Source organism: Quercus suber, unplaced genomic scaffold (assembly GCF_002906115.3).
Source record: "Quercus suber isolate HL8 unplaced genomic scaffold, Cork oak 2.0 scaffold_330, whole genome shotgun sequence".
Lineage (NCBI taxonomy): Eukaryota > Viridiplantae > Streptophyta > Magnoliopsida > Fagales > Fagaceae > Quercus > Quercus suber.
In genome coordinates this window covers 590,110-662,198 of record NW_027069783.1, presented here as the reverse complement: position 1 = coordinate 662,198, position 72,089 = coordinate 590,110, and the positions used below count along the sequence as shown (strand labels likewise).

The following is a 72,089-nucleotide window of genomic DNA, read 5'->3' as shown; positions in this document are numbered from 1 at the left end:
ATCATGGTTGTCTGGTCCAAATTTTCTAATTTATATATTAGAAGATGAACTTAAAGCTTCAAAGAAGCAAAATCCTAAAGTGCCTTCTTGGAAAAGAGATTTTCAATAGTGCAATAAATCTATCTTTGAAATCTATTCATAGTAATTGGTGGATCTACCACCTAAGAGTTTGAGAGTTGATGGAATTATTGACTATTACAAGGAAAGAATTGTTGTAGAAGGCTATAAAGAAAAGGAAGATATGAGTTTTCTTGATACACAATTGTACAGCTCTTGGATATCCAGGCCCATTTGGGCCTTGTGCTCTAGCCCAATAGTATGGCCCATACCAACCCTAGGCCTAAGCCTCAGGCCACCTTAAAGCACATTGGGCCAATGACCTTAATTAGTACGCACTATGCTTAATCATTCGGATCACGCCCAATGAACCCCTTACCGAGTGTTGAGACAGCTGCTCGGGTTTACCTCTTCTCAGCTGCACAGCAGTGCCGTGGGGAACATCGCTGCCGAGAAGTTCTACTTAAGTGGGAACCAGTTCCAATACCATTCTCACTATACCTCACTCCCAGCTAAACACCCACTTAGTGGTAACAACATTGGACCTCCTCTCCCATTAGTCATAAGAATAATCATAATTCCTCCACTAATTTCAAGCTATAAATATGAGAAATTAAGGAAGGAAAAATGTTGTTGAATGGTTCTGGAGGAAGCTTAGAGTTGATACCAATAGAGTCATAAGAATGAAAGGGAAGGAATACAAAAGTTGGAGAGATATTGTTGGGTCTCTAAACTAGAATCACCCAAAGTAGGAAATCCAAAACCCACATTACAAATAAGTTGTGAGCCTAAGAGAAAGTCAGTCCATTAATCTCGTTTTGGGTGCGCACAACAATAAACCAAAGGGGTTTATGGTTCTTGTACAATGAAACAAAGTGTGTAGGCTTGTTAAATCTTTGTATGAATTGAAGCAAGTTTAATATAATGACATGAAAAATTTGACAATAAGATGATGTCAAATGAGTTTAGATTTAATGCGACTAGTGTGTAATGTGAAATATATCACAAGGGGCTATGTCGTTGTTGGATATGCTTATGTAAGTGTTGTAGATGTGCTACAAGAAATGAAAATTTCTAATACATCTAATGGACTTGTCTTGTCTCAATTACATGAGAAATGTGATGACAGTCTAGTGAGAACACCTTATGCAGAGAGCATATGTATTTTTGGGAAGTCAATAAATCTAAACAGACATGCATTGTTGGATACTTGTGCCTCCTATTTGTATATATTGGTAGGGCACAAAGTTATGGTAGGTCTCTACATATTTGTTGGAGACAATACCATAAGGCAATTGCTCTCAAATGGAAGTATTTCCAGATTATAAAACAGATCTGTAATCAATTGTTTATGTGGAGAGCAAATAAACTGCGTGCTCATCGAGGAGAATGGGGTTAAAGCCTATTACCTAAAAGTCTTCGGGATGGCAACCCAACCTAGCTGACTGGAGATCCCAAGATTTAGGTTCAAAGGGACAACTGAATCGTGGAGACTAATTTTTATCACTATGGAGATAACATCTCCCACCCATTCCTATGATGAAATAGTGATGCATGTAAGCAATATTCAGGGTAAACTTTGCTTTTAATGATTCTTATATCTTGGAATTCCAAGTGGGGTATAGCAAGATACTCTTAATAAGAATCACCTATATGAATGTGAAGTGGGCCACTTCCATGAGAGTTTTTTTAAGGCTGAATTTTCTAAAGCACTTTATGAATTTACCAGATTACGTTCAGGGCTGAAATGAACACAACTATAAGAACGAAATATGTTAAAAAAGAGCTGTGTGAATTCTATTGTCTTGGCATACACAAATGGCTAAATAGTTCAAGACATCATGTTCATTGGTTAGCTAGTATATCCGATAGTCTTTCACAAAGGAAAGTTCAAAGCCACAAGCTACTTCTCCTGATACAGTAACTTTTCTTCTACCCTCTCCGTGTCTGCATCATCATTTGTATTGTGATTATCAGTTTCTATTCATGTGGGGGATTGTTGGAAAAATATCATGGAGTGAATAAGAAATTGATGTTTTCTATGTTCACTTGAAGATGTTATTATTGTTATTAAAAGTGGTAAAAATCCTAAGTCTCACATAGGAAAGAAAATAGATAATATATGAGTTTATATGCTCATGAGTTGGACATTGGGTTGGGCTATTAGCATATGTAGATTGGGTCTACTTGTCCTAATAATAATATTTTATTTTTTTAATTTTTGAGTTAGTTAGTCTGTGCACAGTAGTTATTACTGAAACAGAGTCCCTATTCAGTAACGTATAAAATTCATAGTCCCTCATTCATGAAAACAACTTTTTAGAAAACTCTCTCAATAAGAATATTTTGTGCATTCATTTTGTGTCAAAGAGAGAAAAAGAGACATTGAGTAGTTCGCAGAGCACGACCTTGTGTGCTTCATTTTCGTGCTATAGATCATTTTATCCTGGGAGGCAGACGTCCGTGAGTTTCAAAGCATCACAATGATTGTGTGAGGGGCGAAATCTGCTTTAAGGAGATTGTGTCAAACATAAGACTTGATCTGAATCATTCATTCTTCATGTATTTGGTCTGTGAGTTTTTAATTATTTGTAGATTTCTTCTTATATATATTCAATATTTGTTATTGTTTTTGTCTATCACATCTATTTGTGTTATTGTTATTCTTAGATCTATTTATTGTTCCTTTTGCTTTATCTCAAAAGTAAATTGTTGAAATATATCCAACAATACATCTATTAAAAAAAGTGCGAACGTAGGAATGCAATTTTGCAAGCTGGTTACTGGGTTGAGTTCCTGTTGTTGTTCAAGATTTTTTTTTTCTATAAACAAATGTGCATCTAGAGTTTTTTTTTTTTTTAAGCTAGAGAGAGAGAGAGAGAGAGAGAGAAAGAGAGAAGCTTGCCGTGAAGAAGCAACAAAATCAAAGAGAAATCTAGTCAAAAGTGGTGATGAAGCTTGCCATGATGCTAATAATAGGGGAATTTGGGGGTTTTCTGACAAAGACAAGGGCCAATCTAATAGGCACCTGAGTCTGGAGATACTAGACAGTGTTGCGCCGGTGGCAAAATCAGAGAGAGAGAGGTAGAGGAGATTCCAAGGAGAGAGATGCAAAGTGAAAATTGAGAAGTAGAAAGAGAAAAAAAATTAAGTTTATGCAATCTTAGAGTTAGAAAAGAGGGAGAAAGAGGCGGGCGAGGGCTTTTAAAATTTTCAAGGGCAATTTTGACTTTTATTGGAGTTGATCTAATCTAATGTGCTACTTTGTAAGACACGTCAATTTTTTATTGGTTTGGAAACACTAATTCAAATACTGAGTTGGTAATACTTAGAGCATTCGCAACAGTAGAGATAAAAACACCAAAAGTTACTTTATCTATTTTACCTATACACATGCTACAGCAGTTGATCTATTTTAACTTTCAACACAATAAAACAATATAAACATCACAATAAAATAATATATCCATAAAATAATATATCCACTACAATAAAATAATATATCTACTATAATAAACAATAATCACAACCACTGCAACCGCCACCGCTATCGTTGCCGCCACTACCGCCGACTCTTCTATATCACAAAATCCATAATCATCATCAATGAGAAACTACTGTATTCATCCATTAAGAACATTAATCATCATCATCATCACTGCAAACAGAAAATTCCCAATACATTCCTCCATTCAGATGTTATAACCAGCCAAAACAGCAAAAAAATAACACCATTTGCCCAAAACAACTAGCGACAACACCATTTTTCACCACAAAATAATACTAAACCCAGAATAATTAAGCCAAAACAACAAACACCCGGATGAAAAAATTCATTACAAAAGAAAAGAGAGTACTGACCTGAAGTGGATCGGCTAGGATGGCGTGGGTTGAGGCGTGGGCTAGGATGGCGTGGGCTAGGAGGGCGACAGCATGGGCTGGGACAGCAACGGCGTAGGCTAGGAGATGAGAGAGAATTGAGCTTGATGAGAGAATTGAGCTTGAAAATGATGATGAGAGAGAGCACGGTGAGATAGAATAAAAGAAATGAAAAAAAAAAAATAAAGTAAGTTGCATTATTTTAATCGGAGGTTGAATAAAATTTTTTTTTTTTTTTTTAGATGTCTGCTACAGTGCACATCTATAGATAGATAGATGTGCACTATAGCAAATCAGCAAAAAATTATAATTTTGCCTCTATTGCTGCAAGGCTTTTTTGGTATATTGGTGGAGCTAAAATAGCATTATAGCTTTTTAGCTCAATGGAATGTAGCGAGAAGTATGATGCTGAACTTTCTTAAACAACAAACATAAATCAATTTTCCTTCAAAACCATTCAAAAGTTCTAAATAATATGATAAAAATAAATAAATAAATAAACAGAAAACGATTCTTTTTTTCTTTTTTTTTTTTTGAGAAGGAACAGAAAATGATTCTTATATAGAAGCATATCTTTTTCTACTTTTTAAAAAAGTTTTTATATAGAAAAGAGGAAAAATGAGATATTCGAACTATTGACATATACTTCATAAGATATTGATTGTACTAACCCTTGGGGTTAAGAAGTTATTCATTATAAAAAGAAAGACAATGGATAAGCCAAAATAATGCACTGTGAAGGGGTAACAAGTCAAGTACAATACGATTTACACGTCCAAATTGTTTCCATTTAACATAATCGTTATGGACATAATTTGCAAACATGCTACAGAATAGCAAAATGGTACAAGATTTAAATAAAAAAATGACATTTATCTCCGTGATCTGCCCCTTGATTTTGAACCAAAATGGTGAGCCTTGAGCTTCTTTTTGCGCACCATTTCTGAACCACCACCCTCTCGAAATGGCATGCCCATGAGAGCTAAAAGTCTTTGGGCTTCTTGATCGGTTTTAGCTGTGGTTGCAATACAAACATCCATTCCCCTCGGCTTGCCTAGAGCCTCATACCTGATCTCCGGGAATACACTCTGTTCACGAATCCCAATGCTATAATTCCCATGCCCATCAAAGCTGTTTGGGTTTACACCTTGAAAATCCCTTGTTCTAGGAAAAGCCAAGTTAATTAGCCGATCCAGGAATGAGTACATCATCTGTCAAAATCAAATAACATCCACATCACAAGATTCAATTAGTTTGGACCATGGGGAACTTATAAATTACATTTTGGAATCCTGCAGCGCAAAGATGCACCACTTAGTACTTGATGGTAAGTAAATTATGGCAGGCATAATAATTGATATTTTACAAAAATAGAATGATTTGTGACAAGTAATCCCATTACATGTAACACAAACATGTGAACCAGAACACAAGCACATACAGACTATCTTAAAGACAATCAAACAATAACGAACATCAATTTCTAGCAATTAAGTCAAATTGACGAGCATAACCATTGTCTCAGTAAATTTTTCTTCTTTGTATACTTGAGTCAAATTTACTTAGATAATTGATGATTACAGGAGCTTTGATTACAGCATTCATAACATGATCTTACACATCAAAAGAAACAATGAGAAGAAATGAATAACCAGAATTTGAACAAAAATTCCAATAACACAAGTCAACAGTACACTTTTAGCAAGAAACAACCCCCAAAGAAGGCTAAATTATAAATTGCAGTGTCTAAGTTTGGCTTGTTTTCATTTTCAACTTTATAATTTCAATTTTTTCAATTGAGGCCCTCAACTTCCATCCTCCAATGTAGCGCTTTTGTCCACCTCCATCTAATTTGTGGAGTTCACCAAAACAACGCAATTTTGCTAACTCTCAGTTTCCAAAAAAAAAAAAAAACCATTTCCTCTCATTCTGTCTCTTTGCCATAACTTCCTCTCATTCTCTATTTCCATTGCTTCAAGGTAGTGTGGCAATGAAGAGTTGAATCGACAGCTTGGGATTGGAGGCGTGGGTGGCTTCGAACAACAGTGAATATGAACGGCAGCACTTGGTTTGGGTTCTGTCTCTTTGCCATAACTTCCTCTCATTCTCTATTTCCATTGCTTCAAGGTAGTGTGGCAATGAAGAGTTGAATTGACAGCTTGGGATTGGAGGCGTGGGTGGCTTCGAACAACAGTGAATATGAACGGCAGCACTTGGTTTGGGTTTGATTGGGAAACATAGGTGGTTAGTGACGTACAATCTAGCTTGGGCGATGGTGAATTGGTTAGGTAGTAAGCTTGGTCTGGGTTTGGTTAATTCACATTGGAATGCGTCCTTGGCAACAGTGGTGGTGATTAAGGGTTTATTGTGTGGCCGATTGGCTTAGAGAGGCGATGTTGGCATAAGTGCTGGTTGGGTTGTTGAGAACAGCTTGGTGGTTTGATTTATGGGTATGGCCGTATGGGGGTTGAGATTGAGAAGCCCTCAAGCTCCAAATGACTTGTTCCCACACCAAATGACATTGCAAACACCACCACCACCATTCGAACGAATTACAAACATTGAAAATATATATATATATATATATATGACGCCACTATGAAATATTTACTCATGGGCAGAGCGAGATCTTCTATTTTTAATCACGGTAGAGATGAAAATGAAAATAGACCAAACTTAGAGGGTGTAGTTTGTAATTTAGCCGAGAGAGAGAGCCAAAAATTCTATTGTTCCAAGAATCTGTAAATACTTTTCCAAATGCCAAAGGGGAAAAACTTGCTTCTTTTAGCCAAACTATTAGACTATTTAGTATTTACTTCAAAAGTGATAATTTACTATTTACTCATATCAATGGCATCTCATCCCTAAGTTACTACTGCTACTACCAATTACAACCGCGAACACTAGGAAGCACAAATATTTCAAAATAACAGCCTTAAATCTTTAATTCTAGCTATTAAGCATTGCAAGCAATAAAATCCTGAAATTCTTTTTTTGATTAGTAATAACTAATAAATCCATAAATTCTAAATTGGAGGAATCATTAAAACTAACTCTAAAGGGAGCTCAAATAATAAATAAAAAATAAAAAACCGCAATTGAGAGAACAAAACATGCTTACACTTCCCCTGAGTGTGACAGCAATCCCAAGTGGCTGTCCTTCCCTGATCTTGAACGTGGCAATAGCATTTTTCGCCCGTGTCTTTATTGGCCTCTGCCCTGTTATGAGTGCCAGATCATTCATTGCTGCTTCCAAACCCTTCGAGTTCTGTTGAGCATCCCCAATACCGCAATTCACCACAATCTTCTCAATCTTCGGAACCTACATTGCAAATTTGAACAAGAAAAAATACTTTATTCTGAACCCAAAAAGATGAATCATAACCCAAACTTAAAATAAAAAGGCAACCAAAGTACTAATCCCCCCTTTATTTTTCAATGGAAAGTGTACCTTGGCCACCAAGAAAACAAGCAACTCTGACCCCCAAAAAACTGAATATATATATATGCAAATGGATATAGTAATGCTACATACACAACATTTTTCACAACAGTTTATTTTGCAATTTTTTTATGGTTCTTATACGGTCGCTTTTTTAACTACCATTGACAACTACAACTAGGCACTAGCCACCTCAGCAGTTGATAAATATTTTGTGACATTTTCTCATATAACCAAAAGACCATATATTATAGCACAACACTCTTCAGCCCCAAACTCAAACCCCAATAGAAATTCAAACAATGAATTTGATAGAGAAAGTTAATGAAAGAAATGGGTTACCTGGAGGATATTCTGGTAGGAGAACTCTTCCTTGAGCTTGGGAATGATTTTTTCGACGTAAGTGGCCTTGAGACGACTGGGCTTCTCCGCCTCCGACTTCTCCACCAGCACAGCTGCCCCCGCCGCCGCTTTCACCGTCGTCAACACCGCCCCATTTCTAGGGACCGCCCGTACTGACATTGGGGATTTGAAAAGTGGGGATTGGCCGTGAAACGACGACGTCGTGGAGCCGAAGAGGGAAGGACTCGCCATGGTGATACTGATGATGATGTGAGGTTGGGTTTGTTTCACTGCGTCTGTGAGAGAGTCTGTGTTTATTTCTTTTTTGTGCGTTTAGAGGTGGTGAAATGGGGCTTCAATTGGAGTTTATTTACGAGAATGCTCAATGCTTGGTTCCCTGATGTGGGTTTTGTGTAAATATTTTGAAAAGGAAGGTTCTGGTTGTGTTTTTGCCTCAATAGTAGAGGATAAGGCGAGCTTGACTTGATGAATTTATCCACAAGCACTTGCACGTTTTGGTATTCTGCTACAAGTCGTATGTATATATATATATACGACATTGTCGTTGAGAATGGGAACATTTAGATGCTAAGAGCATTCCCCTCAAAGTAACAAAAAAATTTTGCTTCTAGCAACTCAAAAACTTAATCTATTTTAACATCTTAATTTATAATACAACCCATATCAAAAGTTTTTTTTTAATCACTTCATTTAAAATAATATAAACAACTCATTAAAAAAAAAAACAACAACCTTCACAAAAATCGATAGCAATCAGCCATAACCACCTCCACCGCTGCTCCACCATAGTGGCAACCCCAACCGACCCCAAAAAAATAAATAAAAAATAAAACAAAACTATAACCCAACCAACACCTTCCTCTTTCAAATCACAAAACAACCACCATTACAATCACCAAACCCTGCCACCTTCCTCTTCCACCACCATCACAAAATCTCAGCCACCACCAAATCTGATCAGCCACCAAATCTTAGCCATCGCTGTGACCCATGACCCAAACGCATCATTCACCACCACATTACTACTGTGACCCACGATCCAAATCAAAACCCACGGGAAACCGGAGAGAGAGAGAGGAAGAAAGAGAGAGAACTAGTGAGAGGAAGGAAGGAAGAAAGAGAGAGAGAGAGAGAGAGGTTATTTTAATTGAACAAAAGACCAAAGGAATAAAAAATTATTATTTTTTATAAGTTTTGAGCTGCTGTAGACTACCATAGATGGTAGTTTACTGTAGCTCATTTGCCAAAAATTTTAATAACACCATTGTTGGGGTATGTTTTTTGTGGAATGAGTTGCTAAAAATAGTTTTTTTTAGCTTTTAAGAGCTTTAATCACTCTTTGACCAAGTATGAGCACTCACAATGGTGAAGCTAAAATTTTCTAACTTTTAACATCTCAAAAACTCACTTTATTTATTTTAACACATCACTTTATAATACACTAAATATCAATGGTTCTATTTTTTTTAGCACTTCATTTAAATATTCTTTATTTATTTTTTTTAATTCTTTATTTATTCTTCATCTCATTCTCTCTATTCCTCTTTGTCTCTAGCTCTTCTTTAAAGCAATAAAAACCACCACAAACCCACCAATTACACCACCACTGACCACCACCATATCACAACCAGTGACCCAAATCAACCAAAAACCACCACACAAACCATAACTCTGTCTCAACCTAGCCACTCCAAAACCAAATCAATGACCCACCACACCCACAACAACCCATGATATGACCTGCAGACTCAACCACCACAGGCTGATCAATGGCCCACCACCACAACCCTATTCAAATGTTTTGTTGCATGACCACAACCTAATTCAAATCCTCTCTCCCTCAGTACGAAGAATCCTACCATATTTAAAAAGAAAATATCATCCATGGAGGAGTTTAAGTTTTACCTTTTCGACTTAAAGTCGAAGCTTCTGATAACACCAAAAGAAGGACTCCAAACGGCTTAAGCCGCGGCTTCCAAGCTCAAACTCCCTCACGTGACTACAGAAGCACAAACCAAAACCACAAACCATAGTGAGAGAGAGGGCCGAGGAAGAAGATGAGGGTTATAGAAGAGAAAGAGCGAAAATGAGAGACAGAGGGCAAGGGCAAGGGCGGGCGACAAATCTATGTTGGGGAGGAAATAAAAGAGAAAAGGTAGAAAAAGAATGAAAAAATCGATGAGAGAGAGAGAAGATAAGCTATTATTAATATGAAATTGGACTCATGACTAAAATAATAATATTTTATTTATAACTTTAAGCCGTAGTAAATTGCCGTAAATGGTAGTTTACTGTAGCTCAATTGCTAAAAAATTTAGCAGTAACACAATCAACGTAGTGCTTTTCTTGTGGTATGGGTTGTTAAAAATAGTAATTTGATTTTTTAGCACCATCATTGTGAGTGCTCAAAGAACACTTCTATGCTATAAATTTTTAGGTCTATATTTTGATTTTGTAAGACTAAAATTTACTATTAGTATGGATATAAATGAGCCAGAATTAAAAGTTTGAGATTATTAATTTAATTTGTTTTTTAACACAAGTTAAGCTCAAGCCCATCAATGACTAGATTTTTATATGTTCAAACCTTGTTCATTCTTTTTATGAACAAACTCAAATTTGTTTTTGTGTTACTTGTTAACTTATTTTTTTTCATATATAGTAAACACAATAACTAATTGTTTTTACTCATTTAAAAATCTATATAAGTAAAAACTAAACTATATTTTAAAATTATATTATCTTAGTTAATTAGATATAATTATTTTTGTTTATGAACATATAAAAATTAGATTCACCAACCTTGTATTATGAAAAATTATATATTATTTTTCCTACTAAATTGACTATTCAAGAATTTATATTATCAATAAATTATAAATAATGATTTGATATCTTAAAAACTTATTTGCAAACATACAAAATCCAATACCTAGTTTATATAAGTGAAGCTATTCATCAAATGAATGAAACTACTAGATCCAAACATTGTCAAGGTGAACCAACCATCACAAACAATTGTTGAAGGCTACCAGTAAGATATCGAGAAAAGGGGATGGAAAAAATGACAAGAAATAGGACTCACACAATAATATAAAAAGCTCACCACAAAGGGAAAAGTCAATGAGTTATAAAAAAATTTTACCACCCAAAGGAAATTACCAAGGATACAGGGCTAAACACACTCACCATTCAATGGACCACCTAGAGAGATACAAAGTTGTAGACACTTGATTTTGCACCCATAATTTAATCTTGGGAGATGGCTAAAGTGACCATTAATATACCCAAAATTTAGAGTTGTATTACATGCATTAATTCATTCATTGCATATCGCAAAAATGATCTTGAGATTCTAACGATTGCGACGGTATGCCCGATTTCCAAATTGGATCGTCAGATTGAAAGATATCACATGATCAAGTTTTTACACTCCGTATGCATTTTGTTTGGGTAGAATCAACTATGTGTGATTAATTTAAATTAATTCTGATTGGTTAAACAATTAAAATTAATTAAATAATTTTGTGATTGGTTGTTGGTTAGTGTCAAAAATAGGCTTGCTTGCATGAGAATAAAGTGGATAATCAGATAACAAAGAAGTTGTGGATAATCAAGACTTTTTGGAATATTTATCTCTAAGATAATTATCACTTTAAAGACCTGAATATCAAGAAAAATGGATTAATTTTTAAAATACGAATAAAAAACACGTCTAGGTGCAATTTCCAGCTAAAAAATCTTCAAAAATGAAGTCCAAATTGAACCAAAACTCAAATGCGGGCCTGACACCTAGGAAGGCCTCTCAGCACTCTTGGAGTGCTGATTGGCCCAAACACTCGGCCCGGCCCAGGGACCGCTGATTGAGATAGAGCCTATCTTTTTCAACTTTTTAGAGATAAGGACGCATTCCAATTTGTAGTTGATCTGATTCAGATTATTTCTTAAGCATCCTAACATCTATAAATAGAAGAAAAAAAAATCAGAATTAAGGGCACTTCTTTTTTGACTTCTTTGCTTCCCTTACGTTAAAGACGTTCAGGAGGCTTTCGCTTTAAAAACTTCTTTTTTGTAAGTAAAGTATTTTAGCCATCAAAGAGGTGAAAACTTCTTTAATTTCTAAAATATTCTTCTACTACAAAGCACACTCATACAAGAGGTATTTAATTATATTGTTCTGCCTGTTTTTCTTTTCCATTAGTTAATATGTCGTGGTTGTTCATTGCATGAATTTGATTAACATTTTTGATTTTATTATGCCTTGTTTTTATTTCATATTTGCTATTCTTAGATATTTAGTTGAAATTTTCTTTGATGTGTTCTTTAGTTGATTGTCTGTTTTAATTTTTTTCTTTGATTTCAAAATCTACTAATGATCATCAAAACCCTTTTTTTTAAAACACAAAACAGATTTGTATCTTCCTTAGATGCAGATCTAAATTTTTTTTCAAACACAAAACAAATCTGTATCTTCCTTAGATGCAGATCTAAATTTTTTTCAAACACAAAACTGATTTGTGTCTTCCTTAAATACAAATCTGAATTTTTTCAAACACAAAATAGATCTGTATCTTCCTTAGATGTAGATCTGACTTTTTTTTTTTCAAACACAAAACTGATCTATATTTTCCTTAGATATAGATTAGTATTTTTTTGGTCATAAAACTAATTTGATTTTTTTTTTCCTGAAAAGTTTTCTTTTTTATAAAATTGCAGATTTTGAAATTTCAAAGAAGAAATTAAGAGTTAGGTTAAAGTCTTTCCTTTTAATATGTGATGCATGCTTAGTAAGTTTGTCTCATGAATTTGAATCCTCTTTTAAAAGGTTTTTATTTTTTTTATTTACTTTACAAAAATAGATATGATTTTTTTTTTTTTTACAAATCAAATCTTTCTTTTTACCCTTTACAAAAATAGATCTGATTTTTACCAATCAAATCTTTCTTTTTACCATTTACAAAAACAGATTTGATTTTTACCAATCAAATCCCATGTTTTTACCCTTTAATTTTTACAAATCAATTTTTTTTTTTTAATTTTCAAAAATAAATATGATTTTTCTTTTAAAATAGGACATGTTCATAAGACAAATTTGTGTAAATAAACTTTGTCAATTGTTTGTCATTTGTTATAACATATCATTCAACGTCAATACAAAAGGGTATATAATGCTCATTAAAGTCTAAAGACCAAACTTTGTCTGGGTAGAATGAGTGCCAAACACCTTTCTATTTCGTAACCTAGCCCCCGAACTTAGGATTTTGGATAGGTAGACTAGTGTTTTGTCTTTAATTTTGGTAGAATGTAACTAGAACCAAAGCTTTGTATTTATTTTGCATAGATTGTAACTAGGATCAAAGCCTTGTAAGGTTAATCTACCAGATTGTACTTTTTTTATTCAATCAATGACATTTGAAGTATTTGGAATATGTAATTGTATTTATTTATTTCTTACTTTTTTGTATAAAAAATAAGTAGCGACTCTATACCACTTACCGAAAAAAATAGGTATCTTAAAGTACCGAAATCTCTTTTTTGAGAGCACCCAAGTTTTCCCAGTCTGTCACAAAAGTATAACACAAATAATTCTGAATAATAATCACTCTCATAATTTGATTTCTTAGTTCAACGAACTAACTATATATATTGCTTAGAACATTCCTTTAAGCATGGGGGAATTAAATGACCACAAGATTTCTAAGACATAGAAAATAAGAATGTAAATAGATGATCTAGTATTTCCCACAATCAACATATTTCAAGATTGACTAAATTAATGTGTTAGGACCAACCTTAATGAGTGTTGATTATCAGCACAAACTATGGATAGTAAGGCTGGCATAAGCATCCATGTCTAGATCATAAGATTCCTCTATTTGGGCTTTAAGATAACAAGGGTTATTTGGTCAATTGACTCTTTCTTACGCTCTCGTGTCAGACTCCTCTGGTTGGAAAATAGTTCAACTACATTGAATGTTGTTGAAACTCCATAATGGTTTGGCAAAGCAGCCTTAGGTTTGAGTTTGGTGGTACTTGCCTTGATTTATTGCATGCCCAATCATTCATTTCCATTCCTTTATTCTCCACAATATATGTGGAACCAACATGCTACTTACAAATATTTTCTCACTCATGATAAACATTATTGAATGAATTTTGATTTGCAACTTGTTTTATCAAAGTATTGTACATGAAGCCAATGTCACAAACAAATCAGCATACATCCATTGATCCTAGATTTCATTTTCTTTTTAATTCACATGGGACAAAAGCTTCACTTATCTTTTTAGGACAAAGACCATTCATCTCCATTGATGGGCCAAAATCAGTATCAAGTTTATCATTAGGAAATAAATATTTGTCAACCCCAGGAAAATCAACATATGGATTTTGCTTATGACGAGATAATGTTATAACAATGAATCTCTTTTTTGTAACATCAACAACCTTTTTTATTTGAACAAAGAAAGACTCATCATCATCTTCCAAAACTTTTTTTGCAAAATTCACAATCTTCATCAGGATACTTATTATAGATTGGTGGAGAATTCCAATCCATGATAACGTCTTCTTGAGAGCATTTTTCACCACATTCAAAAACGTTTTGAATACAACAATATATCAACCTCACAATAGTAGATAAATAAAGTATTTTGGAACAACAAAGATATCTTGGATAAATGCATAAGAAATACTTGCTCTGATTCCAATTTGATACCCAAAAAAGGGGTGGAAGAAACGACAAGGAATAGGACTCAAACTCTAACATAACAAGCTCACCATCCACGGAAAAACCAACGGGATATAGAAAATACACCACCCAAGGAAAATTACCAAGGATACAGGGCTTAACACACTTAGTCAATGGACTACCCAAAGAGATACAGAGTATAATACAAATAATTCTGAATAATAATCACTCTCATAATCTGATTTATCGTTCTAGCCAACTAGCTATATATAATGCTTAGAACATCCCTCTATGCATGGGGAATTAAATAACTACAAGATTTCCAAAACATAGAAAATAAAAATGCAAATAAATGATCTAGTATTTCCCACAATTGACATACTTCAAGATTGACTAATTAAATGCATTAAGGCCAACAATATTGACTAAATAAATGTTGTAGGACCAACCTTCATGAACTTTGACTAGCAACATAAACTATGGATACTAAGGTTGGTATGAACCTTCGTGTCCTAATCATAAGATTTCTCTATTTGGGCTTGTAAGACAACAATAGTTGTTAGGTTTGTTAACTCTTTGTTGGACACTCTGGTGTCATAGTACAATTTTCAATGGGTTTTCAAGAAAACCAATGTCGATTGGTTCAAAGCTTGGTCTAGGCTTTTAGATTTCAACAAATAAATGAAGTAGCTCATCAAATATATAGAAAAAATTTACAAAATGACATTGTTTTGATATATGCTTGCTTGTACGATGCCATTCGAACCCTTAGGGTTTCTCACTTCTCTCTCAAACTCTCATTTTCTATTTTTTTTTTTTTTTTGGTTGCAAAAATACAAATTACCCCATTTGAGTTTGATCAACTGTCATTTTGGTCTTGAAAGTTCATATTTGTTATCATTGTTAGTTATTCTGTCCATAACTCCTATTAACTTCTTACACCTCAACTCTACCATTTGATGCCACCATCTTTCATTGTGTATCTCTCTTTTTGGTCGGCCTCTCTTTGTCTCTCGATCTTTCTCTCAGAATGTTAGGGGGTTTTTTAGTCATTTGGCCCAATAAAGGACTAAACCCAAAGCCTCAAAGATTTACAGATTATTTTGATATTTTTTGTATTGTGTGTATGTATTTTCTGTTAATAGGGTTCAATATTTGGTTTTAATTATGGGTTTGATGGAGCTTGTGATTTTGATTGTTGTTTTTAATTAATTTTTTTGACCATACAAAGGGATTTTGGCTGTTAATTTTAATATTTAGGTTGGGTATTGTACATAACACCACTAAGGCGTGGGAGAACGCATGAGTGGGTGAATCTGGACCTTACACGTGGAGTAGCTGTGAGGGAAGGGAGAGTAGGTGTTGGCTAAGAGATTTTTTCTTGGTCAGTGACAAAGGCGTGACTACCTTGAGAAGGAAGTAAGATTTACATCTGACATAGTACTTAAGTACTCACCAAAAGGGAGATAGTGACCTTTTAAGGTCTGAGACTATGAAGACACCCCTTATTGATTGAGTGCATCATGAGTCACCTTGGGGAACACGTGTACCAATCACAATACTCCTAAAGTCCCTCTCAATGTCCGAGACTTGACTCCCATGTAGTAACAACGCTACCCACCCACGGGTCCCAGTGCCACGTTGGCGCAGCTCTTATTCCTTAGTCAACATATAATATTACAGCTATAAAAAGATTTTAAAAGATAGAATATTATGACTTAACACCTGTCCTTGTACTCAACCATGTTCCTTTGAGTATAAAAAGAAAATGTAGCTAAACTTCTAGGGCAAGAACCTAACCAGATATTTTGGGAGATAAAAGTGGAGAGTTGGTAGAGAAGAAAGGCAACTTTATACTAAACTATTATCTTGATACATAATACGAGCTAAGCTGAGTAAGAATTTTACGTTCTTACTCAAACCATGGTTTTTTATCCCTTCTCTAGGGTTTTCCATGTACATCATGTATTATTTTGATGATCATCTTTTTTTTCTTGTCTAAATGTGCGTCTTTTTTATGTCCTACCATCACTTTCTCTATTTTCTTATTCTGAGTGTTGAGCATCATGTCAAAGCTAGCATCTATTCGAGCTTTCTCATGCAAATGTATTGTAAGACAACTTGTTTCACTTCCTTAAACAAGCTCAAATCTAACTTGATGTACAAGTATTAACTTGATTTTGGGTTTGATTTTGACTTGTACTTGTACAATTACTTAAAAGGGAAGTTTAGTTTTGGGTTTGATGGAGGTTGTGACCTTGTGTATAATCAATATCAATATATATATGAAAGCAGAGATCTTACGTGAGAGAGCACCAGGTTCTGCCAAGTGGCACATTCTTGGCAATAAGAATTGAAATATTTTCAAGTGCGACATCAAAGATAAGATCAAATTAAATATTAAAATTTTGTTTCATTTGGTTCAATGTTTCAAGAAATTTCTAATTAAAAAGTAAATATTCTTTGTATACTTTGGTTCAATGTTTCAAGACTTTTTCTCTCTCACACATATACACAAAATTCTTTGCATTTCAATTCATCATTTTCACCTTTTGTACTTCTACTCCTTTATATATACCTCCACATAGCCCTTCATGCCATCCCATGTCAAATACAATAGTCCAAAAATGATTTCATTTATCTTCAATCTTTTGACGACACCTAGATCTAACATCGTTGTCCCATCTAATCCTAACCCGTACTAGTTGGCTACAACCAAGGAATGGGGGTTTGCATTTTATATTGAGTGACAACAACGACAATTACGATTTTGATGTTAAGGTCAAATATTTTAGATTTGTAGGTTTTGTAAAGGATGTGATTGGTTTGGGTTTTTGAGATGTGTATTTTATTTTAGAATTAAGAAGAAAGAGAAAAACACATTTTATATTAAATTTTATTCTACAATATTTCTCCAAAATTATTTTTTTTATTTCTCTTTACTTGAATTGAATAACTATAATGAATATGTGAGAAATCTATAATTGTTTCTGCTTATGTTAAACACATTATTAACAAAATTTTATAACATTACTACTGAAGAGGAAAAAAATCATCCTCGTCCATCATATAGCAAAAGAGGAAAATTTTAGCATCGTCCTTCAAGCTAGCATCATCCATGTGATGAACGACTACAGTATACATTAAATGAGTTCTCTATAAATGATATGAGTAATAGTTAACACGCTAGATAGGCAAAAGCGTAACCAACAGACCAATGGACAAAAGACCATTGAAGTTTATAACAACTCCGCAATCATTATTGATGAGTGTTAATTTATTAAGATCGTCCATTGAGATTCAATAAAAGGTGTAACGTACAGACATCAATGACTGACGAAGCCATAAAAGACATTCAATGTCCAAAGCATCTAAGGAGTAACGTATGGGCACCAACGGATGAATAGCCGTTGGCAGACAATAAAAGCCATCCATTAATATCAACGGCTCCATATCTCATGAGTGCAAATATTCATTCAGACAATGAAGATAAGGGCTATAGAAACCCATACAAACCAAGGGCAAGGAGGTACACAACTCTCATCCCAAGAACTATTCCCAAGTTGAATTCTTTTGAAATATAATTCAATTGAATCTCATTCTAACTTAATCATTGGAGGCTGTTTGGCAAACACCACACTGATGTGTCCATATTTCTCTATTTCATATCTTATTGCAGGTTCGTCTCTAGTTGAATCCAACACCTTCGTTCATCTGTATTGACAAGGAGTTAAAATAATGATTTTCTGCATGAAAAGCTATAAAGCCAGAGAAGAACAGCACCAAAAGGTTCGTCTCTGGATGAAGTCAATGCCTTCGTCCATTTGTATCGACGAGGAGTTCAACTGAAGATTTTTTTAGCATCATCAGCTACATTATTCGTGCATTGTATAGGCAACTTACTAGTATGTGTATAAATTAGCTCACTTTCATTTTGTAATGTTTACTAGTGTTGGCAACACGTGCAAGGCACGTGCTACCACCTAAGTAAAAAAATTAAGATAAAATTTATATTTGAAGAAGTATTAAGCTATATACATGAAAAATGTATGTGATACAAAATTAATCTCATTAGTATAAGAATTTTAATCACATACAAAGTTAGGGTAGCTATTTAACATATAAATATCTATTTTACTATAAGTTTCTTAGTACTTATTTGTTAAAGGCAATATCTACTCAATAAAAGCTTCAACGAATGATAATGAATATCATCATTTTTCAACAATAAGCAACTAAGTTTTGCTAAGACATTATCACAATATTTAAATTTTCGTAATGAATGATGTCATGTACTACAATCGAAACTCTTTATCAAATATCTTTAACCATACACAATGAAAATTTTGTCATTTATAATTTTATACTTTCTTCTTTATCATTCTACATGAGTATACTTTCTTCTTTATCATTTTACATGAGTCTAGGTCCAATGTTTAGTTTGCTTAGTTTTTAAATGAACACCCATTCTAGGCAAGAAAAGAAAAAGAAAAAAAGGAAAACCAAAGGCACGTGTCATTGAATATTCAATTAGATAAATTATATATTTTGAAGATTCAAACCTATAAAATCAATATTCTCTAGGTAATAAATAAAACATCTTATATCACAATTCTAACTTTCTAAACATTACTACTATCTTAAACTCAAAACACGTTAAGAAATTTTTTAGGATGTTAAAATTTGGTGGGAGTGAGTATTTTAGACATTATACAATGAAATATTTAAGAATCATAAGCTTTCATTAGGATTTAATTGAGAGAATAATAATATGACATATTTGCGCTTTTCTAAAACATTAAAGGGAAAATTGCTTGATTTTAAAGTTCAAGGAGGAATTGTGAACTACCCTAAACATAAAGGATGAAAAGTGATTTTATCCTAAGTTTTTTTAATTTTTTTAGTGTAAAATTATGTGTTTTTATTTAAAATGGTGTGAAAAGATAAAAATACAATTAAAAAAAAAAAGCGTAAAATCCATTTTTGTCCCTACATTTTCACGCGATTCCCACTTTAGTCCTTAACTTTTTTTTTTTCACCACTTTTAGTCCCTATCCTGGAAAACGCATCTCGTTTTTGTCCCTACTATTACATCAGAGACGGAAATTGCATAGCTGGCAAATAGAAGTTGACGTGGCCATTAAAATAATAAAAAAAAAAATTTATTTTGGCATTAAAAATGCCACGTTAGCATCTAAATTAAAAAAATTAATTCATTAATTTTAACTAAATTAAAAAAATTAAAAATCGAATTAGTGAAAACCAGCAATGAGATCTAAGAACAATAAGAACAACCCAGATCTAAGAACAACAAGAACACATTTTCAACTAATAATCTCAATCTGAATTAGTGAAAACTAGCAACGAGAATACAAAAAATCATAAATCTCAATCTGAATCACCAAAATGCATACAGAAACACTGTCAATATTTTCAAAAACAAAACAGAACACTTTACAAAAGAGAAAAAAATTCAAAATTAAAAACACAAACGAATCTCAAATTTGATCGCTAAAACAAAACACTTTCAATATTTTTCAAAACACAGAGAACAGTTTCACTTACTGAGAATAAACAATGCGAATGAAACAGTTTATTAAAAAAAAAAAAAAACTCAAGCTTAAGTGAGAGTGAGTTTGAGTCTGAGAGAGTCACCAGTAGCTTCTTCACGAGGGAGACGTTGTCGGAGTGTACGGCGAGGAACAAGGCAGTGACATCAGTCTTGAACTCATTGTACTCGACTCAGACCTGACTCGCCAATTCATCACACGATATCACCTCGATCTTCCTACTCTTCAAGCACACGGCGTCGACGAAGTTAACGTCGACAAACGGATCGGCGATGAGCTCCAACACCGACTTCAGATTGCCGGAGAGCGAAGATTCTAGAAGGTGTTGCGAGACTTCGGCGATGGGTTCGTTGTTGTTGTGGGTTTCGGACTAGCTTGAGGGGGTTTGCTGGGTTTGCTTAAGATGGGTTTTTCTAAGTTTGAGATTTTTTTGTTTGGATTGGATGTGTTGCATTTTTGGATTGATTTGGTACTCGAGGGTATAGGATTTGATGATTTTGCTAGGTTTGATAAAATGATGATTTTGAGATTTTTAATTTTTGGATTTTAATTTCTGGGTTTATGTTCTTGTTGTTCTTGTTCAAGACACACTTAGATCTCAATTCATGTGATTTTTGGTTTTTAATATAGTTAAAATTAATAAATTAATTTTTTTAATTTAGATGCTGACGTGACATTTTTTAATGCCAAAATAAAATTTATTATTATTACGTCAGCTTCTGTTTGCCAGCTTTGCAATTTTCGTCTTTAATGTAACGGTAGAGACAAAAACGAGATGCATTTTCCAGAATAAGGACTAAAAGCGGTGAAAAAAAAGTTAAGGACCAAAGTGGGAATCGCGTAAAAATGTAGGGACGAAAATGAGTTTTACGCCTAAAAAACAAATACAAAAACTCAACCCAAGAAAATTGTATGTGAAACAGTAAATTTTGGCTCAACAAAGTTGACTAAACCAAAATATCATTTCTAGAAACACAAAAGAATGGCACAACAATTTCATAATACCTTTATAATTTTGTTATATATATTTTTTTTATTGGAAAAGAATTGATAGGTTAGCAGTTGTGAAAATAATATGACAACAACAAGATTTCTTAACATTTTCACCAGAGAAATGCTATATCCATAACATTTTCATAACAAATCATAATTATTAGGTTGTTACGGGTTGTTATTGGTGGACAAAAAAGTAATTTCATTGGTAATTTTAAATTAGAACCAATAACAATTTACCACCTATGATTTGTTATGAAAGTGTTGTGAAAAATGTTGTGGATGTATCATATCTTTTTTCATAATACCTTTATTTTTAGTTACAGTTGGTTCTAGCATGATATTGTGACCTATATGGAAATAACACCTCAATAATTGTGAAAATATTGTGACAATTTATTGTATTACTAACTTATTGTATATAAACAGAGTAACTAATAGTTCTTATGTCTATAAAAAAAAAAAAAAAAAAAACAACAAAAAAATTCACGATATTTTTACAATACCTTTATTTTTAGCTATGGTTCTGGTCTGATATTTTATTATTTTACTTTAGAGTAATATTACATCAAAATATTTTCATAATAAATCCTAAGTGGTAAATTGATACTGATTTTAAATTTGGCTAACCACTTTTAACTGTGTATTAAAAAAAAAAAAAAAGCCAATTGAAGAAAATTGTGCCTAAAAAAATGAATTTTGGCTCACTAAATTTGACTAAACAAAAAAGAAGCCTAGGAATACAACAAAATGTAACAACATTTTCGCAATGTTTTTTATTTCCAACTGTGGTAGGTCTCAGTTTGATATTATTATTTTATTTTTTATGTTTACAATATTTTTACAGCAAATCTTTAGTGAAAAATTATTATTGGTTTTAAAATTATGCATTAAAAAAAAACAAAAACAAAAAGACAACAGAAGAAAATTGTGTGTGAAACTGTGATATTTGGCTCACCCAATTTGACTATACTAAAAAAGAAGTCTAAGAATACATCAAAATATGACAATATTTTCACAATACCTTCATTTTTAGGATCCAAATAGATATATATATATTTTTATTTGAAAGAAATACTACATTCATAACATTTTTAAAACAAATTCTAAATGACAAGTTGTTATTGGTTTTAAATTGAGCCTATTACTGATATCACTTTTTTATCTATCAAAAATCCTTGCCACATAAAATTTGTTATGAAATTATTGTGAAAATGTTGAGGAAATAACATTACTCCTTAAACTTTAAAATTGAGCAATTTTTCTCTTAAAATAGCAAATATGCCATATTGTTATTCTCTCAGTTGAACCCAAATGAAATCTTATGATTCTTAAAATATTTATTTTGCAATGTCTAAAATACTCCCACTAAATTTTAACATCCAAAAAATTTTCTTCACATATTTGAGTTTTAGATGGTATTAATTCTCAGTTTCTTTTTTTATATTTTATTTTGACATTTAAAAGATTGACAACTCAATAATTATGAAAATATTGTAAGAATGTGTTATGTTAGTGTAATTGTGTATGCATATATAAATATTTAAAAGAAAAGACAAAAAAAGCACAAGCAAAATCGGTTTATTGTAGAAAGAAGAAGAAGAGGCCAATAAATGGTGTAGATTGTCAAATAATTGTAAAAATATTGTAAAAAATTTGTTAAGTCGATGTAACTGTATATGCACATATAAATAACAAATATTTAAAAGAAAAGACAAAAAAGCACAAACAAAACCGGTGAAGGAAAAAAAAAAAAAAAAAAAAAANAAAAAAAAAGTTCAATTGATGATGTTACCAAAAAAAAAAAAGGAAAAAAGAAAAAGAAAAAGGGCTAGTACAAGATGAGTTGAATAAACCAAAGAGGATTGTGAGTTGAATAAACCAAACACTGTAACTATAAGGATTGGCTCTTTTTTTATATACTAGTGTGGGTTGCACGTGCAAGGCACGTGCTGCTCCTTCATTGAGAAAATTAATATAGTTTTTTTTTTTTTTGAAGAAGTATGAAATCATGTACTTAAATTTAAAATAACTATTTGAATATCTATTTACTATGACAATTTCTTAGGACCTATTTACTAAATGTAATATCTACTTATCAAAAATGTTACAAAGAATGATAATGAATATCATCATCTTTTCACAATATTTAAATTTTCGCAACGAATGAAGATATGTGCTACAATTTTTTTGAAGATTTTCATCAAATTAAATACTTGTAATCATTTACAATGAAGATTTTGTTATTCATACTTTATTCTTTATCATTTTATTTTATGAGTTTAACTACGATGTTTAGTTTACTTATTGTTAATGAACACCCTTTTAAGTAGGAAAAGAAATTAAAAAAAGAACAAAATAACAAAAGACATCTGTCATTAAAGTTTCTATCAGATAAAATTATAAGTCTAAAAGATTTAAACCTAATAAATTAGTGTTCTCTAGTTAACAAATAAAACACTATATATCATCATTCTAACTTTCTAAGCATGACTACCAGTCTACCACATAATATTCAAAATACATGAAAAAAATTTTTGGGACATTAAAATTTAGTAGCAGTATTTTACATACTGCACAATGGAATATTTTAGGAATTATAAGATTTCTTTAGAGTTTAATTAAGAGAGTAACAATAGGAGTATAAGAAGGAAAAAAAAAAAAAAAAAAAAAAAGCCTAATGAACAGTGTGGGTTGAACAAACCAAATGCACTGTACAAAATAATTGTTTGCGCATTTGCGTAGAGATTTAATAAAATGCTATTTACGTATGAGTTTGATGTTACAAATATTCGTTGATTTTTTTGTTTTTGTTTGAATTTAACTTGATTTGACTCATGCTTTGATGTTACAAAAATCAATGTATGCATTTGTCGGTGCTAATTTTGTCTTGTTTAATAAACTATATAAGTCTATTTAAGATCCGTTTATTTTGTTAAAACTAAATTTTTTTTACTAAAGTACTATAGATAAAGTAAAAATTAATTGAAATAGTATAATGAGACTCATAAATAGTACCAAAAAATGTAATGAGTTGGCAAAATTAATTATGCCGAACAGACACTATATTTATGAATTAATGCATACGTGCTTAAAGAGAAAAGCTGATCGACTCATCAAACCAAAATTATAAATCACACCAAGTAGAGTTTATCACCCCCCTTGTATTGGTGCAATGCAGCGTAGTCATGCTTAAAGAAAAAGTGACGTAGTCGGTGTAATGAAAAAACCTCCCTCCAAATTAGCCACAGCAAACTGCGTACACCCGTATATAAAACTAAAAGTATATTTATGGATGTAATAAACATATAATATTACATACTTCAATACATATGTAAGTGACTGCTGAGGTTTCATCACATCTCAAGTTTGAGGTTCTTATAAAGACTGTAATTGCAATTTTTAGTAAGTCCTAAAAACCAATAGAGCCTGGGGTGTGTGTGAGTTTGAGGTCTTTTAACTCCACTTCGAGCTTATGGTACTCATGTGCTTACCCAAATGTACTGTGTGGTGTGGGACAATAACTGCCACACGTGAGTCTTTTTTTTTTTTTTCGCAAAAAAAATAAAAAAAAGCTGAGCCTTATGATTAAAAAAAATTTGGGCCTTATACTCGCAAGTTTGTTTATGAACACATTATTTTATTTTATTTTAATTCGTTTAATATTTGAGTTTATATTAAAATTGAATTTTATTCATTTGTTAAATAAATGAATATAAATATTATATTTCTCGAATTTGAGCTTGACTTGTTCATAAACAACTGTACTTTTTTTTTGGGAGAAGAAACAGTTATGTTAGTTGAACAAGAGCATGCTGTCAAGAGGCTTGTTCAAATTTTCTCTCTTCTAACTATCATAAATTATTGACCAAAAGATAAAACTCTTCATCTAAATTTTATCATAATTTATTTTAGTCCTCTAATTTTACTTTCATTCATTTTAATCACTTAAATTTTAAATTTATTCAATTAGGGAATTTTTGTTAACATCCATCAAAATATATATATTTTAAAATTCTAAAAAATATTTTTCAATTATTAATTAGATTTTTTAATTTAAAATTTTGTTTTAAAAAAAATTAGACAATTAATAGGAGAATTTAACAAAAGTTGATGGAGTGTATAAACTTAAAATTTAGAGAATTAGAATGAATAAAAGCAAAATTAAAGGACTAAAATGAATTTTTGTGAAATATAAAAGGTACGTTTTTCATTTCAACCTAAAATAGTTTACTAAAAAAATATAAAAACAATCGAAATATAAAAAAAAAAAAATGTAAAAAGAAAAAGGAGCGTGCTCTTCACGAACAAAACAAGCGACTGCGTTTTCTTTTTCTTCATTGCGCAATTAGTATTATTTTTTTGTCTGAGCGATTTGAAGTATTTTTTTTTTTCTGCAACAGGGTGAAGAATTGAAACTCTCTGCCACTCTCTCTCTCTCTCTCTAATATCTCTGTCCATCTTTTCCCTCACTCTGAAACTCTCTCATCGGTCGCTCCCAACAGAAAGAGATTCAAAAAAAAAAAAAACTCACAGATGAAAGCCCTAATTTTCACTTTTCACAACACGTTACTGTAATTTTCTCTCTCTCCTTCTGCTTTGTGATCCAGGTACACCAAAACCCTTATCTCGATGCTTATAGCTTAAACCGAAACCCTAGAATTCGACCCGCTCTACGATAATCCGGAGCTAATCTGATCGAATTTCGATAATATTTTCGATAATTTATTCTTGGTTCGTTTCCTTTATTATGCAAAGATTCAGCTCCTGATTTGTGAAAAATAAGAGTGATTTTCTGTGTATATGTCTGTGTTTTAAGCTTGAATTTCTTGGATTAGGGCTGTGGAAGATCGATGGGAATAGCGTAAATTTAGAAAGAGGGAGTTCAGGTGGGTTTTTTTTTTAAATCTTTGGGTTCGTTTAGGTTTTCTGAGTAGATTGAGCTAGATCGTAGAAAAGAGAAAAAAGGAAAAGAAAATCAATCTCTTCGAGCTAGCAGTTTGGATTTCACTCTGATTTTTAATTAGTTAAGGCTTGGAAATGCCATAACAAGGTGATAGATGAGCAGGGATTAGCAATTTGCTTGCATTAATTTAAAGGGTTTTACCTGTGTTCGTGCCATATTGAATTAGGAATTGGATAAGCATTGGATGGAGGTGGTTATTGAAATTTTGTGGAGGTGGGAGTGCTTTTAGTGATTCATATGGTGATTATGATATCTGGGTATTGCTTATTGGGCAAGGGATTGTAGTAGAGTTGGTGAATTTTTCTGTGGTTGACAACGCGCACTGCTTAGCCTTTGTTAGAATATTCAAAAATTGTTTGTACCAAACTTTGCAGAAATGAGCTTGGAGATTGAAGAACAAAGTTCTATGGATCAGCCAGTCGAAATGAATCACGAATCACAAAAGTAATGAATTTATTCTGCGATATCTAGTTTTAAATGGTGGAATTTTCCTTTATTGAATATTTCATTTGTTTTTTTTTTAATTTTTAATTTTTAGTGAGCTTTGACAAATTATATTTGTTTTAATACATGTAGGAAGATGAAAACATATACAAGGGAGTTTTTAATTTCATTAAGTGAATTGGATGTTTGCAAAAAGTTGCCTAGTGCGTTTGACCAATCAATTCTAAGGTAAGATGCCTATTTTATATGGGCAAATAAAAATCCATGTCTTCATAGTCCAAATTTGTAAATTATGAAGATAAAATGTCATGTTTAGTTTGCTTAGCAGTGCCTGGTATTGCTGCTGGTTTAATTATGCACCATGTTATGCGTTGTTGTTAATATGTTTATACTTTTGTAAAAAAAAATTAGTGAATTTGAGGATTCTTCCCAAGATCGGCAAAGAATTTCTGGCAACCTGTCAGCCAATAGTTTCAGGCGTAATGAATATGGTTCATCGCCACCTACCAGAGGGGATTTGAATAGTAATTCTCGTGGTGTCCATGGAAGATGGGAAAGTCGTTCGTCTACACGGAGTGATAAAGATAGTGACTTGCAATCTGATTGGGACCCGTCAGGTGAGATTTTAGATTAATTTATGCTTATGTAGATATTTTGATTTTTAATTGTTATGTACCAACATGGACCTGCTTGTATATTTTTGCTCTTATGTATATGTGTGTGTATTAAGATATTTTTTGCACAAGTGATTTTTATTTCTTGGTTATAGATTGTAGTAGCCATCCTTGATAACATTCCGTATATGGTTCTTACCAATAGTTAGTAGGCTTTAACCTGCAAAACTACATGTGGGAGAAGTGGCTGATGAGTCCATCATGCTTGTATGTTTACTAGCCAATAAGATATTGGTGCTTTTAAAAGTATTTTAGCCAGTGAGCTGTAGCTCAAATGGTATTTCATCTTCTCATTAGAATGCGATGGACAGTTAGATCGTGGGTTCAAGACTAGTGTACATTTGTAAGTCTCCAATAAAAAAAAGGGTGCTTTATAACCATGGTTTAAGTTGTACATTTTGTCTGGGTGAGTCGGTGAAAATCTCCTCTAACATTTTAGTGAAAAGGATAGGTTTGGAACCATATTTAGCTTCCTTCCTTATGTACTAAACTACCAATTAACATGTTAAATACAGTGTGGCAAAAGGCTTGCCACGTTTGTAAAGGTAACAATACAATGACATTAAGCAAGCCGTAGTCCCAAATTTTTTGGGGCCCGCCCTTAGGACCTCAACAGATTAATCAAGGCGGCCACATGTACTTCTGCCATGCTATTATATCCAAAGTCACTCTCTATTACTTCTTTGATTGACATGTCCTTTTTTTACTAGTACTAATGTTATTATTATTATTATCTTACCTTTTCTCTCCCCCTCAAGTTGAATCAACTCAAGAATAATTGACATGTATTCTTTGCTCTCATTTGAACATGACCAAACAATCTCAAGCGATGCTCCCTCATCTTCCATCAATGGGGATATCATTATTTTTAAGCGAATTTCCTCATTTTAACTCATATCTTTTTGTTCATTTTCACTTACCCATCTTAAGATTTTCATTTCATCTACATTCATTTTATGAATATGTTTCTTATTAACTCCACATTAAGTACCATAGAGCATAGTTAGTCTTAGAGGAGTCTTATAAAATTTTTCCTTTAACTTAATGAGATGGGTTCAAGTTACACCTGGTGTAACTCTATAAGAGTTGCACATTTTTTAAACCATTGATTTCCATGAGATCTAATTGTTAAAAAAACACTAGTGTCATGTCATTAAGGCATTAAATTCTCTTTCTAAAATAAACAGAAAGTCATTAAACTCTCCTCTCTCTCTCTCTCTCTCTCTCATCTGCCTAGACCTGCATTAACTCCACCAATGGACGCACATAACTCAGTCTCAAATAGAAGCTCTTCCTCCCATAACCCAAAATAAAAAAGGTGTTCCAAGGTTCCATATATACATTGTAATGGTGTTCCTGTGAGAACTAGATAACACTTTAACCTTTTCAGCCTAAAATCCTAAACACCCGTACCTAATTCCTTGTTTCTTAAATTTACTCTAATTTTCCTATAAAGTGGCGTTTATTGAAGACCCAAAAGAGCATGTAAAAGAACAGTCAATTTCTTAAAGGCCAGTCTGGAAATATGAAGGAATTTAGACGAACAAGATGGTCCACAATGGTTATAACCAACATGATGAAGAGGCTAATTACGTTCTAATTGATTACATGTACAATGATTATTCAGAATCATTTGGCAAATATTTGAAGGCCATTTGTTTATTTGGCAAACCACCTGATGGATTACAAGATTGAAAAAGGTTAGGAAAAGTAGAGTAAATTTAAGAAATTAAAAAAGGCAATTCAATGGCTTTTTATTCTTTTTTATTTATTTGGGTTATGGGAGGAGCTTCTATTTGGGACTGAGTCATGTGTGGCCGGGGTCCAAGCAGATGAGAGAGAAAGAAAAGACAACGGTGGAGGGTGAGAATTTAATGACTTTTTGTTTATTTTTAGAAAAAAATTTAATGACTTAATGACGTGACGCTAGTCTTTCTTTAACCATTAGATCTAATGAAAATCAATGGTTTAAAAAAGTTGTAACTCCATAACTTGAACCCATCTCTAACTTAATAGGTATATTACAATTACACAATACTCTTGATGCACTTCTCCACTTCATCCACCATTCTCTTATCCTACTATTCACATCCTCTTCAATCTCTCTATCTTTATGAATTATTGATTCAAGATATTGAAAGCTCTTGCTCTTTAGTACCTCTTAACCATTGAGTCTTACTACCCCTTCATCTATGTTTTTACTTTTACCAAAATTACATTTCATGTGCTCTGTTTTAGTCCAACTTCATTGGAAGCCTTTTGATTCTAGAGCGTTTCGCCAAATTTCTAACTCGGTACTAATTCAATTTCTAGTTTCATCCACGATAACTATATTAGTAAACGGCATGCACCAAGAGACTTCTTCTTGAATTGATTTAGTGAGCTCACCCATTACTAGTGCAAAGAGATATAGACATAATGCTAATCCTTAATGCAAACCTATAGTGATAGGAAACTCATTTGTGATGCTTTCATTTGTTCTCACACTAGTTATAGCTTCGTTAACATATCCTTAATCAACTTAATATATTTTAGAGAATCTCTTTTCCAACCACCACATAAGCTCTGTAGTGACCTTATCATATGCTTTCTCTAAGTCAATACACCTTTGTCGAGTTTTGTAAACATGATTTTATCCCCAGTCCTCCTAACCTCAACAAATTCTTTTTTAAGATTTTCATGTATGATTATCCTACCCCATTTCTAATTTTATCTTTTCCAGTATACCATATTTTATATATTGTATGTGAAATTTCTCTAGATATCTCACCTACCCACTTAGTCCACTTAGTCTCCTGAAGGCATATTATGTTTATGCTCTTCCTAATCATTGTATCTACTATTTCCGTTAGTTTTCTGATTAAAGAACCTATATTCCAAGTGCCTGTATGAATCCTATTCTCTTGGACTAGCTTCTTTACCACACCCGTCCATCAAAGTGCGGGAACTCCTGCCCATTTTTCACGACTCCCGAGGGCCAATGTAGTGTGCCACTTAAAGGGAACACCCTAGCTAAACATTGCCCACTTTTCACTGTATTTGGAGTTCAATGCAGCATGTCACTAATAGGGGACTCCCTGATGAGTATTGTAGTGGATCCTGACTAATTTACACTGACCGTCAACTTACCACAACCCTCCTTTTTCCGGGCTTAGGACTGGCTGTGAACAAAATATATGACACTAAGCATAGACATAGACGAAGTTGTAAAGATAAAAATCAGTTATTAAATAAAATCATGTCTTGTAGTGTTCAGTTGATTGAAGATTTATCATCTTTTCAAAACTCAGCCTCTAAGATGTCTTAAGAATTTACTTAGCCTCTTTTTGTGTCTAGATTTACTGTAAGTTGTAATGTAAAATGAAAATGTTGGGTGACTTATCAGAAAAGAAAGAAAGTTTTAGGTGATCATTTTGAGGGATTGGGAGGGATAGTGGCAAATCATTCTCTATACAAGTTCTCTCACAGGTTTTTGAACAGAATTTTGACAGGTGGAAGGTGTGAGTGCCTATATGTTGTAGGACACAACCAAAACAATGTAGCAAGAAAATAAAGGATAGGTAACCTAGGAGTCGAGGCTTGATTGGAGTCAACACTAAGCAAAAAGAAAAAACCTCTAAGAGTCAACTCCAGACCAGCACCAGACCAATGGGAGTATTCCAAGAGAATTTTTGTTCATCATCAAAATAAACCATTTTAATAGGAGTATATTATTGTGCTAATTTAGATTATAGACTACTAAACCCTAGTTTTAATTGATGTAAGGAACCCTAATTCTAATTGACTTAGGAAACCTTATTTTAAATTACTTGGGAATTCTCACTTATTTGAATTATAAAATTTCCCTTGACTCTAGGATACTAATAAATAAATTGACGCAAGACAACCAAAACGAAAACTAAACAATAGAAAAATAAAGGGATATGACCTAGGAGTCAGCACCTAGGCCTTGTTTGGAGTCAGCACCAAGCGGGAAAACCACTAGGAGTCAGCACCTAAGGTAGACCTAGAATCAGCACCAGACCAAAGAAAGACCAAACGGCCATTTTTTTCATTCATCAAAATATCAACTATCTCCTCAAGGAGTACAATAGGTTGTTTATATAGGATTGCTAAACCCTAGTTCTAATTGGCTAGGAAACCCTAATTGCCTTATTACAAAAATAACCTTGCTAATTGACTAGGAAACCCTAATTGCCTTATTACAAAAATAACCTTACTTTTAAATTAAAATACTAAAAGCCCAATAACTAAAAGCCCAATAAACTAATAGACCTAAAACATAAAAATACAATGGGCTTGCAAACATAAATAATACTAAATAATAATCTTCTTGTGTCTCCCGCATCATTCTCCTCTGGTTGGAGAAAACTCGACCTCGAGTTCTAAAGTGGTGAAGGATTAGGATGCTGACAAGTAACACTTGCTTCAAATCTGGAATCACCTTAGGGAGCACAGGGAAAAGAAAAACCGTGAATTCCACCACATCAAACTCATTTGGAATAACAAAATCGATGTGTGGAATTTGTATAATCTCGTCTTGAACCTTATGAACCATAGGAAGCATTGTAGTTTTAACCTCTTCGACTTCACCAAGATGTAGATCTTCAAGGACTGTGGAGGGTTGATCAGAAGCACATTCAACAACTTCAACTTTCACATCATGTGCACCTCCTAACATAATACTCTCTTTAGGCACCATCTCTTCACCTTGCTGCTCTTCAATAGATTCATTTCCTTGCACGCATGTTAAAGCAACACTTGTCAAGGCATGTACGTCTGTGTCAATATTAGGCTTTGGTGTTGCTGGAGGATTCTCAACGACCAAGATATCATCATCAATGTTGCCTTCTATTGGGGCAGCAAGAAGTTCATTGTGATCTAGTGTCCCTGGTTTCCCAATTGAATCGGATTGAGTCTTCTTGTGTTGAGCAATCCTGTCCTGAATATCTTTCATGAGCTTTACAGTTAATTCTGTTACTTCCCTGGTAGAAGTTTCCTTGGTAGATTGTTCAAAAGTGCGTTGAGGACATGAAATAGGATGATGATGATGAGAATTCATCGTATTTGCTTCAACTTGAAAAATACCACACTGAGATTGAGATTGGGGTAGATACTTAGCTCGATAATATGGTGACAAATACTCATCACAAAGTTTTTCTTTCATATCTTCCCACACACTGATGGCAGGTTCATAATCCACATAGCGGAAATATTCAAGCTTCTCCCAAAACCTTTGTGCGTGACCTCTTAACTTCAACATGGCATACCTAACCTTTTTATTATCTGCCCAATTTGCTTGCTCAAAGAATTGCTCCATCCCATTTATCCAGTTGACAAAATCTCGTGGATAAGTATCATCACCATCAAAATAAGGTGCGTCAGATATTACCATAGCTCACCTTGTCAGTGGCTAACTTACTGCACTTGATAGTCACGGGCTTGGCTCCTCAATTGAGTGGGTTCAAAACTGAAAAGAAAAATCTCTGCAATGAGAGTCTTCTGACGGGTAGCACAATTATAGGACAACAACTTTTTTTTTTTTTTTTTTTTAAAAAAAAAAAAAAAAAAAGGGTATGTGATTTTTTTTTTCCTGATTCTTTCCTGCGGTAATTCTTCAATGGATCGGTGTTTGCTCTAATACCAAATATGACGCAAGACAACCAGAACGAAACTGAAATAACGGAAAAATAAAAGATATGACCTAGGAGTCAGCACCTAGGCCTTGCTTGGAGTCAGTACCAAGCGGGAAAACCACTAGGAGTCAGCACCTAAGGTAGACCTGGAGTCAGCACCAGACCAAAGAAAGACCAAACGGCCATTTTTTTCATTCATCAAAATATCAACTATCTCCTCAAGGAGTACAATAGGTTGTTTATATAGGATTGCTAAACCCTAGTTCTAATTGGCTAGGAAACCCTAATTGCCTTATTACAAAAATAACCTTGCTAATTGACTAGGAAACCCTAATTGCCTTATTACAAAAATAACATTACTTTTAAATTAAAATACTAAAAGCCCAATAACTAAAAGCCCAATAAACTAATAGACCTAAAACATAAAAATACAATGGGCTTGCAAACATAAATAATACTAAATAATAATCTTCTTAATACTAAAAATATAATTGATTTGGATTCTTCTTTGAGTTTCATGTTAAATGCTTGTTTGAAGAAGAGTTTAAATGCTACTTGTGTAGTGTTAATTCCAAAGAAGCATTGTTGGGTGATCAGCCTTGTTGGTAGTGTTTATAAAATTTTGTAGATGGTGCTGGCTACTCGTTTGAAAGGGGTGTTGGGTGAGATTGTCTGATACACAGAATGCATTCATAAAAGGGAGGCAATCTGGATTCAGTATTGATAGCAAATGAATGTTTGGATAGTCGTATGAAGTTTGTTACACCTGGGGTGTTATGGAAGTTGGATGCGGAGAAGCTTACGATTACACAAATGGGAATTTTTCAAGTACCTATTAAAAAGATGTGTGTTCGGGGAGAGATGGAGAAGATTGGTAGAATTTTGTGTTTGTATAGTTAAATTCTTAGTTCTAGTGAATGGTACACCTTCAGGTTTGTTCAAAAGTAGTAGGGGCATTTATTAGGGGGATCCCTTTTCCTCATTGTTCTTTGTCTTTGTCATGGAGTATTGAGTAGAATGATTACAAAAGCAATGTCAGTAGATTGTATACACGGGGTCTCTGTTGATAACTTGAGTGGTGTATCTTTGGTAATTTCTCATGTCCTCTATGCAGATGATACTCTTGTTTTCTGTGAGGCCAATTCTACAGAATTGCTTTGAGGCAGTGTCATGGGTTGAGGATAAATCTAGGTAAATTTGAAATTGTGCTAGTCGGGAGGTTTTGAATATTGATGATTTCGTGGGTAATCTTGGATGTTAAGTATAAACTCTCCCTTTGAAGCACTTGGGGCTTCTAGTAGGAGTAGCTTTTAAAACGAAATCCATTTGGGATCCTATATTAGATTGTATGCAATGGAGATTGGCCGGATGGAAGAAATTGTATATGTCAAAAGGGGGCTGCACCACTCTCATTAAAAGTACTTTAACAAGCCTCCCCACTTGTTTTATGTCTTTGTTTTCTCTTCCAGTGGGTGTGGCAAATCAAATGGAGATACTCTAGAGAGATTTCCTTTGGGGTTGCATGGGTGAGGAGTTTAAGAGCCCGTTTGGTTTATGGGTTTTCATCACTCATTTTCCAAATTTTGTGGGCCCCACACCAACTTTGTTTGTTTGGATCAATTTCTTAACTCAATTTCAATAACTCAATACTCAAAAAAATGAGCTTGAGTTATGGAAATTGAAAACAAATTTTTGATGTTTTCAGTTTTTGAGAATTGAGTTTCAGTGGCATTTTTGTAAAATTAAACAAATAATGGGACCCACCCATATGACTTGTCCCATGACATAAAGTCTCTCTCCAAAAATCTGTTTGGCCTCATTTTTTTTTTCTCCAGCCTGTTGTCTGAGTCTCTCCTCCCCTTCCATTTTTTCTTCTACCCAAATCTCTCTCCTCACCAAACCTCCATTGCTCCTTCATAAACCATCACGAGCCACCGTGAGATGGCTCTCAATCAAGTCTCTCAGTTCAAGCAGCCCAGATTGGTTCAAGCTCAGCCTCATTCACTCTGGCCTGTGCTCTCTCTCTTCCCCTTTGCTAGATCATTTTCTCTCTCGAGTTTTAGTGAGCATTTTCTCTCTCCCTGTCTCCTCCCCTTTGCCAGATCGGTTCATCTCTCTCCTTAATTTTGTATTTTCGTGATTTGGGTCTCCGACCTAAGGATTTGGGTCTTCGATCTAAGGATTTGAGTTTGGGTGTTTTGTTGTGGTTGTGGTTTGAGGCTTGGGCTGTGGTGGAGCTTGTGGTTGTGGGTTTTCTATGCATTTGTTTGGATTTTTTGGTGGAGGTTGTGGTTTTGGTTGAGGGCTGTTGGTGGGTTTGGATTTTTGATTCATTTGGATTTTTTGGTAGAGGTTGTGGTTGTGTTGAGGGCTGTTGGTGGTGGAGGTTGTGTTTGTGGGTTTCTAGGTTTTTGCCGTTGTTGGTGGTGGTGGAGCTGGGTTTGGGTGTATTGGCTACTTTGCATTTTATGGGTTTTTTGATGGGAGAATATGAAAGAGGATGAAGAGCAGAAAAGAAAAGGGATGCGGGTAGCAACCATAACCTTCTGTGTAGTGTTAGTGGGTGGGTCCACAATTTTGTCAAAAAGTGGAGTTAAAAATTGAGATATATGACTGAGTTTTGTGACCAAACAAAAGTGTTGGATTTTTTGAGTGATAGTGGGGTTTGGGTTATGAGTTATGGGTTTTGAGTTTGAGTTATGAAAACTGAGTACTGAGTTATGAAAACTGAGTTAGCCCTGAACCAAACGAGCCCTAAATTTCATTCAGTTGGTTGGAGACTTGGAGATCTTGTTGCACCCTTGTTAGTCAAAGGGGTTTGCGAATTAAGAGTTTGTCTTTTCAATCTAGCTTTTTTGGGCAAGTGGTTGTGGCATTATGGATCAAAGAGGTGGCTTTATGGTGTTAGGCGGTGGATATGAAATATGGATCCAGCCCCTGGTGCTTGGGGGAGGTGAGGGGTCTCATGGAGTGAGTTTATTGAAACACATTTGGAGAGGGTAGGTTTGATTTTCCCGTTTTATTCGTTGCGATGGAGGTGATGGCATTAGAGTCCTTTTGGCATGAAGTATGGCATGGGGAGGATGCTAAGAAGGACTGTTATCCAGCTTTGTATCTTATTGCCAGGGATTGAAATGCAACAATTGCAAATTTCATGGAGGTAAGGTAGGGCCAGGTTTATTGGAACCCTTTGTTCATTTGTGCAGTGCTATATTGGGAAGCAGAGGAGGTAACTCAGATATTGGGGGATCTTTACAGCAGTAAGATTCAGGTGGTGTTTTGGGGGGGGGGGGAGGGGGGGGGGGGGGGGGGGGGGGGGGGGGGGGACATTGATATGGGTCCCTTCATCGCAAAATGAATTCCTAGTGAAAAGTTATCACAAGTTTTTGCAGGAGGGATGGGCCACAGTTTTAGTGGAAGAGTAGATGGAAAACTCCTGTCCCGCCTAGGGTGGCTTTCTTTGTTTGGTGTGTGGTTCTTGAGATAATTTTGACAGCCAATCAATTAAGAAATAGAGGTATTATCATCCTAGAATGGTGCTTCATGTGTAAATGCAGTGTGGAGGATGGGGACAAATTGATATGGGTCCCTTCATTGCAAAATGAATTCCTAGTGAAAAGTTATTACAAGTTTTTGCAGGAGGTGGGCCATAGTTTTAGTGGAAGAGTATATGGAAAACTCCTGTCCCACCTAGGGTGTCTTTCGTTCTCAAGATAATTTTGACAGCTGATCAATTAAGAAATAGGGGTATTATCATCCTAGAATGGTGCTTCATGTGGAAACGCAGTGTGGAGGATGTGAATAACTTATTACTGCACTATTCGGAGGCTCAGGATTTGTGGTCCATGATATTTTGTTTGCTCGGTGTCTCTTGGGTGATGCTGTGTTCAGTAAAAGAACTTTTGTTGAGTTGGGCAGGGTGGAGTGGGAGGAGAGGCAGCAGGGGAGCTTCATTAGTGGTTCCATTGAGTACATTGGTGTATTTGGTGTGAATGAAATGCAAGATGCTTTGAGAACCAGGAGCTCAGTCTGATGAAAGTTGAAGTTTTGGCTGTTGAAGTCTTTATACAAGTGATGCTCAATGACTTCTTTGATCGAAGGGTTCTTTGATTTCATGGACTCCCTGGGTTCTAGTAATTGTTCTGTTTTTTCTTGTTTTGTCTTTGTTTTTGTGAGCTCTTTCCTCTTGTATACTCTCATCTACTTGATGAGTGTTTTTAATTTTTTTTTTTTAATTTTATAATTTTTATCTATCAAAACAAATCTTTCCTTGGCTTCCTGCATCACTATGGCCTATGTGTTGCTGTGGAGAGACTTACCAGAAACCTTGATAAGCTCAATGCACTTTCTGAATCCTTGATGATGTCTTTTCCTGCTAGACGATTAGTAGGGAATGATGCTCCTTGGTGTTCAATTGATGTCTGTCACCTAATCAACCTGGTTTACACCCTTCTTCATGCCTGTGCGTTTCATATGTATTTCTTGAAAACAAATGAAATGGGTATCTATGACAAATGTTTTAATGTCATTCTATAATTTAGTAGTGTATTTTATCTATGCCTACCTTGTTACCGCATATAACATTCACATTTAATGCTCATTAAATATCACAGAATATTTTTTAAGTGCTGAGATCTGGATAGATTGTGGGTTTGTCTGAAATAAGCAACTGTTAGATATTTTTTTTGTTGTATCTTTTTACTATTCATAATTTCATATCAACATTCAGAGTCTGGGAGGCGTTATGGCAGCCAATCCCGGCGATCTTGGCAAGTTCCTGAGCATGATGGACTTCTTGGTAGTGGTTCTTTTCCTAGACCATCTGGATATGCAGCAGGAGTTTCTGCTCCAAAGTTACGAGCTAATGATCAATACCAGCTCAGTAAGACTAATGAGCCCTATCATCCACCCCGTCCTTATAAGGTTAGGATCATATTTGTTTATGTTCTTGACTATTATTTGTAGGCAAATGTCAGACCATAATGCCTATAGTTGTGGATTTGGAGTAATGCGGCCCTTTTACAGTGCTCCTGTATGATTTTATCTACCTTTAAGAGTAAATGTAATGCAAAAAGAATGAAAGACCAGTTGTAATTCATGTTAGATGAACCTCCCCCTGGTGTGATTTTTTTTCTACTGTGAATTCTCCAGGCAGCACCTCATTCACGAAGGGAGACCAATGACTCATTCAATGACGAAACATTTGGTTCTTCAGAGGATACAAGTGAGGACAGAGCAGAAGAGGAAAGAAAGAGAAGAGGTAATTCGGATTGACTGGCAGAGGCAACTTGTGTGTGTGATAGAGAGAGAGTAACTACATTACTTCTTCTAAGTTTGAGAGTTTAAAATTTGATGACTTTCCTTTCAGTTTCCTTTGAGTTAATGAGGAAGGAACAGCAGAAAGCATTTCAAGAAAAGCAGAAGTTAAATCCAGAAAAGCGTAAAGATGGGTTTGACATTTCCACACTGATGGAGGATTCCAAAGACGAGAAGATACTTCTGAATAGAAGCAATGAGTCTGGTGACTCTGTGATATTAAAAAACTCAAATAATGATTCTGAAAAATCTTCTTTACCCCCACAAACTCCAGCATCCAGACCACTTGTACCTCCAGGTTTTACAAGCACAAATGTGGAAAGGAATCTTGGACCAAAGTCTGTAATTCATCCCCATACGGTGGAGGTAACAATATTTCATTTTAATCTGATTGGTATGCATGGAAAAGTGATTTATTTGAAAAAGGAAATAAGAAAAGTGCATACCGAAGTTGGCTGGTCATGCATGTTTCTTTTTGTCACAAGAATTTGATCCAAACATTTAGTTGCCATATTTTTATGATACAGGGGTTTTAATAAGCATTTTACTTTTTCTATTGATTTGGAAGTGTTGTTCCGTCTTTATTGAAGGTTTAAACCTAAATTGGCGTTGTGCTTGGACTTTTATAGTTTATTGGAAATATTGTAGTGTTTGAGAATTCACCAGGAAGAAGCCGAAAAGTCAGTACTCGGTAGCAATATTGAGTAATTCTACCTAAATTCAGTAATTACTCAAAAGAGGAAACCCTTGTCATAATGATAAAATGCAAATTCAAGATCACTTGACACTTTCCAATTGTGAGTGTTATAGAAAATTCTAGGAAGGAAAGGGGACATTGCTGATTTGCTTATCATTCTTTTCCTCCTCTTCTGCCCACTCTCTTCTCTTGCCTATCTGTGATGCCATGGGCTTCAAAACCTGTAAGCCTTTGTAATGCTACCTAATACATTCTAATATGCTGGAAAAAGTCTAGGGACACAACAACATTGAACATCTAACATGTAAATATATATATATATATATTCATTTTATTCCGACCTATGGTGGGTTGACACCTTAGCTTGTTGTGAAAATGCCTTGAGAGATTTTGTTGTGTCTGTAGAAGAACTCTGGGCTATGACTCGAACACCCATGCTTGTTTATATGTTTTCTAACATATTCATGAAAGATATTTTCTGGAAAATTCATTAATTATATCTGTGTAATATTATAAAGGTCATAGTATTGTGAAGAATGCAGGAACAATGTATTTTTTGGAGGCTGATATTCTTGTTAAAGAATGGGCTTGTATAGTATTGTTTAGAATGCAAGAGAAAATTTATTTTGAAAGGGTGATATTCTTGTTAAGGAATGGGCCTGTCACTTGTGTACAGTGTCAGTTAATAGTTGTAAGTCTGGCTATATCATGTGGTTTAGTTTCCACTTGCTGACCAGTCTGCTTAATAGGTTTAGTGTGTGCTGGCTTAGGTTATATATATATATATATATATTTTGTGTGTGTTTATTGTTTCTTTCTTTTTAATAGCAAATATATGTTGACCCATGATTGAATAATGTAATCATATGTGATGTCATCTTTTACTTTTCCTCTCAGTACATGCATCTGTTGCTTCTGTAGGTTGTGAATCCTGAACTTGGGAATAGCCTTGCACATGCCAAAGGTAACCATGTGTTAAATGGGACTTCTGATAATCAAGTGGAGAAACAGTCATCTGAACAAAAGGGTTTGACTGAGCGCCAACTTGGAAGTACTAATATGTCAGTAAATAATATGAGTGAAAAGAACCTAAATGCACTTTCTAGTAAAACAACTGACATGGATGGTCAATTGTACAAGACTTCTTATCATTCAGAAGCTGTTGAAGCTTCAGAAAGTGAAGTTATTGATCTTAATGCTGAAAAGGTTACTGGGAATAAAATAGTAGGAGAATCCAATCAAAATCACTCACCTTCAATCCTAGATAAATTTTTTGGCACTGCAATAACTGGTGGTGGGCCCTCTAGTTTCATTGAGGTAATCATGATTTCTAATGGAACTTTCTTAATGCCCCTTCTGTGCTCTTTTTATGTTGATAAACATGAAAAAATATCTGTAATTTTAATACACTATCAGTATCAATCCAATCCTTATATTTGTTTAAAACTAAATTTTCAGGCTTTTTAAATGAATAAAAATATTTTTTTTGATTGGTAAGTTATGCACCTGGTGGGTCTTGAATCTATGACCTCACCCTATACATTTCTCTTGCAAGGGGAGTAGGTTTCATTTATTCAGAATTTTCTTTCTGCTGTGCCTTGGCATTCTTTCAGCTGTTGCCATGACATTTGATGTATGGGTGTACTTAATCTGATTGACTGATATTTGATCGATATCTGTTTCCCTCGTGAATGTGAATAAAAAATTAGGTTGTAGTTTTAAAAAACGATGATTTCTAATCCATTTGTGGTTCATTGAATATTACCATGCCATGTTAACATGAAAATAATACTTATAGAATACAGGTATACTTTGCTATCACCAAAATTTGTTGAGTAGCTGATAAATACTTGCATAAATTACAATTAGAGGATCATGTGAATATTGATTCAAAATTATACTCCATTGGAATGGGTGGAACATCTTTTGGTTCTAATTTAAGTCCCAAGTGAATTTGAAATCAATTTTATTAAGTGAATTTTAGCTTTGACTATATGATCTGCCTTTAACAAGTTTGCCAGTTTTTTTTAACTGTACTTTGCATGGGTTCTTGACTTCTTATCCCAGAGAATGTATTTGTTGCTATTTTTTGGTTGACATATATATATATATATATATATCCTTCTAAAGGTAGATTTGTTGCTATTTTTTGGAAGGATGCACATATTCTCGTTTTTTACTACAAAGTCCTCACCTTGATGTATCTCTCTCATAAATTTATTTGTTTTGTTTTTTTTGTTTTTAATAGCATCATGATAGTAAAGTAGATGAGACATTGATCCCTCCTGCTACCCAATCTTCCAAGTTTGCTCGTTGGTTTCTTGAAGAAGGTATGCTAGTGTCAATGTTCAGGTTTTAAGTGTTTGGATATGTTACAACTTAAAACTGGTTTTTGATTGATGTTAAATAATATGCGTTAAGATCTGATTTTTCTTTCCATGTTGCTGCAGAAAAGAAACCAGTTGATGATCTCTCCAGCAGGCGGAATGACTTGCTCTCATTGATTGTTGGTGGTGAGAAAGGTGGATTGCAGGTTTCTGATGTGAAGAATACCGACCATGTTTTACCTAATATTCCTTTTCAAAGCTCTGAACCTGCAGACGGGCATACAACACCAAATGTAACATCGGCTGTAGTTGAAAACTCTGAGCTGCACAAGAATAAACCACAGGCAGTTCCAGTCGTCATTACTTGTGAAGATCTTGAGCAGTCGATGTTGTCAGAAATTAGTGAGAATGTTGCAACATTGCAGCCACCTATTCAAGTTGTGAGCCTTCCTGATACAAAGATTGAGCCGCCAAAAGCTACAATTGATGATAGTGCATCTCAGCACCTCCTTTCATTGTTACAAAAGGGAACAAACCTGAAAGATATTGAACCATCCCAAAATCTAGAAATCCAATCTTCAGAGAAACTACATAACAATGAAGGAGCAAGTTTAGCAAGTTTTGACTCTGCAGTTCATGATTCAAAAGAGTTAAATACCGAGAACGCCTCCAATTCAGGGCAGACTCTGACTCTTGAAACACTCTTTGGGACTGCTTTTATGAAGGAGCTGCAATCAGTTGGAGCACCTGTTTCTGTCCAGAGGAGCTCAGTTGGGAATGCAAGAGTTGATAATTTGGAGCCTCATGAGTTCCCTTTTCCTGGCATGGATGATGGCCATATGCCTACAAATGAAATTGGGTCCAATACAATTAGTTATGAAAACAGTGTTTTAACCTCCAAGCAAAGAGTACAAACCAAACCGGTAATGATTGAAGAGCAATGGTTAGGTTTTGATGATCCTCAAACTGAACTGGATTCATCACAGCTTCGAACTGGCTTAAAGTCTAAGCTTAGTGGGTTTGATGGGCCTGTTGATCTTCGGCTTCCTGAAGAGGATAGCTTGATTATGGTAAATGATCCTTTGAGCCTTCAAAAGTATGCGACTGCTGGGAATATAGCTAAAACTGAAGTGTCACCCTCCCCAAACACTCAAGTTGGCATTGCTGAAAAACTAGCTTTCAATTCTATCTTCAAAGACGAGAGATCTTTTATGGGAGGTCAAGAAGGTCAACCCTTTCTTCGTGGCCCTTATGATCTGAGGGAGCCTGATATTCCTTATCAGGGTCTGAGTGTTCAGCCATCTTCTCCACGGCTTCAACCTCCTCATTCTAATCATTTGGGACCGCTGTTCCATCAGTTAGATTCTCATCCTTCCAACATTAATGCCCAGATGAAATTTATGGCCCCTGAGGGAATCATCCATCATGATCCTCCACCAAATCGTCAATTTCCTGCAAATATGCTGCGTCCTCCTTTCCATCACCCCAGCACTGGATTGAGTGGGCTTGATCCCCCCAGTCATCACCCTATGCTGCAACAGATGCACATGTCTGGAAACTTTCCTCCACCTCACCTGCTTCAAGGATTTCCCAGGAGTTCACCCATGCCAGCTCCACCAAACAGGGGTGCACCTCTGCCTCCTCATGTCAGCAATCAGATGAACAATTTTATGCCTGAAATGAACCCACTGCAAGGCTTTCCTTTTAGTCACCGGCAGCCAAACTTTGCTGGTCTTGGAATGCCACCACCAGGTGAATCTCTCACTCCTCTATCGGTCTTTGTATGCGTTTTTTCACATTGTTTCTTGCTTTTTAATTTTTAGTATGGCTAACTGCTTTCCTTATATAATTTGATTGGGTTATGGTAGATTTCACTGCAATGGTTTCATTTGAGCCCAAATTGTGTTAACATGGTTCTCCTGGAATCCCAAAGTTTTCTTGGTGTAGGATTCTAAAATTCTACTTCTCAATCAGCCTAAACCATATTTTAGCACATTATGTATGACCCCTGGACCGGTAAAGTCTCTTGTTGTCAAACAAGAGATTTGGCGTTTGAACTCTGTCTACACCAAATCCAGTTGGTGTCTTGGCCTGATGATAGAGAGAAATTTTCATGGAGTGGATGCCATAGACTAAAATTCTATCGTACCTATAAAAAAAAAAGTGTGACCCCTCTTAGAATTTAGCTTTATCAAACTTTCCCTGAACACAATTAATTTAATTAATTTTTTTTTTCAAATAAAATGTGAAGTTATTCATGGTGGTAAATGTGGACATGAAATCATCGATGTCCTCTCAACTTCATTGGCCTTACTGTGACAATTTAGATGGCCAACTAGACCAGCTTTTTATGATTTCTTTTCCAAGAGATGCCATCAGCAAAATACCATTTTCGCCTTTCATTGAAATGGAGGTGAAATATTGATTTACTGTGTTATGAAAAAGGCAAATAAAAGTTGAAGAGCATAATGCTTAACTCATACGTTTCTTTTCTTTCTATTCCTTCTTTTATGTCCCAACACGCTAGAGAAAATGCACCATATTTGTTCCAGTCCATTCAATTTAAGATAAATATTCATACCATTCCATTTTGTTCTTTGATATGCTCCTAGAGGAAGGAGAAAAAAGGCAATGATAAACATTTTGACAGCAGCTGCATTTGAATTATTATTAAATATGTTTGCATTATGCGAGAAATTGCATGTCTTTTACTAAGAGCCTTATAGTTTTGTGGCATAGCTTGCCCTTATTTATTAGGAGAGCTAGGGTTTAGATCCCTCACCCCCATTGTTGCAAATTGTAATTATCTAATTGTAACTGCATGTCTATCTTATTTTTTCTAATTTATTCATTGTTGAATTTCAGCTCCTGATGCTGGTGGTGGAAGCAATCATCCAGAGGCAATCCAGAGGCTTATCGAGATGGGGCTCAGGTCAAATTCCAAACAGATTCAGCCTTTTGCCACTGGTGGCCCTGGTCAGGGGATGTATGGTAATGAACTGGACATGGGTTTTGGGTATAGATAGTTGACCATTAATTGTGCTTGTGTATATGGCAATGTATTCAACATCTTTTGCTTGGATGTGCAACTCCTTGCCTCATGGGATTATATGCTTCTTTTATGAGGGAATTAGGTAGCTTAGTGTAATTAATGGATGCTTCTCGCACTTGCACTTATTGTTTTGCTTGATTTTGTTGTCAAATTTAAAAGAAAAATCAGAGTATCTACTGAACTGAGGAAGTCCAATGGACGAGTTGGTCATAGAATAAGAAGAATGAAATGGGGTATCATGCTACTAGAAAACTGATGATTGCTCTTTTTCTAGATAGGAACAAGAATTGGCCACCCCCGTCTTGCCGATTCAAGAAGCCATTCTAGTTTTTAGTTTCTACCCTCCTTTCAAAATCAAGTTAGGGTAGGGAATTAGCACCCGTTGACTACTACGTGCTTTTTAGCGTGGATATTGTTGGGTTGATGGTGAACACATTGATACAATCTAAAATGTTAATATTCAAATAAGACTTTGAAGCATCTCTTCATATGTTTCCATTCATTTGATCTGTTCATGAACTGTTAGAATTCAGCTCGTGAAAAGTTCATTTATATTCGTTTGTTTAGCAAACATGTCAAATTCAAACTAAAGTTTAGGCTTGACTATTAAATAAGCTAATCTCAAAAATAATAATGTGTTCGTTAACAAGAGGCTTGATTTAACTATATAATATTATATTTTTAGGGAGGGGCTCATCTCCGGTTTTATATCTCTTGTTTCCTCCCATTTTTAAATGGATGAATGGCACATGGAAAAATAAAAAAAACTCCTCCCATTTTTAAATAGAAGAAACACATGGAAAATAACTGATCCGACTATTAAAACGCCAACATGAAAAAAATACAATAGTGACCTAAAAAAAGTAATTTCCTCTTCTCTCTCCCTCTCCTCTTCACTCTGCAATTATGCAGCATCACCAAGACAAACTGAAAATACAGCATAAACTGAAAAGCCAAGCCAATCACTCTGCAATTATGCAGCATCACCATGACAAACCGAAAATACAGCATAAACTGAAAAGCCAAAATCCACAATACTAGCCAAACTGAAATCCCAAACCATTGGTACAAAGCTAAATCTCACTATTGACAGCTCTATCATATGCTTGCAAGAAAATCACTTGTTTTCTGTTTCCGATTCTCCAATCAGGTTGGAAACCAGTGAGCTTGTCGTCCTTGTGGTTTCAAATCTCAGAAGAGGGGTTTTGTATTTAGACTTTGAAAAAATTATTGTTTTGTATTTGGTTTCAAACCTCATCATGGGCCAAACATAGTGGTTTTTTTTTTCATAGAAGATATGGTAATGTTGGCTTTGGGTTTGCTGTAAACTTGTATCATTTTAATTATTCTGGGGTTTTCTAGACTGGTTGAAATTTTTTAAAATTTAAAATTTTCATTTTGGAGGACAGATTTTAAAATTTTAGAAGGGGGGCGGGGGGGGTGTTGGGGGAATAAGGAGATTTATGCTTAATTTTATTTTTTCCAAACCTCCGTCTGAGTCTTTACTACTGAACTTTGAAGAGCAAAGCAAAGAGAATGAGAGCTGTGGGAAGTAGCTGGAGGCAAGTGAGAGTATTAAAAAGCCGTGACAATTTTGTCTTTTCACAGCAATAGGCGTTTTCACACTTGTTTTCTCTTTAATTCAAAGAGAAAGATTTTTTGTGGGCCCAGGTGGAAAATGCTTGGATCCCACCAAAAAATTTCATCACATTTTTTCCTTACCAAACAACACCCACTCTTATTTTCTCTCCTTTATTTTCCATTCACCCTATTTCACATCCAACCAAACATATCCTAAAAGCTTACCCACGAAATTTGTCAGATTTCGATTGTCATATTTCACATCTCTCTCTCTCTTTGCTGAAATTAGTCATTGTTGAAGTTTTTCAGATCTGCATGTTTTTTTTTTTTTTTTTTTATAAACCTAAGTCTCTAACTATTCCCCAGGTATTATTAAAACCACGTGGCATGGTAACCCACTCTTCTGGACGGCATACCCAATCCGACCCTTCAATAAAAAAGTATCTACTTTTCCAACTCCTGTTGGAATCAGGCATGTCAGACACAAGTCTTAAGTCCCTCTCTCGAATGGAAAAATGATAAGTTCCTTTAGATGAAGCGATATGATGGGGTCCATAATAGTAAAAGAACTCGTCAAGGGAAAGCTGACGGTTCCCACCACTCAGTTGACCCCACAAAATCTTCACTCCAATGAAAGTCCTCCAAGCATTGGGGGCAATTTGGCTGATGGACAATCCCATAAAGTCAACCAGTTGACGGTGTAAAGCCGTCAATGGTAGCCTTAATCCGGCAGCAAGGACGGCGTCATACATGTTGATGTCAGTGGTTAATCCAGTATAGCATTTTTCCTTTTTCCTAGGAAGATGGATTGAGATATGGTTTGGGATTTGGTAACGGGCGCGTAAATCCTTGAAAATCCTATCCCTCATTTTTGGCAAAAATTTGTTGACGGCCCAGTCCTCAGGAAGTATGAAGGGATGGTTACCTCCGGGACTTACTGAAGCCTCTTCATAGGATTCCCCGTCACTTTCATCCTTATGCTCCTTTCTGTCACTTTCCCCTTCACCTTCAACCTCACCTATTACTTCCTCCTCAACTCCCTCAACATAATCTTCCATGTCATCCTCAGGAGACCGGGCTGACATTTCCCTCTCAGACGACCTCGAAAAGCCAATGGACTCTTGACCTGAACCAAAAACCTCGTCGTAACCCGCTCCTTTGCGGACTAACGACTGTTCACTCGATGTGTCACTTGACATCTGACTACCTACAAGTAATGGATTCATTCTACGTATCGAAATTGATGGCCTCCCTAAGAAATTGTTTAGCTAGAGCAAAAATGCAAAGAAAGAAAAAAAAAAACTTATAGGTGAATGAGCCTTTCGAAAAGCGACGGTGTTAGCAGTTTGACAAGTCAACAAAGCTGAAGAAAGAAAAGGCGACGAGCTCTCTCTCTCAATAATTAGCAAGGTTGAAATGGAGGAACAAGGAGAAGGATGATTTATATATAAGAGGAAAAATGTGCGGAAGACGAAGCGATGCCCTCGTCCAGAAGCGGAGCCAATGAGAACGCACCACATGTCCATTAAATGAGTGGTGACTCGAGGAAAAAACCCATAAATGATTTTCTCGCTCCCTTGGACCATAAGATAATTAACCAGTAAAAAACTCAACTCCATAACTCGGTAGTTTAAAACAATGGGGATATGAAGTAGGGGGAAGCTGATAAGGGCAAAAAATAATGCTTACTCATGTTAAGGCATAAGCCAACAGACATAGCTAAAAGCTGAGGGTTTCAGGTAGAGTCATCAGCTTTCATTAGTAAAGGTTGCCAAATAAAGATTTGATTGGGTTGCCGAAGGGAGTCCGCAAAACACACCTAAAGACTGACACCACCAATAAGCTGGCGACAATTGGACTGAAGGGAGTAGGATGAAGCTGACGACCCTAAAGCTGACGGCTTTAGTATAACCTTGACTTGGCTATCACGCATAAGTATATAAGGAAAAGTCTTGTATCTCACGTTTTCTGTTAATTTCCTACAAGGAAAGGATTCCGCAATAGACGCTCGTAAGGATTCTTAAAAGGAAAAGGCTTCTATCCCAAGGAAGAGAGGTCAACCTTCTACTACTATAAAAACCCCAATACCCTCACAAACCAAGGTACGTATAATCAACCCTTCTCTAGCACTCTAGAGTAGTGAGAAATTCTAACTTGACATTCGGAGGGTATTTGACCGGCACCACACCGGTGATCTTTGTTAAGTCTTCTCCTTTTTGTTGTGCATGTGTATTTCGAGTGTATGAATATCGTGTGGCTCACTGGTGGTTTTTTTGGCATCATCACTTTGTAGCATTGCTGACACTCTAAAGCATAGCAATCAATATGGTAGAAAAGAATCTAGAGTTTGGAATCAGTGTTACTGCTGATATAATCAGTATCAATGCTGTCATCAGCCTCAGGATAATATATTATTTGCTATCTAGAGCTTGGATATATAGAACTATAATAAACAAAATTTATCCCTTTTTTAATGAGGTTAATTGAAATAAAGTTTTTCTGAAAATACAGAGAGTAAATGAAGAATATACAATGTAGAAACCTAGGATTTCTTAAAGAAAACAGAATAAAACAAGCTACAGAAATGTGCAGCAATCAACTTATAGTCCATTACTTATTGGTTATACAAAAAGCTGTGTACGATATCTTTCAGAGGGGAAAAAGAAAAAAGAGCTCATTGTCAAGCTTATTACAATTGACACACTATTCCTATTTCATTATTACATGAAAGGAGTTCTTTTTGGAGCATGACACAATAAAAGGAGTAGTGAACTGTGAACCACTTCAAGATCCTTATTTAACTTCAACTTGACACGCTATTCTTATTTCATTATTACATGAAAGGAGTTCTTTTTGGAGCATGACATAATAAAAAGAGTAATGAACCACCCCAAGATCCTTATAGTTTAATGGTATTACTTGATTCTTTTACAAGGAGAACCAATATTTAAATCATCCTTCCTGCACTTATTGCAACAAAGGATTTAATTGATGATACATAAGATTATAACTGATGCTTATAAAGTTAAGACTTCATCATTGATAGGGAATCAAAGAATGGTGAACCACCCCCAAAATCCTTACAATTTAATGGTATCACTTGATTCTTCTACAAGGAGAACCAATATTTAAATTGTCCTTCCCACGCTTATTGCAACAAAGTAGTTAATTGATGATAAGATTATAATGGATGCTAATAAAGATTTATTTTAATGATAGCTCTTTATCATTAGATCATGACATTAATAGATTTTTGGTGTAGGTAGGGATTGAACTCCAAATCTTTTATTCAACTATTAAAGACTTTACCAGTTACGTTAACTAGAACCCATTGATGCTAATAAAGTTAAGACTTCATCATTGATAGGGAACAAAGAGTGGTGAACTACCCCCAAAATCCTTACAATTTAATGGTTATCACTTGATTCTTTTACAAGTAGAATCAATATTTAAATAGTCTTTCCCACTTTTTTTTTTGAAAAGAAATAGTCTTTCCCACTTATTGCAACAAAGGAGTTAATTGATGATAAGATTATAATTGATGCTTATAAAGCTAAGACTTCATCATTGATAGGGAACAAAGAGTGGTGAACTACCCCCAAAATCCTTACAATTTAATGGTTATCACTTGATTCTTTTACAAGTAGAATCAATATTTATATAGTCTTTCCCCACTTTTTTTTTTTTTGAAAAGAAATAGTCTTTCCCACTTATTGCAACAAAGGAGTTAATTGATGATAAGATTATAATTGATGCTTATAAAGCTAAGACTTGATCATTGATAGGGAATCAAAGAGTAGTGATCCACACCAAAATCCTTACAATTTAATGGTATTACTTTATTCTTTTATAAGGGGAATCAAGATTTAAATTGCCAATTATTGCGACAAAGAAGTTAAAAAAAGAGAGTAGTGAACCACAATGTGGATCAGTAAAGTCACATGGAAGTAAATGAGAGTTTGTGCATCAAGGATTAATCAAGCAGAATCAAGCTTAACGAAATCAAGAGACTTCTTTCCATCATGAGCTTTCCCAAAAAAGTTGTCCATGTATTCCTGAAGCACAAACTCCCGATAGCGAGCCACCCCATCTATTTCCACAACTTGAGGCAGAGGCCCTATCTTCTCAGTTGGTTTAGGGATGGTAAATATTGGGATTGAAACTCTTGATTGGGTGCTTGTAGTACGAACTCTATGTTCAGCACTTCTGTACCGTCCATTGCTTAGTATCTAACAAGGAACATGTAGAGAAATTAATGGTTAATTAGGAGTTAGCTGGGACTACACTCCATTTGTTTTCAAATTAGCATTAAATATAAAGTATTTAAAGACACAATAAGTCTAAAGATACAAAACTTAAATAAATAAATAAAAAATCTTAGCACAAAGCCACAAACACGTTTTTTTGGTCCCTAAATTTTGACCATATTTTTAATTTGGTCGTCAGATTTTTACAACTTCCATTTTGTTCCTTATATTTTTAAACTTGCTGTTATGTTAGATCTTACCATCATCTCACTTAAAGAAAATGCTTACATGGTTGACAATAGTTACGATTGTAATATTAGGTGTTTTCTGTAAGTTAGATGACAATAAGGACCAAAATAACAAGAAGTTTAAATATATAAGGGCCAAAACGAAAGCTCAAATTTGAGGACCAAATTAAAAATAGGTCCAAAATACAAGGACAAAAATGTATTTATGCCATAATTATTTTTATTAATAAAGCAAGTTATTGACCTTTAGTTTTTGAAAAATTCTATAGATACTTCAAAATCTCACAACATTTTTATAACATTCTTGTTTTTAATTGTGGTAGGTCCTAGTTTAATATTTTGGAGACCTTATATAGTGGCCTAACTTACCTAAGCCTAGAGTCGCCTGCTCCTCTAGCACCGAATTGCATTAAAACAAATCAGTGCTAAAGAAAATGTGTCTATTTGGTAATAATTATTTTAGTAAAACAAATGAAGACTTGGTAAGAAGTTTAAATTTAAGAAAATGAACCTGTAACGTATCTCCAACGTTGATGACCAGTGCACCGGGGATAGGTGAGATCTCTATCCACTCTCCCTTTTTTCCTGCATCTATGTCTTCTTCAACTTTCACATATAAACCACCAATCCCATCTTGTAGTAACACAGTAAGTGTGCCCATATCTGAGTGTCTTCCTACACCAACTGTGAGCTCTGGGTTGGGGCATGCCGGATAGAAGTTCAGGTTAACCATTTTTAAACCAATGAAGGCATCAATTCTTGAATCTTCTACTGTCACTCCAAGTTTCCCAAGCAAAATCTCCACTAATTTTCTTACCATCTTGATTGATTTGTTCAGGAACTCAAGTGCCACGTCCCTAAAAAGAGGAAGTAAGAAAACTTTAGAGATGATTGTAGGATTATATCTCCTTAAAGAGAATTTTATGTGACCCACATTTGAGTGAAGATGAAACTCATTTCTTAAGTTTCTTATTTCATGTCTTAAGTTTCCTATTTGTGAAAGTTACATGTTAGGTGTAACATCTTTTAGTAACTCTCAATTGGTATACTTTTTTTGGTTAATAAAACCCCATGAGTTACAGTTTTTAAGTTCCTTGATAGAAGGAGAGTTATGAAAATCTTCATCTAAAAAGGTCCATAGTCTAGCCTATATATATAGTTTGTGTTTCCATTAAAAGGATGTGTGAGGTAAAGGCCAAAGACTAGAAGACCCTTTTATATACACTATCATATAGTGAGTCATCTTTTTCTCCAATCACTTAAACAACTATGATTGGAGGTATGTTTAATTTATTCCGCAACTCTAAATTTATCTTTCATTTGGTATCAGAGCCTCCTTCATGCTATGTTGTTTAGTAACTTCTTCATTCATAGGTTTTTCTATGATTTGGCTAAATTTTTGATACACATATGGATCTAAGGATATAAAGTATTTGCATTGCATATTCTTTTGTGTTGGGACCTTTTGGCTAAATTAACTATGCCATCAAAATTTGGCCTTTTAACCAATGTCAGTAAACCCAGTTTTAAGAGGCATGGAATAATGTTAAGTTTTATGCCCTTTATCTCATGTATGGGTCATAGCATATAGTGTTGAAGCTTATCACTAAAATAACATATACCATTGTTTGGTTTGGATGACTTTAATATGAGACAGTTTTAGGATATAGGCAACTATCTATGGAAAAAAATTATTCCTTTTGCATTTGGCATTGGCCGAATGTTTCTATGGAGATCATGTTTGGTTTTTCAAATTTAAGCTTCTCCTGAAAGTGGACATTTGTCGTGATAACTTTGCATATAGATTATTATGTTTCTTTGATTGAAATAAAACATGGCTTGGGCTAGTAGAACTTATATTGTCTGACTTACATATAGTGTGCAGTGATTTTATAAAGTTTGTGACTATATATGAAAATTTGATCATTATATAGTTAAAATTTATTATATTTTTAGTGTATTTACAGTTTCTTACACTTATATTGTCTTTAAATATCATTTTATGGTTTATTTCAATTGAAATGATCAATATGACGTTTAATTTATCTTTATGATGTCATTTGAAGGGTGAATATCAAAATGACTTAAGAATATCCATAGCATCTTAAGCCGTAATGATAATCACATCAAGTTAATTTTTATAATACTTTATTAAGTATAAAGACATCTAAATTGTAATTAATTTGTGAAAAACAATAACTTGGCCCATAGGGAGGTTATTATTTTTATGATTTAATTGGAATAAGATGATGAATTAGGCATTAAGAATATAATTTTCCTAGGCCCATAGGTATGGAAAATTTTATTCTTATTGTTTATATTTACTAGTCTTTTTAATAAAAGTATTTTAGTAAATTCATGTGTGATGCACCTCTACCTATAGGAAGGTTATAATTTATTACTAAATTGACATTGGTTGATTTAGAATTAAGGTTTATATTTCATAGCATTAAAATTTATTTTTTCTTGGTTATTGCAGCAATTCTTACTACTTATATAACTGATTCTTCACGTGTTCCAATGTTAAATGGTGACAACTATAATAACTGGAAAGAAATTATCATATTTTCATTAGAATGCATGGATCTTGATTTGGCTCTTCATGTGGATGAACCACTCGTCCACACGGAATCAAGTGCATCAAATGATAAAGTTGACTATGAACAGTGGGAGCAATCTAATCGCTTAAGTTTAATGTTCATAACAGCCCATATAAATAAGAACAGTAGGGGTTCTATTCCTGAATATAATAAGGTTAAGGATTCTATGAAAACCATTGAAGAATAGTTCATAAGATCTGATAAGGTTTTGGCAAGCATCTTGATGAACAGGTTTTCAAGTAAAACTTTTGACTATTCTAAGAATGTTCATGAGCACATTATGGAAATGAGGGACATGGTTGCTCAACTTAAAGTCCCTAGAAGTTCAAATTTTGAGTCATACTTATTCCATTTCATACTGAATTCTCTCCCCTTTGAGTTTGGTCCTCTCAAAATATCTTATAATACATATAAAAATATATGGTCATATATTGAGTCATCTTTTTCTCCAATCACTTAAAACAACTATGACTGGAGGTATGTATAATTTATTCCACAACTCTTAATTTATCTTACAATGATATGTAACATAAAGTTAGACAATCTCGTATCCAGTGCACTTGTGTCAGTCTTGTATCTCGTTTAAGTAACATTAAAAAGTCTAACTTCAACTAAAAAAGGTAATAACATCAAAGTGGTATAAGATGTGTATAGTTGGTTAGATCAAAAAGGAAACTTTTGGTTTGGGGGATCGGAGGAACACAATTCATGGTACTACTCAATTAGGGTAAGAGTAAATATAGAAAATCTTACTTGCACTCCTTTGGCCAATGATTAAGAGCATCAGCATCATTGGTATATATCATGCTAATATAGTCTTTCCACTCCAATGCTCTCTCTTTCTCTGGCGCAAAGCTTGTTCCATACTTCACGTTTGGGCTGGGGCTCACATCTTTGCAGTAAATAGCCTTCTTCTCAGGTGGTTGGGCAAAGAACTTGTGTGCCACATCTTTAAGAGACTCAAGCAATTCCACAGGCACGCCATGGTTCACAACTTGGAAGAACCCAAGTTTCTCAGCAGCACTAGCAATCTCTTCCTCCACCTGATCATGGTTAGGCCCATCAAGCTTTGATAAATCAATTGGAGGAAGTTCATGTGACATGCCATTTTGATTGTCTATTCTCTCTTGTTGTGGTTGAATGTATTGGTCAGGAACCTTAGATATGCCTGAGTCCACTAAGCCTTTAACACCATTGCCATCTCGAACAACAAAGTCAAATAGTGAGTTTCCATCTTTGAAGCTTGGAGCCATTTTTTTAGGTGTGGATCTAAGGGTTCAAGGTTTGTCTATGAGTGTTGGATATTATAGGCGTGGATCTAAGGGACTTGTGTGATGAATTCAAGTGTTGGATATTATAGGTGTGGATCTATATATATATATATATATATAGATCTATATATATATATAATTGTGTGATGAATTCAAGTGTTGGATATTATAGGTGTGGATCTATATATATATATATATATATATAGAGGTGTATATATATATATATATAGGTAAAGCTCAGAGAAAGTCATATTAGAGTCTAATTTTGTGCCAAACATTTAGATTTATGTGGGGACAACACTATAATTATCCTTTTAGGTGTTCAATTCAAATCTGAATCTATATCTATATATTAATAGAGAGCTTAGAGAAAGACAAATTAGAATTACAAATTAGAGTCCAGTTTTGCACCATGTGTTTAGATTTGTGTGGGGACTATACCATAATTATCCTTTTAGGTGTTCTACTCAAATCTAAATCTATATCTATATATTAATAGACAAAAATTAGAGAAAGTCAAATTAGAATCCCAAATTATAGTCTTATTTTGAGCTATGTGTCTAGATTTATATAGAACCATACAATAATTATCCTTCTAGGTGTTCAATTCAAATCTGAATCATATAGAGATGAGTTCAAGTTACATCTGGTGTAACTCCGCAGGAGTTACACATTTTTTAAGCCATTGATTTCCAAAAGATCAAACGGTTAATAACAAAATTCTATTATCCATTACATCTATTAAATACTTACCAAATTAATAGCATACTCTTTTTATTAAATGCTCCTGTATTTTTTTCCTCTTTACTTATTAAGTCATTCATTGTAATTTCTTTTTTTGTGCAATTCCTTATACATTTTTACTCTCTCAACTTTCTACTATTTCCTTACTTTAGTTAGTTTTTTTTTCTCCCCTAAATAAAACCTCATCCATTTTTAACAAAATTTTCAAGCACGATTGAAGGAAAAGGCATCAGAATTTATTTATTTATTTTTAAATTTTTTTTGAGAATCAAGAAATTGAAAATTTGCCCAAATCTCTATCTTTTTGTGGAGATTAGTCGTATCTAATTTACTAAATGCCGTTGCAATGAAATCTAAGAATAACTTAAAAGTTAAAAACAAAACATGGGATCTTCAGGATAAATCTATAAGGTAAAAATAAAATTTAAAGAATTAATAAACCTGCCCTCTAAACCCCCCCCCCTCCCAAAAAAAAGCCGATACATACAAATCCAATAGCTCCACGAAGCATTTCCATGGTTTTGATAATTAAGAAATATCAAATCACATTGTTTTGATCTTATGGAGTAACAACTCAACTTCCCAAAGAAAAGCTTCAAAATCAAAAACATAATTGTCTATGCTACGATTACTTGAGCCCTGTTAATGATTCTACTGATACTAATCATCATACTAGTTTGAGCTTAAATACAAGAGATAGAGATAAGGACATATCCAGCAACCACACCGAATACAAGTCCTAAGTCTGTAGAAGTCTATCCTTAGTGTTAAGACAATCAGGTTGTATCTTAGGTGATAAGGTTGTTTGCAAATCAACGAACATTTAAAAAAGATTAAAAAAAAAAAAATCCAGTAAGTAAAATTGGAACATGAGTATGAGATACGAAGTACCTAAACTAAAACTAATTATAGGTTCTTTTCAAGAAATTTGTGGTCTTCTTGTAGTTGTTTGATGCTATTTTTAGCTCCTACTGTGAATATTTTTGCACTAACATTTTGTTAAAAAGGATGAGGAAAGTGATAGGTTTTATTTAGGGAAGAAAAAAACTGACTAAAGTAAGAAAAACATAGAAAGATAGAGATGGTAGAAATGTACTAGGAATTGCATAGAAAAAGGAATTACAATGAAAATTGAAAAACTTGTTTGTTTGTTTAGACCCTTGAACACATAGATTTTTTAACCAAATGAATTAACCAAGTAATTACTTAGGTTAATTATGAGATCTAGATTAAATAGTAATAAATCATATCATGCAATGTGGATAAATAAATAAGACAACGATATGATTATCCAAGAAAATCAATGAAACCATCTATTTCAAGGTAAAACCTAAGGAGGATTTAACCTAGCTATCTTCAAGGTAAACAAATCCACTATGATAGAATGGAAGATTACAATAGACTTAACCCTAAATCTAAAGCAACCTCAAGTAGAACTTATTAACACGACCACGTGCAGCTCTGACTTCACGAACTCTTCTATCTTAGATTTACTAAACAAAAATTTCATGTTTGTCACTTTGAGATCCCACTCAAAGGTTTTAGATTACAGTCAGTAGTTGATCTTTTGCAGCAACTTGGTTTCACCAGTTCTTGATTGTAGATCTCTTGATTCGGCAGATGCTTGTTGAGTTAGAAGGTACAAAATCTCTCAGATCTCACAGGAGTAACTCACAAGACTTCCAAAAACCTCTAAAATGTAGTTAGGGTTATCCTTTTATATCAAGAAGTGTTTCACTTAAAACCCAAAACATTTTTGTAGTGTTTAGACTGAAATATAGTTCTATAGAAAAAATCCTGACTGCAATTTTTGATCAATCAAAGCTTAATGTGGAAGATAAGGAGTTAGTGAAAATGATTGATCCCATATTGAAAATGAGAGAGACTATTTTATTCTTTTTAATTGTGGTGAAACTGGTGATTAATGAGCTAATATGTATTGATTCAGATATTGGGCTAGATACGTGCGCAAGGGGGAAGTGAAGGGAAGATGTGTCATATGATATTTGTTGGAATGCTGTATCTTGGGAGAGACAAGTTAGAGATGGTTTGCACCAGTTACAAAATTTAGTCAACTAAAAGCTTGAATCTCCTTAAAGAAAGCGAGTGTCACGCCTTAGTTCAAATTGTGGTAGGCCAAAAACGTATTGACCCATTGTGATTAAATTAATTAATTAATTAGCCAAGTTATTAATTAATCAATTTAACATGCAAATGCGTGATAGCACAAATAAATCACCAATAAACTAATTATGCAGTGGCAAATAAATAATACGGTGATTTGTTTATGAATGAAAAAAACCTGATGGTAAAAACCCCACCGGGTGATTTTCAGGTCACCACTCTCGAAACTCCACTATTATCACAACAAGCGGTTACAAGTAAAGGAATCTCAAGTACTTTACCAACCTACAGTTGAACCCTTATCTAATACCCAATTGGACTTGTTCTGTAGTGACAGTTCCTCCTTTTGATGCACGGCTCCCAAGTACATGACTAACCAATTTGATGCGCGGATTTCAGTACGCAGCTTACTCCTTTGCACGAATCCCAGTATGTGACTAACTCCACAGCAACCCTTTGATTGTTGTAGTTGATTTGCAGCAGCTTCACATAGAAACACCAATAAGATCTTCAATGTTCCTACAGTTGATTTGCAGCAGCTTACTCCTTTTCACGAATCCCAGTACGTGACTAATTCCATAGCAACCATTTGATTGTTGTAGTTGATTTGCAGTAACTTCACATAGAAACACTAATAATATCTTCAATGTTGGTGCAAGAGACTTTGCTTGGTTACAGAACCCAAAGGCGTACAAGAAACGCAACAAGAACTCTTTTTTTTTTTTTTTTTTTTTTGTAGGAGGAGTCTAGGGTTTCAAAAAAAAGACCTTACACTGCCCTCTAAACCCCCCCCCCTCCCAAAAAAAAGCCGATACATACAAATCCAATAGCTCCACGAAGCATTTCCATGGTTTTGATAATTAAGAAATATCAAATCACATTGTTTTGATCTTATGGAGTAACAACTCAACTTCCCAAAGAAAAGCTTCAAAATCAAAAACATAATTGTCTATGCTACGATTACTTGAGCCCTGTTAATGATTCTACTGATACTAATCATCATACTAGTTTGAGCTTAAATACAAGAGATAGAGATAAGGACATATCCAGCAACCACACCGAATACAAGTCCTAAGTCTGTAGAAGTCTATCCTTAGTGTTAAGACAATCAGGTTGTATCTTAGGTGATAAGGTTGTTTGCAAATCAACGAACATTTAAAAAAGATTAAAAAAAAAAAAATCCAGTAAGTAAAATTGGAACATGAGAATGAGATACGAAGTACCTAAACTAAAACTAATTATAGGTTCTTTTCAAGAAATTTGTGGTCTTCTTGTAGTTGTTTGATGCTATTTTTAGCTCCTACTGTGAATATTTTTGCACTAACATTTTGTTAAAAAGGATGAGGAAAGTGATAGGTTTTATTTAGGGAAGAAAAAAACTGACTAAAGTAAGAAAAACATAGAAAGATAGAGATGGTAGAAATGTACTAGGAATTGCATAGAAAAAGGAATTACAATGAAAATTGAAAAACTTGTTTGTTTGTTTAGACCCTTGAACACATAGATTTTTTAACCAAATGAATTAACCAAGTAATTACTTAGGTTAATTATGAGATCTAGATTAAATAGTAATAAATCATATCATGCAATGTGGATAAATAAACAAGACAACGATATGATTATCCAAGAAAATCAATGAAACCATCTATTTCAAGGTAAAAACCTAAGGAGGATTTAACCTAGCTATCTTCAAGGTAAACAAATCCACTATGATAGAATGGAAGATTACAATAGACTTAACCCTAAATCTAAAGCAACCTCAAGTAGAACTTATTAACATGACTACGTGCAGCTCTGACTTCACGAACTCTTCTATCTTAGATTTACTAAACAAAAATTTCATGTTTGTCACTTTGAGATCCCACTCAAAGGTTTTAGATTACAGTCAGTAGTTGATCTTTTGCAGCAACTTGGTTTCACCAGTTCTTGATTGTAGATCTCTTAATTCGGCAGATGCTTGTTGAGTTAGAAGGTACAAAATCTCTCAGATCTCACAGGAGTAACTCACAAGACTTCCAAAAACCTCTAAAATGTAGTTAGGGTTATCCTTTTATATCAAGAAGTGTTTCACTTAAAACCCAAAACATTTTTGTAGTGTTTAGACTGAAATAGAGTTCTATAGAAAAAATCCTGACTGCAATTTTTGATCAATCAAAGCTTAATGTGGAAGATAAGGAGTTAGTGAAAATGATTGATCCCATATTGAAAATGAGAGAGACTATTTTATTCTTTTTAATTGTGGTGAAACTGGTGATTAATGAGCTAATATGTATTGATTTAGATATTGGGCTAGATATGTGCGCAAGGGGGAAGTGAAGGGAAGATGTGTCATATGATATTTGTTGGAATGCTGTATCTTGGGGGAGACAAGTTAGAGAAGGTTTGCACCAGTTACAAAATTTAGTCAACTAAAAGCTTGAATCTCCTTAAAGAAAGCGAGTGTCACGCCTTAGTTCAAATTGTGGTAGGCCAAAAACGTATTGACCCATTGTGATTAAATTAATTAATTAATTAGCCAAGTCATTAATTAATCAATTTAACATGCAAATGCGTGATAGCACAAATAAATCACCAATAAACTAATTATGCAGTGGCAAATAAATAATACGGTGATTTGTTTACGAATGAAAAAAACCTGATGGTAAAAACCCCACCGGGTGATTTTCAGGTCACCACTCTCGAAACTCCACTATTATCACAACAAGCGGTTACAAGTAAAGGAATCCCAAGTACTTTACCAACCTATAGTTGAACCCTTATCTAATACCCAATTGGACTTGTTCTGTAGTGACAGTTCCTCCTTTTGATGCACGGCTCCCAAGTACATGACTAACCAATTTGATGCGCGGATTTCAGTACGCAGCTTACTCCTTTGCACGAATCCCAGTATGTGACTAACTCCACAGCAACCCTTTGATTGTTGTAGTTGATTTGCAGCAGCTTCACATAGAAACACCAATAAGATCTTCAATGTTGGTGCAAGAGACTTTGCTTGGTTATAGAACCCAAAGGCGTACAAGAAACGCAGCAATAACTCTTTTTTTTTTGGTAGGAGGAGGTTAGGGTTTCAAAAAGAAAACCTTATGAAGCTCTCTAAGGTTAGGTTTTTCTTTTCCCACCTCCTTTAAATAGGAGCTTAATGGGCTCTCCTATTCCAAATAGGTTTACACAAACCTTGAGCTTTCCTAGTCCAATAAGGATTATACAAACCCATAAACAAATAACCTTTTAGAATAAAATATTGCTGGCTATAATCTAAAAACCTGTAAGCTTGATCAATCGAGACATCTATCGAGCTTTAATGAATCTCGACATATCAAGCTTCTGTCGAGGAGGTATCGAGACATACAGATTGCACTTTTCTTGAGTAGTTCTTGAGTAGTCTTCATGTCTTCAATTTAACCACTTGTAATGATCATCTTGAACCTATTTAGATTTATCCAAATACAAGTAAAATGCGTTTTGTCAAAAGATATGCCAATTACATAAAAATATGTCCCTAACAATCTCCACCTTTGGCAATATGTGACAAAACCACAAGAGTACATTGAATGTCCTATAATACAATCTACTCAAGATTACAGAATAAATAAGCCTAGTCTAAAAGATCTGAACCCTGGAAGTTGTTGCAAGAAGAGGATCAGAATCTTGACTTGGCTTTAACTTGTCTTTCTTGAAAGGCACTAAACAAAACACATCAAGGTACCGTGTGGAAAATAATGACAAATTAAATAAACAAGAAACATGTGTATAAAGAGAGAAAAGAATCAACACATGTGAGATAAAGAGTGAAACACATACATCATTATCAAATATAGAAGCAACACATGATGTATGTAAATGGTTACAAAACCAAAAGATACACAACAAAAAAAAAAAAAAATCAATATCAATGTGTAGCAAAACTAACTCTCCCCCTAAGTTAGTTACATAAAAAACATTCTTCCCTTAAACATGAAGTTCTCCCCTTAAGTCTATTACTCCTTGTTAGGTTCTAAGGTCTTAGGATTTTATGTATTTAGAACTCTAATTTGTAATGTTGGCAAACCATGATCAAAACATTGTATTTAGTCTTATTTAGACTTGCTCAAAGTTGGTTTAATATTGTAAAGTTGGAATCGAGTGGCTGCAGAAGTACTTGGGACTTTCGGCCTGGCTCGATCGATCGAAGAATAGACTCGATCGATCGAAAATCGCACAGGTTGAATTTTCTGCAGAATTTCCAACTCAGCCCTACTTCATTAAACGTTTAGGGTTTCATGTTTTTACCCTAGAAAGAAGTAGTCCGTGGATTCGGAGCCTGCACGTGGTCGTGTCAGGAAGTTCTACTGGTGGGTAGCATTAGGAAGTCGAGCGGGGAGCTTGTAGTCCTTTTGTACGAACTTCAATTCTTTCATAATGAATTCAGGTTAGCCTTGAGGATCGGTGGGTCAAATCCTCCCCAGGTTTTTACCGTGTGGTTTCCTGGGTGATCATATCTTGTGTTATTTATTTTCCGCTGCTTTATATTCTTGATATGATTGTTTGGATTGTTTTAACCTAGAATTACTTAATTTGACTAAGTAACAACTTGGCTAATTAATCTAGGTTATGCAATCTGTGTGTTTAAGGGGTCTAAAACCGTTCACTCCTCTTGAGGAACGACATTCTATTCTCAAATTTCTCCCCCTTTTTGACATGATTGTCAAAGGGCATAAAAAACCAAAAAACATGACAGGAGACAGACAAAAAACTAACAAAGAGGGAAATGAGGAGAACAAGGAACCATAGAGCTACAAGAAAAAGAAAAACATGATGCAATGGACACACAAAAAAATGCAAAAAAAAAAAATGAAATGCATGCAAGGGAATCTCGATCGATCGAGAGGTGTCGAGATAGGTGTTGAGAAAGAATTTATCAGACGTGATAAAGGAAGCTCTGATACCACTTGATAGGCCAAAAACGTATTGACCCATTGTGATTAAATTAATTAATTAATTAGCCAAATTATTAATTAATCAATTTAACATGCAAATGGGTGATAGCACAAACAAATTATCAATAAACTAATAATGCAGCAGAAAATAAATGACATGGTGATTTGTTTACGAATGGGAAAAAATTAACGGCAAAACCCCCACTTGGTGATTTTCAGGTCACCACTCCCGAAACTCCACTATTATCACAACAAACGGTTACAAGTAAAGGAATCCCAAGTACTTTACCAACATACAGTTGAACCTTTACCCAATACCCAATTGGACTTGTTCTGTAGTGACAGTTCTTCCTTTTGATGCACGGCTCCCAAGTACGTGACTAACCAATTTGATGCGCGGATCTCAGTACGCGGCTTAATCATTTTCATGAATCCCAGTAAGTGACTAATTCCATAGCAACTATTTGATTGTTGTAGTTGATTTGCAGTAACTTCACATAGAAACACTAATAAGATCTTCAATGTTGGTGCAAGAGACTTTGCTTGGTTACAGAACCCAAAGGCGTACAAGAAACGCAACAAGAACTCTTTTTTTTTTTTTTTTTTGTAGGAGGAGTCTAGGGTTTCAAAAAAAAGACCTTACGAAGCTCTCTAGGGTTAGGTTTTTCTTTCCCACCTCCTTTAAATAGGAGCTTAATGGGCTCTCCTATTCTAAATAGGTTTACACAAACCTTGGACTTTCCTAGTCCAATAAGGATTATACAAACTCATAAACAAATAGCCTTTTAGAATAAAACACTGCTAGCTATAATCTGAAAACCCGTAAACTCGATCAATCGAGACATCTATCGAGCTTTAATGAATCTCGACAGATTGAGCTTTTGTCGAGGAGGTATCGAGACATACAGATTGCACTTTTCTTGAGCAGTTCTTGAGTAGTCTTCATGTCTTCAATTTAACCACTTGTAATGATCATCTTGAACCTACTTAGATTTATCCAAATACAAGTAAAGTGCGTTTTGTCAAAAGATATGCCAATTACATAAAAATATGTCCCCAACAAATAGAGTTGTGTATTTTCTAATCTTAAATAAATAATATTTAGAAGTATTATTTAGTTTCTCTTTGTATTAATTCCATTATTATTCTGTTTGCACCAATAATTTTAAGGAGAATCAAACACATGGAGCCTACACAAGAGAAACCAAATGAGAGTGTTGGAGATCTCAAGATTGGAGATAATCTAGTGGTAGCTGACATTGTGGATAAACTACCACAATCTTGGAGGGAGTTCTAAAAGATTTTGCGGCACAAACAAAAAGAGACATCCTTGGAGACTTTGATCACACTCATCCATGTGGAGGAGGAGGAGGCTAGAGGACAAGATGAACTCATGATACAAGAAAGCAATGATAATTCCACCATAAAGGTAAACCTTATTTCTGTCAATTATAATATACCCAAAAATCATTTTCCTAGAAATGGTTAATTGAAGTCTAAAAAGAAAGTTTCAAAAATAATAATAGACCTCAAGGAAGGGGAAACACAAATAAAAATAATAATAAGAACCAAAGACCCCCTTCACAAGATCAATTTAATAGATCTTGTTTTGTTTGTGGCAAGAGTGGGCATATTGCCAAATTTTGCAAATTATTGAAATGTGAATTTTTTCCATAGGCTAACGTAATCGAAGATCCTTTAGTAGCTATGATAACAGACATCAATATGGTGCAACATATTGAAGGGTAGCAGGCAGATTCTAGTGATAATAGGCATATCTGCTATGACAAAGATTGGTTCAAGTTGTACATTTCCTTTGAAGAAGAAAAAACAATTATGCTTGGTGACTCTAGCAAAACCAAGGTTCTTGGGAGTGGTGAGATTGATTTGAAATTCACTTTTGGGCATATGCTAATATTGAAAGATGTGCTTTATTTTTCGTCCATGAGAAAGAATTTGATGTCAAGCTTTTTGCTTAACAAGGCTGGCTTCAAGCAAACTATAAAATCTGATAATTATGTAATCACTAAAAAGGGATTATTTGTGGACAAGAGTTATGCTTGTGATGGGATGTTTAAATTAGATGTTGAGAATAATAAAGCATCTACCAATTCAGTTTATATGCTTTCTTCTATTAATTTTTGCCATGTTCGTATGTGTCATATAAATAGTAGATATGTGAGAATCATGAGTAATTTAGGATTAATTCCAAGACTGTTAAAAAATTTTGAAAAATGTAAAACTTGTAGTCAAGCTAAGATTACAAAAAGGCTTCATAAAAGTGTTGTAAGAAATAACGAATTGCTTGAGTTAATTCACTCCAATTTATGTGAATTTGAGGGAATTTAACTAGTGGAGGAAATAGATATATTATCACTTTTATTGATGATTTCTCAAAACATACAACTGTTTCTTTGTTCAAAAATAAAAATGTTGCCTTTGAAAAATTTCAAGATTTTTTTAAAAGAAGTTGAAAATCAATTCAATAGAAAAATAAAAAGAATAAGAAGTGATAGAGACTGTGAGTATGAATCAAGTGCATTCAACTCATTTGTCTAGTCTTTGTAAGTTATCCATGAAACTGTTGCACCATATTCACCTCATTCTAATGGTGTGGTTGAAAGAAAAAAAAAATAGAACTTTAATTGAATTAACAAATGCCATGTTAATTGAATTTGGTGCACCTTTACATTTTATGGGATGAAGCTATTTTAATTGCATGTCATATTTTGAATAGGGTGTCATATAAAAAAAAATCACACACCACACCTTTTGAGATGTGGAAATGACATAAGCCAAAGTTGAGATATTTGAGAGTAGTATGAGGTTATCTTGCTTATGAAAGGTTTGTTGACCCTAAAATACCTAGATTAGGTATGAGAGTTACTACCTGTGCTTTTCTTGGTCATGTGATTAATAGTATAGCCTATAGATTTTTTGATCTTGAAAACAAAATAATTTTTGAGTCTGGTGATGCAATTTTTCATGAAGAAATTTCATTTTAAATTGAAAAATAGTAAGGGTTGAAGAAAATATTTTGTCACAACCTAGTTCTTCTACTTCTCATTTACAAAATTAAAAAAAAAAAATTGAAATAGAACCTAGATGAAGTAAAAGAGCTAGAGTTGAAAAGGATTTTGGTCCTGATTATTTTGTTTTTAATATTAAGGAAGATCCTCAAAATTTAAAAGAAGTTTTAACATCACTTGATGCTATATTTTGGAAAGAGGCTTTAAATGATGAAATAGAATCTCCAATTTTTAATAGAACTTGGAAATTAGTAGATCTTCCATCGGGTTGTAAGAAGTTAAAACCGAATGGATCAATAGATAAGTTTAGAGCTAGACTTGTTGCAAAAGGCCTTAAACAAAAAAAATTTAACAAAAAGCTGATTTTAATTTCTTTGATACATTTTCTCTAGTAACAAAAATTACATCTATTAGATTGTTAACTACTATTGCTGTAATTTTTTATTTGAAAAATTCATCAAATGGATTTTAAAAATTGCTTTTTTCTAAATGGGGACTTAGATGAAGTGATTTATATGGATCAACTTGAAGGCTTTGTAGGGCTTGGTCAAGAAAGCAAGGTATGTAAGCTAATTAAATCCCTATATGGCTTAAAACAGCCACCTAAACAGTGGCATGAAAAGTTTAATTCTTGCATGATTGAAAATGGTTATGGATCAAATGAATGTGATAAATGTATTTATTCTAAATCACGGAATAATTTACACCTTATTATTAGCCTCTATGTGGATGATATGTTGATTTTTGGCTTAAATATGCATGTTATAAATGAGACAAAAAAAAAAGTAAAAGAAAAAAGAAGCTTAAAATCCATTTTGATATGAAAGATCTTGGTGAGGCTAATTTTATTTTGGACATGAAAATTACAAAAATATGTGATGAAATATTTCTTGATCAATCACATTATGTTGAGAAAATTTTGAGAAAATATAATTTTCATGAGCACAAAAGTGTAGCTACTCCTTTTGATTTTATTGTTCATTTACTTCCTGTGAATAATGATGATGAGATTTTTAATCAAAAAGATTATGCTAGCATCATTGATAGTTTGTGTTATACTACTGATTGTACTGAACCTGACATTGCATATGCAATAGGAGTGCTTAGTAGAGATCATTGACTAGCTATTGAGCGAGTCATGATATATTTAATTGATACCAAAAGTTATGACTTATTTTATAAAAAGTACCTTACTGTGATTGAAGCTTTTAGTGATGTCAATTGGAATACTTTGTCAAATGATTCTCTCTCTCTCTCTATCACTGGTTATATTTCTACCTTAGGTAGTGGAGCTATTTGTAGGAAATCTAAAAAGCAAATAATAATTGCTAATTCAACAATGAAAGTTGAATTAATAGCATTAGCTTCAGCTAGTGAAGAGGAAATTGACTTACAGATTTATAATATGAAATTCCACTTTGGGAAAAGCTAATTCCACCTATATTAATTCATTGTGATAGCACTGTCACAATTGGTAGAATTAAAAACCGTTATTACAATGGAAAATCTAAATTTATAAGAAGAAAGGACATACCGTGCGATCTTATTTGACTAGTGGCATCATAACCTTGGGTTATGTTAAATCTAATGATAATCTTGCAGATCCATTTACTAAGGCCTTGGCAAAAGATAAAGTCTAGAATACATCAAAGGGGATGGGACTAAAGTCCATAGATTTATGAGCCATGTTTGAGGATACCTAACCCAAGGATCAGAGATCCCGAGAATTGGGTTTAACAGGAAAAATGAATCATATGATGGTCGTAACAAATGCACTATTTATTTCTTTAATTATTTATTTTGTAAATAAATTTTTAATTGTCCATCCCTATGAAGTAAGCATTTATCCTATACTGTGGAGAGGTTGAAAAAAAACTCTTAATGAAATTTGTAGTTTGTATGAGCGGGGCGTTTGAATTATAGGAGCACCCTTGATAAAATTTCACCTATATAAGTGTGGGGGTGGTGCTGCTCCTTATGAGATTTGACTTAATCTCAAATATACTCATGAAACTGGAATTAGCACACAGCTGTAAAGTGCTAGCTATAAACACTTATGTCAACACTTAGGTTGTTATGTGTAAGTAGTGATGCTTAATTTTCTCAAAGCAATCATAGTTCAAGTCGGAGACTATTACGACTCTGGAGGTAAGATCATTGTTTTACTAAGTGAAGGTTCAATGTGGAGCACACATTCATGATGCATAGTGACTCGTTTTTACTTGGTAATCTCTTTTTAACTAAAATTATTTAATACTAAAGTTAGTGGGGGATTGTTGGAGTATTTTAATATCAAGGTGCTGCAAGTTAGAATACCAAAAAAAAGGGCGAAAAACCCATTTTAGTCTCTACATTTTCACCCGATTCCCACTTTGGTCCCTAACTTTTTTTTCTCACTGATTTTATTCCCTATCCTGGAAAACGTGTCACGTTTTAATACCTGACGTTACATCAGAGACGAAAACAGCTAGCAAACGAAAAAAAATTAAAAATATTAAAATAATGCCCACTGTGTCCACGTGGCTTTCCACATCAGCCTCTAAATTAAAAAAAATTAATTTATTAATTTATTTAACTAAATAAAAAAATTAAAAACAAAAATAAAAACCAAACCTAGCAAGAACAACAAATTTAAAACCCAGCAAATTTAAAACCTAGCAAGAACAAGATCAACAAAACACAAACCCATCAAATTTAAAACCCAAAAAATTAAATTTAAACCCATATTTCAAACACACAGATTCAAACACACAGATCTAACACACTTCTTCATCATCAAATTCAACCATGCTGCTGCTCTTTCTTCTACTACTCTTTCTTAACGCCTTCGACATATCCACCAGAGACCTTGTTGGACAACCCATTGATGATATACATCGCGATGACGCTAGACGAGACCTACCTGTGTGGCTCCGTTGCTGAAGTATTCTCCGTCCTCTAACACGACTCCTATCCAGAAAGCATCGTCTTCCACTTAATTGCCTCTTGCCTATATAGCCACAACAACAACCTCCACCATGTCATCACTTCAACGTTTCCGTACTTGAGTTTCCACCTTTACCTCTTCGACTCCAAGATCTCCTACTCCATTCGACGCGCTCTCGATGAACCTCTCAACTACGCTCGGATCTACCTAGCAGATTTGGTTCCCTTCACTGTTCGCCGAATCATCTACTTCGATTCCAATCTCATCATCATAGATGATGTGGCTAAGCTCTGGAACATTAATTTAGGTAACGATGAGAGAGAGAGAGAGAGAGAGAGAGAGAGAGAGAGAGAGAGAGAGACATGGGGGTGGCTGGGATTGTGGGTTGCGATGGGTGGTTGGCCGGCTGTTTTTCCTTTTTTTTGTCTCCAACACGTGGATTTTTGTTGTCGGTGGAGTGGAGGTGGGTGGTTTTGTTCCAAACTGTTGTGGTATGGGGGGTCAGTGGAGTGGTGGTGGGTTAGGTTTTGCCAATTTGTTGGTGGTTGCTTGGGTTTGCTGGGATGTGAGATTTGGAGGCTCAAATTTCATTTTACTAAGTTTGAATTTAATTTTTTGGGTTTTAAATTTGCTAGGTTTGTGTTTTGTTGATCTTGTTCTTGCTGGGTTTTAAATTTGTTGTTCTTGCTGGGTTTGGTTTTTATTTAGAGAGAGAGAGAGAGAGAGAGAGAGAGAGAGAGAGAGAGAGAGAGAGAGAGAGAGAGAGACATGGTGGTGGCTGGGATTGTGGGTTGCGATGGGTGGTTGGCCGGCTGTTTTTCCTTTTTCTTTGTCTCCAACACGTGGATTTGTGTTGTCGGTGGAGTGGAGGTGGGTGGTTTTGTTCCAAACTGTTGTGGTATGGGGGGTCAGTGGAGTGGTGGTGGGTTAGGTTTTGCCAATTTGTTGGTGGTTGCTTGGGTTTGCTGGGATGTGAGATTTGGAGGCTCAAATTTCATTTTACTAAGTTTGAATTTAATTTTTTGGGTTTTAAATTTGCTAGGTTTGTGTTTTGTTGATCTTGTTCTTGCTGGGTTTTAAATTTGTTGTTCTTGCTGGGTTTGGTTTTTATTTCTGTTTTTAATTTTTTATTTAGTTAAAATTAATAATTTTTTTTTTAATTTATAGGCTGACGTGGAAAGCCATGTGGACACAGTGGGCATTATTTTAATATTTTTAATTTTTTCCGTTTGCTAGCTGTGCAATTTCCGTATCTGATGTAACGTTAAGGACTAAAATGAGACGCGTTTTCCAGGGTAGAGACTAAAATTGGTGAAAAAAAAAAGTTAGGGACCAACGTGGGAATTGCATGAAAATGTAGGGACTAAAATGAGTTTTTGCCAAAAAAAAAAAAGGAAGCTGCAGGTTCAAGAATTTGAAACATGCCAGGTTTGACTGATTGAGAGAACAGGTTTGACTGACCAAAAGACGGGTTTTGTAAAATTTAATTAAAGCCCATCAGCTTGTTAAACCCATTAAGTGATTAAGTTTTCAGATCTATTCTCCTAATATATAAAGGAAACCTTAATGCACGTTTTGTGAAGACTTTGAAGGTGTTCTTGTGATATTTAAAAGGTGTTGTGCCTTCTTATTTCAAAGTTATTACTAGCAAGATCAACAACTATTGATGATCTAAACCTTTGAGTATGATCTTAAAGTCACAAACGGGGAGTTTGTGTTCAGCAAATCCAAGATAGAAGAGTCCATGGAGTCAGAGCTGCACATGGTCGTGTTAGTAAGTTCTATTTGAGGTAGCTTTAGATTTAGAGTTTAAATCTATTGTAATCTTCTATTCTATTATAGTGGATTTGTTTATCTTGAGGATAGCTAGGTTAAATCCTCCCCATATTTTTACCTTGAAAAGGTTGGTTTCATTGGTTTTCCTGGGTTATCATATTACTTTCTTCTTTATTTTTCAACACCAAGTAATATGTTTGCATATGTTTAACCTATATCTCATAATTAACCTAAGTAAATAATTGGCTAATTCATTAGGTTAGACTAATCTATTTAAGGGGTCTAAACAAACAAACAAGTGGTATTAGAGCAGGTTCACTCTGATTGGATTAACGTCCTGAGTGAGATCCTTGATCCCTGCTTTCAAGGATAATTTTAAGTGTCATATTGCTTTTGGCTAAGATAATTTGAATAAAAAGGACACTAATGTTTCTGTTGATTTTATTGATGCTTGTGAAACTCTCCATAAGGAATTATTTAAATCTATGAAAATTGCTAAGAAATTCAAGGTAGAGTTAAAATTGGTCAATCTTGAAAAAGAGGAATTGATTGTGAGATTGGATGAATCTAATAAAAAGAATGAATTTTTGAGAAATCAAATTTCCTTTCAAGATGAAAAGATGCAAAGTTTGAAACAAAAGTTAGCTGAGTTTGAAGCTAAATCAAAAAATTTGTCTAATACCAAGCCTGTTGTTGGTGACAGATCTATTTCTGTTCTCATTAAGCCTAAAGCTGAGAAAGTTTATAGTCCTCCTTTCAAGAGGAATCATAAATAAAAGACTTATTTTGCTAGGTTAGACAAAGGTTAAAGTTTTGATGTAGACGTTAAAGTTTCTAATCCTATGTCTAAATGTCGTGTTAGAGAGCGAAAGGAAACTGTTTCTGTGCCTACCTATTACCATTGTGGTGTTGCTAGTCATATTCAACCAAATTGTTCTTTGTTGAGGAAAGAACCAAAGCCTGTGACCATAAATCCCTCTAGGGAAACTAATGTTCCTAAATTTGTTCCTGTTTGTCACTTTTGTGGTGTTTGTGGTCACATTCGTTCTAACTGTCATAAATTGAAATTTAAGTTTGTTGGCTTGTGAAAGGAAATTGAAGGATTTCAGTCTCTTTTAGAAGAATTTTTTAAACCCTCAAATACACTTTGTTTCTCATGGTTTTTCACCTACAAAGCCAAAGACTCATGCTATATGGGTTAGATTCGCTAAGATGAGTGTCGTTTACCTACCCTTGATTTAATTCTTTCAATTATTTGTGGACATTTTTTCTTTCAGTTTTTGGTTGTTTTATTTTCTTAGGTTATTTTGTTTATTCAAAAAAAAGAAACCAAAAACATTGAAAATTTTCAAAAAGACAAAAATATTTTATTTTGTGTCTAGTTTTATTTTTTCTTGAGGATTACTTGAATTATGATATCTCTCTTTTGATTTAGAACATGCTTGATATTGTAGAGAAACATAGAAAACATATGTTGCATAACTGAGTGTATAAGCTATTTCTCATTTTATATGAGTATGTACTAGTTTGTATATGTACTCATAGGTTAATCAAGAAATTGATATTTCTTATTTGTGTACTCTTTATAGCTCAGTTGAGCACTGTTATGCATTGTTGTTGCATTCTATTCGTTTAGCATAATGTGTGTTTTTTTTTTTGTCATAAAATTTTTGAAAATCCAAATATATATATATATATATATTTTGGTATTGCACGCCATTAAGTGTGTAATTAAGGTTGGCCAATGAAATTTACATTTCATGATTGTGTACCTTGTTTAGCTTTGATGAGCTATTTTTTGCACTTTGCTAGTTTGTGCTATGTAGTGTTTGATTGTGTGAGTTGGTTATAGTCTTCAAACAAATGATTTTGGTTTTGATGTCACATATTTTGATTGTAAGGATTAGAAAATTGTAGGAAAAATACATAAATAAATATTTCATCACTGTTACTCACCAATCTTGAATACCCGTGTGCAATTTATAAAAGCTATGTTCAGTAAGGTATAACATTTGTGCAACAAGATTAAATGAGGTGTTATACTCAAAAGAATTTTAAAAAAAAAATTGTAACAAGGGTATTTTCTTTTCTATCTCTGATATGCCCATGTATGATATCTTTGATTGTGCTCAAAATAAAAAGCAAAAAGAAACAAAATGCTTTTACATGATTGCAAGTGTATTTTCTAGGAGATGTGAGAGTTATATAATATAACTCTTTAGGTGATAGTCACTTTCAATCAATGTGATTGATGATGTAGAAAATTTGTTTGATTACTATCTACATATCACCTATTCTGTACTCTGTACACTTGCTAGTAGCACACACTACATGCAAATCTATACTAAACTCAGCATGTATTGATTGTGTGTTGGCTAATCTGGCAATCTTTAATTGCGTATGATTTGATGTGCAAATGCAATTTTTTTTTGTTTTTGTTGAGAATTGAAGAAAAATGTGTTTAGAAGTTTAAAATCCTATATTTTAACTTCTTGATTGGTTTTGATATTTGCATCTAAG

At 34.2% G+C, this 72,089-nt stretch overlaps 3 protein-coding genes and 1 long non-coding RNA gene across 6 annotated transcripts; 1 reads left to right on the top strand and 3 right to left on the bottom strand.

Moving 5' to 3' along the window:
• Positions 1 to 4,652: 4,652 nt before the first annotated feature.
• Positions 4,653 to 8,041, bottom strand: LOC111986718 (large ribosomal subunit protein uL5c). Its single transcript, XM_024018400.2, has 3 exons — positions 7,721 to 8,041; positions 7,058 to 7,258; positions 4,653 to 5,147 (listed from the first exon to the last, which is right to left on the bottom strand). Exons 1-3 carry the CDS (start codon positions 7,970 to 7,972, stop codon positions 4,809 to 4,811), a joined length of 792 nt encoding a protein of 263 aa, XP_023874168.1. The 5' UTR covers positions 7,973 to 8,041; the 3' UTR covers positions 4,653 to 4,808.
• Positions 8,042 to 25,387: 17,346 nt separating this feature from the next.
• LOC111986715 (uncharacterized) lies at positions 25,388 to 44,288 on the top strand. 3 transcript variants are annotated; one of them, XM_065783168.1, is made up of 12 exons: positions 25,388 to 25,605; positions 25,834 to 25,884; positions 26,336 to 26,405; positions 26,538 to 26,633; positions 26,817 to 27,022; positions 37,445 to 37,638; positions 37,867 to 37,975; positions 38,084 to 38,397; positions 39,650 to 40,045; positions 40,977 to 41,058; positions 41,179 to 42,807; positions 43,921 to 44,288. In XM_065783168.1, exons 3-12 carry the CDS (start codon positions 26,338 to 26,340, stop codon positions 44,079 to 44,081), a joined length of 3,255 nt encoding a protein of 1,084 aa, XP_065639240.1. In that variant the 5' UTR covers positions 25,388 to 25,605; positions 25,834 to 25,884; positions 26,336 to 26,337; the 3' UTR covers positions 44,082 to 44,288. The 3 variants fall into 3 exon arrangements, with proteins under 3 accessions (XP_065639240.1, XP_023874163.1, XP_023874162.1); XM_024018395.2 differs by lacking the exon at positions 25,834 to 25,884; XM_024018394.2 differs by having other exon boundaries at positions 25,388 to 25,884.
• On the bottom strand, positions 31,102 to 32,028 carry LOC136071616 (uncharacterized). Its single transcript, XR_010632927.1, has 2 exons — positions 31,295 to 32,028; positions 31,102 to 31,247 (listed from the first exon to the last, which is right to left on the bottom strand). It is a non-coding gene; the product is annotated as an uncharacterized LOC136071616 (long non-coding RNA).
• A 5,176-nt stretch (positions 44,289 to 49,464) lies between the features above and the next one.
• On the bottom strand, positions 49,465 to 54,111 carry LOC112009979 (scopoletin 8-hydroxylase). Its single transcript, XM_024042339.2, has 3 exons — positions 53,537 to 54,111; positions 50,695 to 51,040; positions 49,465 to 49,917 (listed from the first exon to the last, which is right to left on the bottom strand). The coding sequence occupies exons 1-3, from the start codon at positions 54,034 to 54,036 to the stop codon at positions 49,666 to 49,668; spliced, it is 1,098 nt and encodes a 365-aa protein (XP_023898107.2). The 5' UTR covers positions 54,037 to 54,111; the 3' UTR covers positions 49,465 to 49,665.
• Between the last annotated feature and the right edge of the window lie 17,978 nt (positions 54,112 to 72,089).

Bases quoted from the DNA above. Each gene is read 5' to 3' on its own strand.
- LOC111986718 (XM_024018400.2), bottom strand. From the start codon at position 7,972: ATGGCGAGTCCTTCCCTCTTCGGCTCCACGACGTCGTCGTTTCACGGC. The intron at 7,259-7,720 runs GTAACCCATTTC...TTTGCAATGTAG, and splicing joins CCTACCAGAATATCCTCCAG to GTTCCGAAGATTGAGAAGAT. The intron at 5,148-7,057 runs GTAAGCATGTTT...TGATTTTGACAG, and splicing joins CTGTCACACTCAGGGGAAGT to ATGATGTACTCATTCCTGGA.
- LOC112009979 (XM_024042339.2), bottom strand. From the start codon at position 54,036: ATGGCTCCAAGCTTCAAAGATGGAAACTCACTATTTGACTTTGTTGTT. The intron at 51,041-53,536 runs GTAAGATTTTCT...TCCTCTTTTTAG, and splicing joins CATTGGCCAAAGGAGTGCAA to GGACGTGGCACTTGAGTTCC. The intron at 49,918-50,694 runs GTTCATTTTCTT...GTTCCTTGTTAG, and splicing joins ACGTTGGAGATACGTTACAG to ATACTAAGCAATGGACGGTA.
- LOC111986715 (XM_024018395.2), top strand. From the start codon at position 26,338: ATGAGCTTGGAGATTGAAGAACAAAGTTCTATGGATCAGCCAGTCGAA. The intron at 26,406-26,537 runs GTAATGAATTTA...TAATACATGTAG, and splicing joins ATGAATCACGAATCACAAAA to GAAGATGAAAACATATACAA. The intron at 38,398-39,649 runs GTAACAATATTT...TTGCTTCTGTAG, and splicing joins TTCATCCCCATACGGTGGAG to GTTGTGAATCCTGAACTTGG.